General features: G+C 46.6%; 2 protein-coding genes across 4 annotated transcripts; both read right to left on the reverse strand.

The window, feature by feature from the left end:
* Window positions 1-4602: 4602 nt before the first annotated feature.
* LOC135809851 (uncharacterized) lies at window positions 4603-14245 on the reverse strand. The gene is made up of 2 exons (XM_065323289.1): window positions 13876-14245; window positions 4603-13306 (listed from the first exon to the last, which is right to left on the reverse strand). Exon 2 carries the CDS (start codon window positions 11553-11555, stop codon window positions 5352-5354), a length of 6204 nt encoding a protein of 2067 aa, XP_065179361.1. The 5' UTR covers window positions 11556-13306; window positions 13876-14245; the 3' UTR covers window positions 4603-5351.
* A 12715-nt stretch (window positions 14246-26960) lies between these two features.
* Window positions 26961-58404, reverse strand: LOC135809852 (formin-like protein 2). 3 transcript variants are annotated; one of them, XM_065323290.1, is made up of 27 exons: window positions 57783-58404; window positions 52516-52577; window positions 50541-50621; window positions 50123-50256; window positions 49167-49275; window positions 48524-48574; window positions 47692-47805; window positions 47265-47408; window positions 46823-46939; window positions 44927-45058; window positions 43685-43711; window positions 42873-42917; window positions 42623-42691; window positions 41581-41722; window positions 40964-41194; window positions 40454-40539; window positions 39085-39169; window positions 38613-38672; window positions 37702-37832; window positions 36784-36855; window positions 36166-36252; window positions 35494-35562; window positions 34865-34948; window positions 32461-32587; window positions 32100-32200; window positions 31580-31744; window positions 26961-28579 (listed from the first exon to the last, which is right to left on the reverse strand). In XM_065323290.1, the coding sequence occupies exons 1-27, from the start codon at window positions 57877-57879 to the stop codon at window positions 28130-28132; spliced, it is 3072 nt and encodes a 1023-aa protein (XP_065179362.1). In that variant the 5' UTR covers window positions 57880-58404; the 3' UTR covers window positions 26961-28129. The 3 variants fall into 3 exon arrangements, with proteins under 3 accessions (XP_065179362.1, XP_065179364.1, XP_065179363.1); XM_065323292.1 differs by lacking the exon at window positions 57783-58404 and adding an exon at window positions 53321-53541; XM_065323291.1 differs by lacking the exon at window positions 52516-52577.
* Window positions 58405-72089: the final 13685 nt, after the last annotated feature.

A 72089-nucleotide genomic window follows, 5' to 3' on the forward strand; every position in this document is an offset into this window, starting at 1 on the left:
AAAGGCCCCCCATTATCTTGGTAGCATCCTCGCACACCAGCCATCTTGTTTTCGCGTCCCGCAGGCCTCGAGGGCCCGTAGAGTCGCAGGTACAAGTATGCGGTTGAGGAGGCCTCTCAAAGGCCCAGGTCGATGACCAGCGAAACCGATGCCAACAGTTCGGCAAGCACTCAATCCCCTCGAGCCAGCATTGTACCCTCTTTGCAGGAGAACCCGGCTTAGTAATGTGTTCTGACGCCGAAATGATCACGTTATTACCTTATGTTTCCTCAGCAGCTGGAGTCGAACGGCACGGAAGTAGCCAGAGCATTATAGGAAAGCCAAAGCATGTATTTCGTGTTTCCTGACCGCCCTAGCCGAAACATCTTTAACCCATCCGTCTTGCTGTGCATCATACTCTTGTTGTCGCACTTCTACATACTGATCAGCATAAGCATGACCTTTATTTGACGACAAGATCAAGACACCATGACGTAACTGTGTTTCTATGGTCACTCAGCAATCAACTCTTCAACATCACTTTTGATCATTTTCATGTATTATCCCAGTTCTGCATATACCCGTATGTTCAAGCTCAGAGCTCTGCTCTACACTACACTTCTTTATCCCTTTCTTTGCTCAGCTATTGCTCATCACTTTTATACGACTTTGGTGTCATGGAAACCAGCGAGCAGTAGACAAAAAAAGGTATTAACTACTCACTGATGGAAACCACCTAGATAGACGAAAAGCCTTTGGAAATCCTTTTACAACAATATAAAAATAATACAAATCATCATGGTATTGTCGTGTACATTGTATTTGTACTAGTGTACGTCACTGGCAGATCGTGCAGATCACGTGATTGCACTGGAATCATTGCCTGCACGTGCAAATCTCTTTCACATACACCTTGTACCTGCCCAGAACGCACCGGGTATCCAAGGCAGTTCCGGCAGAAACGCGGCTGATGATAGTATCAGATACTACTACTGTCTGTAGTAGCACTATTTCTAGCACCGGCCTACCCCACGGAACCACACAGCTACATCAAGCAAAGCGCTTTAACGTTTTAATATTTTGAAGGTTTGAAGTGCATCGAGTGCGCGGACAGGTAACAAGCGAAGTGTAATTCTGAGATGGTTGATTCGACTTGTCATTCGCATAAGCAACTAGGTTCTGACTAATCCAATGGTAAAAGCAGTTGCCTGGAAAAGGCTCTACTCCGAAGTCACTTCATCGCGATACAATCATCATGTTTAAGTTAATGCCGGTCCAGTGTACCACCGGGGTCACGATTAGGACTAGGCGCGTGTGTGCGTGTGTGTGTGTGTGAGAGAGAGAGAGTGTGTGTGTGTGTGTGCCTGTGTGTGTGTGTGTGTGTGTGTGTGTGTGTGTGTGTGTGTGTGTGTGTGTTCATCAGCCTTGCAAGCTGTTAAATGGTGTAATCCCAGCACAAGTTGCTATGTCTAACATAGCTGTTCGCTATCATCGCTTCCGCGAAGGGCAGGTCTGGCTAGTGGTGATAGTAGCTGCTCGAAAGTAGTTCTGTATCTTGTAGATACATGTATAAACATACATGTAGTTCGAAGTACGTATTGAGCTTGTCTGTGATATCGCGCTGGTCGTTTCAGACGAGAATCTTCCGCTTCCGGTGAGACACACCCAACACACCCAACACTCACAACTCGACCTCTAAAACTTAAAAAAAGCCTCAAACGAAATTCATGAAAATGCAAACTGAATAAAACGGCCTAAACGCCTACATGCAGCGCATTTGTGACGAAGGCACTTCTTGGTGTCGGAATTAAACGTCAGAACAATAAACTCCCCCCGCCCCCCCCCCCCCCTTACAAGTTACAACAATCACCGGTGATGACAAATGAAATAAATTTTATGTAAATTTCGCTAGGTCGTTACGGAAGAGAAGTGACTTGTACCACGGGAGATAATATCCGTACCTCTGGTGCTTACTTGCCGTATCCGGAGTTCACTCGGAAAAGCATGCACTGTTACCGAGACAGAGAACTGAAAACAAGAGTAAAAAAAACAAGATTATGATGATGAACTCAGATGGTGAGCCAAGGAAAAAATTGTAACATGGGAATTTGTGGAATGCCGTGGAATGTCTCAGTACTCCTTGTCAGTTTTGTGCTAGATTGTGCACGTCTGACTGTTCAAAATCTGGTTTAGTTGGTGGACTCGATCGCATAACTTGTGCCCACAATCTCCCATGTTACAATTATGATGATGTTTCATTATTGTTTCCGAGGTATTCCATCAGTTGCATGCTATCTCCGTACCTGCGATTAACTACTGGCCGACAACGCTCCAACAAGTGGCAGGTTCTAGATGCTAGAAAAGCAGTGAAATTGGCAGAACCATACAAACCTTATGGCAGGCACTTCCTTGAAAACTGCTCCATTTCCTTATCCACATACAATGTACCAAGCATGCATGAAACATACCAGAAAAAGTACCAATTTCTGCCAGTTTTTCTACTGGCATTATCCACCGAGGGCTGCCTGCGATCGGCAATTGGAAATGTCAGCTGGATGCCACCAACAACACATGGGCCTCTGGCGAGCAAACCTTGATCCAGAAAGTGGTTTCTGAAGCGATTTAGGCCTGTAATTGCTAACGTTACTGGGCAGCGTTTTCGGAGATGACGGCTGGTGATTTCATGTACCGGTCTGCGCGCGTGCCCGTGTGTAGTTGAATTGCTTTATCCATTATAAAACCTCACCCATGTTAGATGTACTCAAAGTCCCTGATATCACTTGTGCTCGCATCAAACAATCTTGCAACGACCTGGCCGATTAGTAGCGCCCAGCCAGTGCCCAGTCACCGCGGTCTTCCTGCAGCTTTCCTTTGCGGGGCACTTCTTCAGCAGCGGAAGAGCAGTGCGCTGGACTCCTGGACTCCCGGTAGCACTTCATGGGTCACCCTGCAGGGAATTCTCGTGTGGCGTCGCTCGGCGGGAGAAAATCAGAACCTAACCGAGAAGCCGACAGCCAGATGTTCTTAATGGCGTGTTTACTTGCCCTGTTCATGCGGAAACTATCAGCCCACCTAACGGCCGGTTGGTACAATGACTATGCAAGAACAGCTATCATCGCAGAGGTCCATCATTTGCTTGATATGAATGCCCACAGCTGCCCATCGGGTGGCGCAGAACTGGCATGATGAGTGAACGGCAAGAAGCCAAAGCATGATTGTATGCGTGACGACGCGAGCTAATTGCGCCACCAACTGTGACATACTTCTGAAATGCCTGATGAACATATCTCCCATCAAAGAACGATGATGTTTACCTTGGCTTCATGAAGTGAATAAAATTAGTGGAGACTGAGACAAGCATTACCTCAAGCTGAACGATGACCAGCACTTTTAGGAGCGTTTTCACAGCACAGTTATGAGCAGAGCCCACACGCCACAGCACATTCGAACATTCGACATTCGCAGGTTCGTTGACCAAGGAGACAAAGTGGCGATCGTCACTGCATCCATGGAATCATTACACATGTGCGTGCCCTGCGTCAGTAATCGAATAGCTTTATTCATTCGATTTCCTATGTAGCAGGGTGACGTGATGAAATGGCGCGTGGCGTGTGAATACGCATGACGTTCTTGTTACCAAGTGTTTCTGCCATTGTGCAGACCCGGGAGAAATTGCTACGAAGCACGCAGCACATTTCAGGTGTCCGGAACGGAGCTGAATTTAGCAGGACAGTTGCATTTCACGGTACATGCATGGAGATGGTTTCATGTTTTCACGACACACACGACAAAGGGATATGCGTCCACCCGCTTTTCCTACACGTGAAACGTGTGAACGCATGCTACAGTGTATAAGGTTTGTTTTTCGAATTCGTATGCCAAGCCGTATCATGGTCGCTCATCAGACAGTCCTGGTAAATTGACCAGAAGGTGTATCGGTGATCTTTTGAACAATCAGACCCACCTCGATGCTACCATTAGAAGTTCATTATCTTCATTGTCCATCCCAGGAAAGCGTCATCACCAGATGGCGGATGAGCCGTATGCGTATATTCGTTGGGAAGCAACCTGCGGTCCTGGAATGCTGCAAGAGGGGATGTACTGTGATGTGTGTCTCTGGAGTATGCATTTGCGTCAAAAACAATCCTGGCTTCAAATCGTTGTGACTCCTACATAGGCATGTTGTCATCACTGATTGGACTGGAGCTATCTACCCTAACCTTACAATGTAACGTTACCACCTACTTCTCTCCTGCAGAGTTGCTCTAGCTCAGATCCCATCATCAAATCGCAGAGGCCTAGTCCGGAGTCTCTGAACAGATCCTGATATTCCTTGTGGCCTGATGGCTGGGTAGATGTACTGCACGATTCCCCTTATGTCGGATAACAGTGGGACTTTACTGTCACCTTACACCCCCAGAATCTACCAACCTACCTGTTTCCCTCGGCATTGTTCCAAAGCCAAAGATCTCATGCAAAAAATGATATCCCCAACTACAAATTACAATTTATAGTAAAGAAAAGGACCAAGGAACTACAAGTTACGCTATAATATCCACTCACACCATCAGTTAATCAGCTCATGCGATAACATTGCAACATTGTAGTTGTTCACACGAAGGAACACGTTATCTTATCTTTTCACTCCAAATACAATTACACCTGAAAGAGCAGCCTAGCTAGCTACACAACGCGAACCAAGGAACTACTAAAACCGAAAACATTCCATGTCGGTACAGAACCGAAGACAAAAGGCAAAGATGAAGTAATTTATGCAGCACTGTCAGCTGGCAAAACAGCAGAGGCGTAGCCACCGCACACGCGCTGTTGTACGGCACGAAAGCTAGCCATGATACTATGCAATACAAATGTATGACCATGCACAGCAACAAGCAACAACACACAGCTAAGAAGTATATGCATGTAATACATGAACGGCCAGTTGGAAATAGTTATGACGCCACTTTGTAGATCGCCCTCATGAATAGAAAACCACAAGAGAGACAGGGAAGACTACAGCCTACAGTGTAGCTCAGGCCTTGATACATGAATCACTATTGCAGTATTGGCACAAGACAGAGAAAGGACTGCTCCAGCTATCAATAATAAAAGGAACCATTACTTCTAGTCTTAGTGATGCCATGCCAGAGAAATATTACGTACTACCGTCTGAACATCCTCCCCCTCGCAATATGCACCCAGATGTTGCATGATGCCTATCCTTACAACTACCAGTACCAAGCTAAGAGAAAAGTGAATCGAAAGGGCAAGTTCAGTGGTAGGAAGCTACAAAAAAACAAAAACAATGCATGAATCATTAATGGGGGTCGTCACTGAGCAGTACCTCCATTCTGGCATGTAGGGAGAGCCGTCTAACATTCCAGTGGACAGACTCGAGTGATGGATCTCTTCAGAGTCTTCCCGCCCACTTGCATGGCCACCACACGCACATGACCGTCCGGACCAGGGAAAACTTCCGTGACTCTGCCGAGCGGCCAACGCCCACGCGGGGAGCTTGAATCCATCACCAGGACAACGTCGTCAACGGCCAGATCGCGTCGCTGGTGTCGCCACTTCATCCGCTGATTCAACCGTGGGACAAACTCTTTCAGCCAGCGATGCCAGAAATGGTCGATGAGCATTTGAACATATCTCCAACGTCTCTGCAGTTGACACCCCTTCTCGTCCGTTGTTGCAATAACCAGCTGGCCCTCGGCCATGCCATGAAGGAAATGGTTCGGAGTTAGCGGCCCTGGATCCTTCGGACTAGCCGATTGGTAGGTGATGGGCCTGGAGTTGACGAGGGACTCTGCTCCGCTGAGAGCGGTGACCAACTCCTCGTCCGTCACAGATGCGTCTCCAAGGATGGCGTGTAGAGCTCGTTTGGCGGCTCGAATCATTGCCTCGTGAACTCCCCCGAAATGAGGAGCTAATGGCGGGTTGAAACTCCATTTCACGCGTCTGCAGGCCATGGCTTTCCGGACGGTGGTATTGTTCAGTTGGCCAACAAGCTCACGTAGCTGGCGGTCGGCATTCACGAAGTTGCCTCCATTGTCCGACAGAACCTCCATTGGACAACCTCGTCGGTTGGCCATCCGGTTAAAGGCGTTCAGGAAAGAATTTGCATCCAATGCGTACGCCATCTCCAAATGGACCGCACGAGTCAGCAAACACGTGAAGAGGCACAGATAGCGTTTGTGGCGAGTCTTTCCTCTCCCCTGCATAGTTTCGAACGGCCCTCCGTAGTCAACGGCTACCCTGCTGAAGGCTCTCAGTGGCTCACACAATCGCTTTGCTGGCAACGGGGCCATGATTTGCTCTCCCGCACGGGCTTTTAGTCGTCGACACACCATGCAGTCTTTCTCCCAGTCACGGATCTCCTCCCGTGCTGCTTCGACAAGATAGTGATCAGAGAGAGCTGCCAACGTTTCATTCGTCCCGCCATGATGACGTTGCTCATGGCAATCTTTGACAATAAGCCGGGTGGTCGGATGTTTCCGGGGGAGAAGAATCGGGAAGCGCACATCAAACGGCAACCAGTCAGCCAGCTTGGTGCGACCATCGCAGCGCAATAGTCCGTCGTCGTCCAGTCGAGGCGATAACCTCGCCAAACGTGACTTCAGCGGAAGTGGTTGACCATTCTTCACTAGCTTCAGATCCTCCGCGAATGCCTCGTGCTGTGCCTCTTTGATGATGGAAAGGCTGGCAGCGTCCATCTCCTCGCCGGTTAGCTCTCCGCTCAACTCCTCACCTCCACGGCAGTTGGTGATGAAGCGAATTGCCCAAGCCCGTACTCTGACTACGCGCGTCCAGTCTGAGAAGCGCCGAGAGCACAAGCTGGGTACTTTCTCGGACATAAATGACATCACCTCGGGCTGTGCAGCCTTGCGAGCTTCCGCTCGAGCAGCTGGGTCTTGGCCACCCACGATCTTGGCTGGCCATTCAGATTCTTCTTTCTGCAGGAAGGCCGGTCCTTGCCACCACAGCTCAGTTGCAACCAGTTGCTCTACCCCAGCTCCCCGTGACGCCAAGTCAGCTGGGTTGTCGCTGGAGGGAACGTACCGCCATTGACTGGGCGACGTAACAGTCTGGATGTGGCTGATGCGATTCGCCACAAACGGTTTGAAACGTCGGCTGTAGCTGCGAATCCAGAGCAGCACAGTTGCACTGTCGCTCCAGAAAATCACCTCTGACATGGCAATGGTCATGATCTGACTGAACTTCCGGGCCAGCTGAAGGCCAAGCACAGCCGCCAGCAATTCCAGCCGGGGGATACTTTGTGTTCTTGTCGGCGCCACTCTGCTCTTGGCTCCAGCGAGACGAACGTTTCCCTCAGAGCCACACTGCACGGTGGAGCTGTAGACCACGGCACCATACGCCACACTCGACGCATCACAGAAAACATGCAGCGTCACTCCACTGGCCACGTCCGGGATGAGACATCTTGGTACTCGAACTAAACTGAGCTTCGCCAGGTCATTGAACCACTGGCGAGCGCTGGTGTCGATGCCATCTGGAACCGGTTCATCCCAGTCAATACCAGCTACCCAACTCTCTTGCATGAGGATCTTGGCTTGGGTCACGAACGGTGCCAGAAACCCCAACGGGTCGAATACGGACGCGACTTTTGCTAGGAGGAATCGCTTGGTGATGCGTTGGTTGGTGAGGTCTGGCGGTTGAACGCTGAAGAAGAAGCAGTCTGCCTGACCGTCCCATGACACTCCTAGCGTCTTCACGGATGGTAGCTCTCCTTGGGATAAGTCCAGCTGGGTAGCGCGAGCCTCGGCTGGAATTACCCTCAGGAGCTCGGGCGAGTTGGACACCCACTTGCGCGGCGTCATCTTGGCCTCACCCCACAGATCCATTAGCTCCCGATGAAGAATCTGACCTTGTTCGACATCTTTGGTGCTGTCCATCGTGTCATCCATGTAGGTGGACGCGAGGATAGCTTCTGCTGCCAGGGGATGAGACGCCAAATGTTCCCGGGCTGTCTGCTGAGCAACATACTGGGCGATGAATGGTGCAGCATTGACGCCAAAGACCAGGCGGTTGAACTCAAAGTGCCGTAAAGGCTTGGCTGGATCCAGGTCCCGCCACACGAATCTGAGGTACTTCCTGTCTGCTGGCGCAACCGACACCTGCAAATACATTTCGGTCACGTCACAGCCCACTGCTATAGGCTTTTGCCGAAACCTGGTCAACACATCGAACAACTCACGTTGGAGCTTCGGACCAGGGTAGATGGCGTCGTTGAGGCTGAGGCCATGACAGGATGCTGCAGCGTCAAAGACGATCCGCACCTTGGTTGTCGTCTTCTGCGGTCGGACGATGGGAAAGTGGGATAAGTACCAGCATACCTCTTGACCTAGCTCTTCCTTCGCGAGCTCACGGATATAGCCGTTCCTCTGGTAGGCCTGGAAGACTTGGCCATAAGCCTGGGCAACGAATGGGTCTTTCAGGAGCTTGCGCTCGGTGTGGCCTAGACGTTTCGTAGCCGCACCCAAGTTGTTGCATAATTCTCTCTTGCGATTGTTCCACGGCAGAGACACCTGGTACCGACCGTCCACCTTCTTCAGCGAGTGTTTGACGATGTCTAGGGCTGTCTCTTCCTCCAGCGAGCGCGGGCCGGGCTCACTGAAGCTCTCCTCCGTGCCGCAGCTGTCAATTTGCCAGAACTGCTGTAGCGCGGTCTCTAAGCCGGTTGGTGTTGCTCTCTCCTCACTCTGAAACGCTTGGCTGTGGAACGTCCTTTGACTCGAGTGGGTTCCCGTCACTCTGCCAACACAGGTCCAACCCAGTGGAGTATGACGCGCCACTGGTTGACCAGGCGGGCCGACCACTTCCTGCTGTGACACAAGCAGCTCAGCATAGTCGCTCCCAATCAGCAGATCGACCCTGGCGGGCTCCGCCAGTCTTGCGAACGGAATCTCTCTCAGATGAGGATACTTGACTGCTTCCTTGACCCACTCTACCGGACGAAGATTCCCGGTGACCGAATCAGCCGTCAGCGCCGTCATAGATTGCCGAACACTGCCATCCATGCTGCCAATGGTGAAGCTTACTGGTCTGGTTGTGAATGAGGTCTGCTTGCCATTCAAGGTGTGGACCGTGAATGTCCTCAGCTCCCCGCTGACGCCGAGCTGGTTGGCAATGCTGCCGTTGAGGTAGCTCGTTGTGCTACCGTCGTCCAGCAACGCATTCACTTGCACTGACTTGTGGCCGTTCTCCAAGACGACTGAGACCGTTCGCAGAGCTATCTTGCCCGGGCCTTGGACCATCATGGTGGAATCACTCTTCGTGGACTCCGTCTCCCCCTCGGTGAACGACTGTGGGGTGCGCTGCTCTTGGTCTTTACCGGCGTATGGCGGCGTTACTAAACAGTCGATGGCGGGAGGCAATACCTGGTCCCCTGTCTCCTGACCTGAACCATTGTCTCCATAGTTGCAGAATTGTTCGGCAGGACTGAGTTGGGACTTGTCCGCCGTCATTCCTCCAGCTGCCGTGTTCCCCGATTTTTTCTTGTTTGACTGTGCGGCATCGGGGTTCCTGCTGTCCTCGTGTAGCAAGTCCCGGTGTAGCAAGTAGTGGTGATTGTTGTTGCAGCCGCTCACTGAGCAGGGTCTGGTTCGTGGACAGTGGTGACCTTGGTGATCGCCTCCAAGGCAGCGGTAGCACAGACCATGCTGTTTAGCCTGTCTCCAGCGATTGGCGACGGAAAGCTGCTGAAATGCTTTACACTGCCAGACACCGTGAGGTCCGCCACATTGCCGACATGAAGATCGTCCAGCCGCTGAGCCCGCAGGCCTTGACCACCCTGCATTCTGCGAAGCCTTTCCCCCGAAGTAGGATCGTTGAGGAGCATTTCGGGGTGCCGGAGGCTTGTCCTTCGCACCAACTCCATCTAGTGCTTCGGACGCTCCAACGGCAAACTCCGCTTCCAACGTCACCCACTCCAGTAGTGCTTGAATTCCTGGCTGGCAGGGCTTCTGATGACACCATCGATTGAATTGGGTTAACATCCCAGCCGGCAACTTGGCCAGGAGCTTCCGGTACAACAGCCCATCACCCAGCTCATTGCCTTTTCCGGAGTCGAGGAGGTTGACCACGAGTACGTCGAGGAGATCTGCAAACTTCTGGAGATCTCCTGCTCGGCCGGAACGAATGATTGGGCAGGCCTCGACTTGCTCGTACTGCAGCGACAGCTGTCGTTGGTCGCCTCCAAACTTGCGGTCTAACCGCCTCATTGCGGCCTCATACGCAGACGGGGTGTATCCCAAGCTCTCGATGGAAGCCAAGGCATCTCCACTCAAATACTGCCGGAGGTGCAGCAGTTTCAAGTCTGCCCTTGCAGACGAGCTACCAACACACGCCATGAAAGCAGCCTTCCATGAGGCATACGCCTGCTTATCGCCGCCGAAGACTGGGATCTGTATAGCCTTCAGTTGCTTGAAAATTTCATCTGATGGCTGCTTGACAGGTGGAGGCTGAGACACAGCACGCTGGTGGCTGGCGGACACACCTGCTCCTGGCAATGCTGAAAAGGCACCAATGCCCATGGCCTGATGACTTGAGGCTACCTGTGGCGGCCCACTGGCCTGGGTGTACAGATAGTTGGCGGACTGATATGGCAGAGATGATGTAGGGTGTAGTCCTGACACAGGAGCCTGAGTACTACTGCCCTGCTGGCCTGGACTCTTCGCGACTTGAAGTTGAGGGGCCTTGGTCTCACTCACTCTAGTATATGCACTGGACACACATACAGCACTCCGTGTTGGCACAGCAGGCTGTAGTACAGGCAAGGCAGGGCTTCTTTCACGCTCTGACCTCCTACTCCCAGCTTCCATTGGTGGCCTTGTTCTAGCCCCAAGCTCTGCCTCTCTGTTACTACTGCCGGAGACACTTGTGGTCACAACCACTTCATCACTGTCTTCTACTCTTGCCTGGTTCTCCTGAACCAGCGCCACGCCATCACCAGGCTCATCCCGATCCTGGGAGCCTTCACTTCTGCCCAGCGATATCACGCTCAGTGGACTTCCTGGCTCTTCCACTGGTGCCTGGGCATACTGATGATACGCTGGCCTGTCTGGGTGGCTGTTCCGTGCAGCCGTCCACGCTGGCTGGTGTTCTAGGAACTCCTGATACAGCCTTGTGACCTCCTTCATCTCTTTCTCCGCTTCCTCCATCTCATCGGTCACTTTAGCCACTGCGAGCGCATCGTTCATGCCGCCAGCCCACTCGAGTACGTCCATGAACACACCGTTCAGGGCATCCTCGATCATTTCTAATTCGCCAAACAACGACCTCGCAGCTTCCTCTTCAACTCCGTCACGCAAGGCCACGATCACGGCTCTGCGACACCTGGTGAACTTTCTCTTGCGATTCGCTTTTTCAGCTTTCATTTTCACGAACATCAGTTCATTCGATCGCTGGTCACTTTGACCATGTTCGTCCTCTTCGACTTCCTCGTCCTCCTCGATCACGTCGCCTGCCCTCTCTGCCATGGCACCTAAAAAGAGCTCAGTTCTCTGACTGCTAGCCCTGATTGTGCTCTCACTCTCAGGCTCCGGCGACGACATGATCTAAATAATTTAAATTTCCGAAACTGAACTGCTCACTCAGGCGATAACCATCCTCTGCTACCAGAATGTTCACACGAAGGAACACGTTATCTTATCTTTTCACTCCAAATACAATTACACCTGAAAGAGCAGCCTAGCTAGCTACACAACGCGAACCAAGGAACTACTAAAACCGAAAACATTCCATGTCGGTACAGAACCGAAGACAAAAGGCAAAGATGAAGTAATTTATGCAGCACTGTCAGCTGGCAAAACAGCAGAGGCGTAGCCACCGCACACGCGCTGTTGTACGGCACGAAAGCTAGCCATGATACTATGCAATACAAATGTATGACCATGCACAGCAACAAGCAACAACACACAGCTAAGAAGTATATGCATGTAATACATGAACGGCCAGTTGGAAATAGTTATGACGCCACTTTGTAGATCGCCCTCATGAATAGAAAACCACAAGAGAGACAGGGAAGACTACAGCCTACAGTGTAGCTCAGGCCTTGATACATGAATCACTATTGCAGTATTGGCACAAGACAGAGAAAGGACTGCTCCAGCTATCAATAATAAAAGGAACCATTACTTCTAGTCTTAGTGATGCCATGCCAGAGAAATATTACGTACTACCGTCTGAACAGTAGTTCATTGGTCCTTTTCTTTACTATAAATTAATCCCTGGCTCTCCGTACGAGTCTAAAAATTACAATCATACCATTACGATCACTCCAGGTAACCAACAATCCGCTTCAAAGAATGTCATGTTTAAAGTCAATTCAATTCGTCTTCCGGAATGAAAACGATAATCGAGTCATATTATTATATAAAAAAATAATGGAGAAGTATCCAACAGTTCTGGTCAACATCAAAGAATTTTGCTTACTCTCAATCAAGGCATCAGGAAAATGCAAAGAGAATCCAGTCCAAAAGCTGAGACCATTCAAGGCAAAGTTTGTCAATGCTTTGTGGAACATGCAGGCGAATCGGGGCAGTCAGAAGGAGTGTGTTGTCTTCAATTCTAGTTGGCGGCATCTGTTGGGTAGGTTCCTAAAGGCATACGGACTTTCATGGCGGGGAATTTGAGCGCATAGTCGCTGAAACACATTTGGCATTTGCAGCGCTGTGCGCTGGGAAGCTTGTACTTGAACACGCGGGATTTCTTGCCGTTCTTGCCACTGATGCATACTTGATGCACCTCGACGTACTGTATCGACGCCCTCTCCGGCTGGCAGTTGCGACAGACTGGGCTGAAGTATGGGAATCGCTTCTGTGAGTTCACATCCGTGACACACATGCCGCTGCAGACTTTGACGTCAACCTTCACCGATGTGCAGCCTTTCTTCTCAATGACAATGGTCTTGTTTCTCGTTTGGCACGGGATCAAGCTGCCTTCTTCTTCACTGTCCAGTAGAGATTTCTCATGGCTATTCTCTGGAGTTGTGGATGGCGGCGGCGTTGCTTGAGTATCTTCGGGTGACGGAGTTCGGAACACATCGACTAAGTTTAATCGATCTCCATCCACATTGTCGACAATTCTGCCGGGAAACCTGTCATTGAATCGTCCAACATCATGTGCCGGTCGGCCAAACTCGTTGCCTATACGCTGAAGTTCTTGCGGACGTGACAGTGGGTTGGCCTCAACTTGCACCATCATTGGCAACACCAAGATGAAGTTTGCTATGCTAAGAATCGGCAGTGGAGACATCGTTCTTGTTGATGGTTTCACTTGGTCACGTAGCTGAATGTAGCAAATCCTGCAGAAGTGATAGAAGAATGATAGCAAACAAACCTTATTGAACAATGTGATCAAGTTCTGAACAAAAAGGGAATCACCATGTTTTCGCCCTCATTACAATAATGCATAAAATTTTAATGCATTGATAAATTGGGCTGAAACTTGAAGGATGCAATTACGGAATTCAAGAAGTAGGATATTTGCATGATGAGGTGTGAAAACCTGATGTCTTTCAGAACGGCACTAGCCAACACCTGTTAATTGTGTGAGGTGCAGATCATGTTTCACACCTTGGCCCATGCAAATTCCACGGACTGAACTTCAGCCACGCACGATCCAGCCATAAACAAAACATGATTAGTGATCTCAGGAAAGGCGAAGTTCTAAACAAATCTACACTTCCTCCCGTAGTGCACGCCCCACGCTATTCCACAGTCGAAACCTGACAGTCCTAGGTGGCGTTTGGGAGCAGGTTATCTCAAGAATATCATCACACATGCTGACACATTACCCCACCTAGCGGCCATTGTATCGCTCAATTGCACAGCGTCACACACTCTACCCCGATACTGGGTACTGCCAACTTACGAGACTTGTTTCGAAGCGGTGAGATGAAGACTTCCCACGAGAGGTGATCACACTGCAAAGACGGTTCGGCAAACCGGAAAGCTGGTCGAAACTGTTCAGGACGCTTGGGAGGGGAGACAACACTGAAGGTAAGAGCGACTGAGAAGTGAGGTTTGGGAGAATGGACGAAGATTAGTTTGCAGTCCTAGCCCGGACGGCCGTTTATATGGCTGTTTGTGGACGAGAGAACGTGACTTTCTCATCAAAGAAGTCACTGATTTGGTGGAGTATCCAGTTTGCAGCAAGCTGCATGCTATGCCCCTACATATCTACTGTACTCAACGTAGACCTACTGTACATCAACCTCTCAAGTCTCATATGCACTGTCAATCCTCATTGAACTGCTGCTACTGGGCACAGGTCGGCTACTGAACTCCAGACGTACCGCTCCAGACCACCACACGTGCACACGTGATCATGCTTGCACTCTCCGTATCATGGGAGCCAGTGGCAGTGGTAGTGTATGATCGGGGTACATGTGTGCCATGTAGGGATCTGATCGTCAGTGCGGTGGGAGGATTCAGTACGGCTCTGCGGAAATGAATGTGACCAGGCTTCAGGGGATCATGTTTGTCTCGGATATGTGGTGGCAGCATCCCTAGGCCCTGTCACGTCAGTGCCAAAGACGTGGCGAGTACATGTACTAGAATACTGTGCATCACTGATGCAAGGTTGGCGCTATGTAGACGTAGACTCTTCTCACTCCCACTCCCAGTACATGCATCTGTCCTCGAGCCTCCGGTTTCCCATGGTCACCGATACAGCGGTGCATGTTGAGCAGCAGACGCTGCTGGGCTGCGGTACGCGGTGGTATGGGAATCACGGACGCATCGTGGAATTATTTCCACCGGTACTGGACAGGTCTTTCGATACGGTGGAAGGACAAGGGAAGAGAGAAGAGAGGGGAGGTATGTCTATACAGCATACTGGCCTGCCACTGCAGTACTGGTTGGTAGTAGACGTACGTGACTATTTGTATATCAGTCATCAGGCCTGGCGGAAGTGTTGCTAGTACTTAGCATTACAATCACCGACTTTGTCCATCCTCATTGTCTACAGTCGTTTGAGTGCTTCGGATTTGCAAAGGCTTTCGACGACCCAATTGAACCGTATTGAGATGGCACGGCCAGTGAAAAGCGAGCACTCGTGCCAACTGTAGAGACCCTTCACGTTGCGAATATCAAGCACTTGAATTTTAACTGGCTGCCTGGCCGACTTTAGACGTAAACTTCTTGTACTTGTAGTGTGACGGTACGGGGTAAGCCCATGCCTGCTCTGCGAAACGACGGCCCAGCTGGCGAGCCAGGTTATGACCTGATATCCGTACAGCCTCGGTCCAACCTGCCTGAGTATGCTAAGATACCCTAGAACTCTGCTGGCCTTTATAACCCCGTGTCTGCGGTGACATTTCCCATGCTTATGCGTGACCTGAAACTGGCCAATGTCACGTCCCTCTCACTCTCCCACCTCCAGGGCAGGTGCAACTGGATGCGAGCTGTGCAAAAGAAGTGGAAAAATGTTGCGAATGTAGGAGATGGGTATGGGCAATCTCAGTCAGAGCCACGTTTCCATGGAGCACTGGACTGTGAAGAATCGATGATGGGGCGGGGATGATCCAGGAATGATCCGTGTGTACGAGACCATTTCCATTCTTCAGCTTACAATGTCAGCATGATACACTGTGTCGTTCAGTAACGGATGATGCTAACTACTGTTACGTGAAGCAGAAGATGAGGCTGTCACTTCCACTATACCGTCTACTAGTGCTGTTGGTTTGGGTTGACTTCAAGCACCACACAGTGCACGACACAGTTGACGTGACCTCTCCTCTGCGCACTCCGACTCTGAGAGTCGGACTCGTTTTCTGCACGACGTGAAGACACAGTACGGTGTCTCGTTTTGGACGGCATGGACTTCCAGACTAGACCGGCTGCTACGTGGTCTTCGGGGTCACTGTCTTCGTTGGCTAGCCGCACGAGTCACGGAGTGTTCCGGAGTACTACTAATTTTTGTGCATCGCAAGCATACCAGCCACGGGTAGTGTGCGACATCCAGCTATTTGCAGTCAGTGTAGTGCCAATACCAATGCTCGTGCATGGTAAGAGTGCAGTGACAATGTAGCCCTAAGTGTTTGTGAGGTCAACCTCGAGCAGGACGCCCCGACTCGGTGTCAGCAAGCAGTGAACGTGTAACTAACTAACTAACTAGCTTACTGTACTCATCACACCCTGGCCTGGGAGTCGTGGCACAGTCATAGATTGTGCAGTGTGCATAGGAAGGCGATACTGATACACAATGTAGCTGAGGCGCGATCGTCCTGAGTCTAGGATCTGCTCGGAGACCTATGATCCGAAGCTCAGAGGTGCGTGCGAAAGTGTGCGGGTACACGCATATCTTTGCAGTTTAAAGGGGAAGTCCGGTGAAAAATTTAAATTTCACAGTCCGTAGAGTTCGGGTCGCTGAGTCGAATGGTCTTTGTCCGAGGAGGCTGCGGCTTATGGTTCGTCAGATACGCCCAATCGAACATGTGCGAATTTGAGCGCGCATCACCCAGATCCAGGTGATGACGTCACAGCGTGCAGCCAGGTAGCCACACCATCTAGTTGTGTACAAAAATGGCCATATTCGGAGCGCGTTCGATTGGGGAACCGTTTGTCACAGCTTCTTCGGAGCAAGACCATTCGATTCAGTGTTACAAACACTACGTACTCTGTGATTTTCAGCTCGGTAAACCTCGAGGTTATACCGTATTTTAGCCGTTTCCGATTTGGACTTTTTCCGTCAGCCTCTACCCGCTGTGCGCTGCGTGCATGCAGAGATTGCAGTGCGTGCAGTGTGTTATCTTGCTGTAGTAAAGTCAACAAACTCATCACAGACGGAACTACTCCCGCACTGCCGTGCTGGGGTAGTATCTACAACAAGACTCGAGTGAGTCACTGACACAAGACTCAGAAAACTAGTCAACACACGGACTTGTCATGTACTACACTCGTATCAGTCGTATTGTACAGTCATGTAGTCAGAGAACGTGCGTTTCTCCTTGCCGGTGCCGGTGATTGTGCTTTGAGAAAGAAAATTACTTTTAGTTTTCCGCTCCCGCCTCATTATTTTATGCTACAGCGATGAGTGCACAACCGTGACAAGTGACAAAACAGCGAACAGCTCCCGGACCTAGAACTTTCAGATTCCATAGCGTTGCGAGCGAAGAGTCGTGCCCGTGGTTCAAAGAGCCTGCACTGTTCTCCAATTGAGTAGTCCGAAATATTCCAAGTTCGCACCAAAACATCACCATGGCATGTGGCAGGCTACTGCCAGTACTGGAGTCTACGCGAATCGGTATGGAACAACATTTAGAGCACTCGCATCACTCTTCTCCATTTTGGCGACCCTGCTCTCCAGCGATCTGATAATAATATCAGCCTCGTCTGCAATAGCTGCTGCTTCTTCATCAGAGGGAAACTCAGTAGCGCTCACTCTTGACCGGCCCGCGCGGCCATTTCTTCAGCTGAATACCGAGGTTCTCAGCCCCAGACCGAACTCATGAAGGTCAGCCATGGCTGCATCCTCACTCTCACAAGGAGTTACAGGTCTTCGGGGTCGCTTGCACCAACTAATATCAGTCGCCAAATCATTTGAAATAGCACTGACACTATTGCTTTCACGCACTCCTTTTGACCTAGCTGCACGCTATGACGTTGCAGAGGGTGTGGCGCGGCCGCATGACGTCATGGCGCAGCCCCGAAACTCAGTTTTTCAAACGGAAATATCTCGAGAACGCTTTGTCGGAGACACGTGGGACCAACACCATTCGACTCAGCGCCCGAAACTCTATCAACCCTGAAATTTAAATTTTTCACCGGACTTCCCCTTTAAGAAGTTGTCTGCTCCTGAAGTCACCACTTCAGCTGTACATCTACGCTTGAATTTGCAGTTTGATGATCGTATTCGGGTTTGGGGTCGACGATGGTCATGTCACGTTCCGTCTTTCTCTGCCAAGTGAGGCTGGCTGTCTGTACCAGAAATTTCCAATGGTAGGAGTACACCTGTGACTAAACAATGTGGCATGACCTTTGCGGTCAGGTACACGTACATGTGCATGTAGCTAGCCTGTCCTATGCTGAGTGATGGTGTGCCACGTCGGGAATAGGTGCTCCGATAGTTAGGAGGTTTGGCGGCTTGTAGATCTACACCTCAAGCTCATGATCGACCTACATGTATGTCACACATGTACTTGTATAAGAATAATTATCGTTGCTGTCGGTAGCAAGTCTCTGGCCCAGGTACTAGGTTGATGATAACAAGGTTGGGATGACAGAAGCATGATGGAAAAAAAAGCTATGCTGCCGCGTGGTTCGTTTTTTACAAACGTGACTGTCAAAACGTGTGGGGTAAACTAGCAAGGCCGAGCTGGCTGTGCAGTGATGTCTTCTGTGATATTTTCAGATCAGTATTACAGTATGTCCATATTAGCGTACTCCGCTGTGCTCACCATGCAGTGTAATGGTGTCGCCCACCGTTAGGACCCAGTAAACCATGCCTTACGCAAGGAAATGCCCAAGGCTGGAGAGAAGGCACACCCCTCGCACCGTTCATCTGGAAGCGTAGAGGGTGCGTGTGATGTGTTACAAAAGCATTCTGTACTCGTGTGCGGAGTGTGTAGTTTGCAAAGGTGTGAGAGGATTGTCCTTCAAACATGAGCTTCATTGTGAGGGGTTGTATTCCCCGTTGAGATGAGGTCCACCCCAAATTAAGAGTAGAATTCCCAGTTCAGACGATGCCCCCCCCCCCCCCCCAGTTAGGGTTTGTATTCCCAGTTCAGATTATATCCGCCCCCTAGTTCGGAGCAAGATGCTCAGTTGAGGTAATGCCCACCCCTAGGGTACCCATCTGAGATTGGGCAAATCACTCCAGTTGGAGAGGCAACGTTAAGGAGGGAGTGGAGATGAGCACAATCCAGACTGTACCACGCCGATCGACACACTAGACCACTAACAGTAACACATCCTGCCCTTATGGTTTAGTATGGGCTACGTTTACCGTTGCTGACTCCTACATGGCATTGTGGATGGGGCTAATGGACGAACACCCTCACCGGAAACCAGATTGGCTGAATGTGTGCCCTTTGCAACGCCAATGCGCCCTCTTATTCTTTTGGAATTGGTGTACATGTACTTGGAAAGGGCTGTTCCAGTCAACAGTCCAGGATTGAAAGACAAACCAAGTACACTTTACTGTCTGTAGTCATCTTCCCTGCTGCAAACACAGAACAGATAGCGCTGCAATGACGCATTCGTTTCACGCTGCACATGCATTCGTTTGCACAAAGTGCAGCATCTACAACGTTAAAGCACCTGAAGTAGAAACTGCAAAAGGCACACCACAGTGTATGGTGGCAAAGTGGCATAGTGTCCTAATGCTGATCAAGGCAACACCGTTCATATAAAATGTCACAAGCAATTACTAGACTCGTGGTACGGTCTATTTGGCATCTTGTGCTTACGGTATATTGTTTCATCTACCCGCTTTTCACGATTATCATTCTGTTGAGCAAGCTCAAAATATCTGTTGCCAGCATACTGCCGTTGTACTGCCAGGGAAATGTCACATTGTCATTCGCAAAGGGGAGCACCATGTACCAGCGCGTCTCCTGGGAATGTAGCTATGATTTGCGACGAGTGGCTGTTGTCAACGATACAACGACGGTTACGTGCAGCGCAGGATTCAGACTCCCGGATCCCCGTCAACTACACAGATGTACAATAGTCATGTACAATGATTACTAGTATTGAAGTATGTACTTGCATGATTGTACATGTACTACACGAGAGCGCGAGTGTACACCAGTTACCACCATTGCCCGGGCATTGGGCATTGGCATTGTGCGATGCGTAAACGTGCCCAGTGATGGTAGCCTTGACATACCATATACACTGGATAATTCGTGGACATACAAGACTATGTCGTACTCGTAGTTCAAACTTCGCTCTCTCAGTTTGAGTTACATGTACAGGTGGTCTTTAGAACCAGGTCGCACAGTGTCTGTGTAGAACTGTCGGTGCATGGAAAAATGGTCGTTAAGAGCAGGTGGTCGCTAAACCCAGAGGTCGCTTACATCAGGTGTTACTGTAGTTACTAGTTCAGTAGTAGGTATTCTTGGTTTAAAACTGGACACCCAACAGTATCGGAGCACGAATGTAAATCGGGCCTGCTGTGCACGAAGAGGCAGGTTCTTCACCAGTGACAATGGGTTATCACCAGCACGTGGACGTGATATTCCGCCTGGTTTTTAATATAATCACAGCGATTAGGTATTCCGTCATCCTATCATTAACCACAGTGTGAAAGTTTCTACCGTAATTCCGCGCATATAAGCCCATGGGCCTATATCCGGATATAAGCCCACCTCCGTTTATAAGCCCATGGGCTTATAAACAGACACAAATGCAACTCGCATGTCAAGTAGAATTGTTCACAATACTGACTCTTCCTACCATGGTACAGCAGGTCAGTGCAGTTTACCAGTAGAGCATGGTACACCCACTATGAGCACGGACTTGTACTTTTTCGTGAACCTTCAAAATTCGAATATTGGCCCATAGGCTAAAATACGAACATGTTTTACTGGATTTTATCCCCAAACTGCATTGTTTCACATACATGTATAACTTATATAAGCCCATGGGCTTATATGCGCGGAATTACGGTAACTTTCGAAGAGCCAGCTGCCCTTCGATCCTTCGAGACACCCCTTACCAAATCCAGTACCTAACCAGAACTGTGACGGTTTAAAGGCAGAGAGAGAGAGAGAGAGAGAGAGAGAGCTTCCCGGAAGCTTCCAAACTGTGGTTAGTGACAATGTCATAATAATTATTATCATTGCGATCACGGGCACTGCCCACAATAATGCATTAAATTTTGTATTTCTAGATTCGCGAACATAGCTGTCCAATTACTTATTTTCATAATTATTTCCCATATTTCCCAGCCTACATGTATGTACAATGTATAGTATCGAAGTTGGTGCAATGCAGCCCACGAGAGTGTGCATTCCAAGCCTGGTAATTCGTACCCAAAACAGCACCAGGTGACCAGATCAAAGTGTGATGACATTCGATAGATTGAGAGATGATATTCGATATTCAGCTGTACCGTCAGTCTGACTGTCAAATCACACACAATTGCCCGAGGCGCTACCCGTGGACATCTGTAGACTGTAGTCCATTATACATGTACAGGGGAAGGGAAGCTTTCAAGATCTAATAGACGTGCCGCTCTATCACACAGGTCACGCAGGTCGACGTTCCCCTACTCCGGGGCCTACTCTGCATGCTGTTGTCGACCAAGACAACACCAGGACATACCTCTAGAGGATTGTAAACAAAGCGAACAAGGAGAAGACAAAGACAACGACTTCAATACCACAATCAGAACTCTAATTATACCGTCATGTAATAGTAATGATTGTCGGGAGAATCAGTGCGCGGCATTCTCATTCCGCATTCACTCCCGTCCGTAGGAATGCAGCGATGAGCAGCGGTGTGCAAAGATAGCTGCCGGATTAGGCACGACTGCAGAGTTCATGTCGCTCTAGCATGTCCCCAGGAAAAGTGCCGTAACATGTATCCATGCAGCTGTAGAGTGTTGTTCGATGTTTTAGGAGAGACAACAACTCACTACATCTTCTAATATTATTTGAGTGTGTTAAACGTAAACCCTGAACTGAAGTGTCGTGCCAATCCCGGACTACATCTACACAAATCCAATAGGAATCCGAGAGGCGGTGGCTAGGGTCTGCTTGCTGCAATCATGGCAAACGACCGTTTAGCTTGGTAATTGTCCTATTGTTATGGTGGATTGTCTCACTTGACGCTCTTCCACTCAGGACTTGGCGAGGACCATAGTCATCACGTTACTGCTATCATGTACATGTACTATCATGTAGTGCTAACAATGACATTATCCACACTCCATACAGCACAGCACGAAGAAAGGACAGGTTGGGCGGGGGGGGGGGGGGTAGTAGGGACGTAAGACTGATGCAATTTATTTTATTTTTATTATGCAATATACATGTACTTCCTAAAAAAACATGGAAATTGTGGGCATCTGAGTTTAAAAAAACAAAACAAATTACACATATGCATAATTATCTTGAAACAGGAAAGTCGCAAAGAGACCTCTTTACCTGATAGACCTGTACTGACACGTACATGTACGATATGCATAAAGGAAAAAAAAGCAAACGTTGTGTTGGTCGTGACGAGTCTACTAGCACATTTTCCTTGACTATCATGAACTACAAGGTATGTGTTTGAGGTATACATGTAAGCTGCACATGCAGATCCACAGTAGCTTTGACATACAATGTAGAGAGAACGTAAGGGTGGCTTTTAAATAGTGATTTTGTGACATTCCTGGTACCAAGAGGGGTTATGGACTTTTGCTAGTACCTGCATACGTTCTAAGTCTACTGCTGGTTATTCTCCAGTTCTAGCCATCTTCTGTAATCATCATTGCAATGTGTTGGTTTCCTTTCTTGCTAGACTGATTATATGATTCTGGACTGATTTGAATCCTTATTGGCCATAGGCCATCGTGGAAATAAAGAATAATAATAATCATAATCATAATCATCATCTTCGCCCAGCACAACCATACATGAATTAGAATACCTGCACCGCGGCCAGGATGCTATGACCTTTCACCTATTTCTAAATCATTGCAGGCCGTAAAGGTCGTAGAATGCAGTGCTCATGGATTGTGCTCAGTTTCTTTTGCCGCAGTAGATCAGTGCAATGCTCTTCTTTCTGACTGTCGTCAGCGACAATCATCCGGCATTGTTGACTTCATGTATGGTTCCTTGTAATCAGGCGCTGTCAGTGTCTGTTGGGACTCTTTGTAGTGCAACAATAAATTCTATCTCTACACGTACCAGACTGATCTAGGTTCTAGAATCACAGGTGGATAGCACAAACACGGTACTAGTATTCGTTTGGAAGTTGCCAGACCCAAGAACACTGACTGGTCCCGAACACAGCACAAACAGCAGTTGCCTTTCCAGTTTAGCAGGTCCTCTTTAGTCATCTGAGTGTGGGTATTGCCTAATTAATGGTGCGGCATTTGTGGTCCGGGGATCGACGGGGGGACTGTATTGGACGGGATATAATCATTAGAATAATTTGGAGAAGTTCAAATAGTTTAGTCTGCGAGGACAAAAGGTGGTCTAAGGGTCTTGAGTGTGGGATGATGACGCCGTCAACCTTACCCGGTCGAGGCGTGATTTTTACGCGACGTTCACGCCAAGCTGCCGTCTATTTTTAGACAGTCTGATAGTGGCCAGCACAATGGAATCTGCCTTGGCAAGTGCGTGCAGAGAGGGGAATATGGTTCTCGAGAAGAGTAGGAGGTTGATGTGCATGATTCTCCGGCTCAGCGATCACGTACAGAACCCATCACGTCTCTCTCGATCTCGCTCTCTCTTTGTCTCTGCTCAACTATCAGAACTGTATGTACTCCACATATGGTGGCAAACACTACAAAAGACAATGGAGAAGGATAAGAACACGTCTTGAGGCGTTCTTCACTCAGGAAACGGGCCACTTGCAAAACAACGCCTATCAGAACTGTTTAGCTATAGCTTCGCTCACGGGGCGCAATAAACACTGCACTGCGGTCAAAGACCCAAGCATGCACCGTGTTCTATTTCCTCTGCTCCTTCCACATTAAAGAGTCGGTACTATGGGATGTCTTCGCATTTGATGACACTAATTGATATAGTATCACAATCCGATTTGATGCCGCATCGGGTTTACTTTCATGTACTCAGTTCCCACGGCTAATGCAAATGATTGGGTAGTCGACAAGTCATGTAAGCATGACCCAGCGGTTTCTTCATGGAATCATGTAGATGTACTGTCCTACAACCTTCTCGATTCCGACTGTCGCCGGAAGTCAGAAATTGATGTTTTCGGACCAAATATTTGGCAAATTAGGAGCATCATGCGTTGAGGTCTTTGTCCATTGTCGTTCTCACATTTTGATGAAAGAAATAAAAACTTTGTTTCGAGCATCACGTCATTGTGCTTAGTGTTGTGGTTATCGGAACATAATCTACTCGATGCAAGTACACATGTACATTGTATTATCCGCATAATCAAAAGGCATAACGTGAATGAGCCAAGTCGGGGTTTTTCTATTTATTTTTTATTGAAAAACCACAAACCTTCAGACATGTGAATGTGCACATGATATACAGTGTACATGCGTATGTATCGAGAAGGCAGCACAGAAACGGCAGTGGTGGTGAGGCCTGGGAAGCTCGTCCGACCAAACCTTGCCTAGTGCATGTTATGATGTGCAATTGTACATTGTGTCTGTGGAAGACTACATCATTCCCTCTCCCTTTGACGCTGGACTCCGTGGTTCAGAGATCGGATATCGGACTGTCTTTGCTGCCAGGTAACCCGCTATCTCTAATAGTATTTCTTAGTACAAACTGGCACAATCTATCAAGCGAATACATGGCCCTAGCGTACCCTCACCTCCCCCCCCCCCCCCTCCCCCTCCCCCTCTGCACAAGTGTGGCAAGCTCTTGCTCTTGCTTTCCCTGTTAGTAGTTTCCACCATATATTTACCCTTGTCCGCAGATTGAGTATTTCGCTCCTGCTCTTGTAGCAGTTGAGCACTCTTGCGTGGGGTAGTGCCTTTGCTGTTTGCGTTATGCAGAGCTCACTGACTTGTCAGTTTGAGCACTCTGGCAAGGTACGTTCGGGCCTGATTGGAAATTTTTATTTCCATCGCTATCAGGTTCGGCCTCATTTCCTCTGTGCTGCGCTGACGAGCCCACAAAGGACGAAACAGTTCTGTCCGCAGATTGAGTATATTTACCCTATATAATGCACATGCTAGCATTAACGCGGGGAACAGAGAGTTGGCGTTGTTGGCTGGTTTCACCAGGCAGCACAGGCGCCACCCTGGAGCCACTACTCTCCCTGACAAACGTGTTTACGTTGTCGTCTACCATTCTTTTCTCTGGAGTAGGTTGTGTCATGTCCTCAATAAACAAAATAAAATTGAATGGAGTAAATGAGTGAGAGGGACATAGGATCGGCCCTGTTGAACCAAGACCTTTTGCTTCCTGTTCCGGCATTGTACCTCCTTCGCGACCTAACCGCATTTCAATGGAGACAGCATGTACATATACATTGTGAATGTATAGTATTGGTATAAGTAGATCAAAACGCTGATAATGTGTAGCTACAAGCTGGTAACATGTTTAACACGACTGCGCCCTTCTTTGAGGCCTGGACACTAGAGTATGGATCCAGACCTGCGTGAGTCTTTCATCGATTTGAAAGTATTACTAATACTATTAGCATGATATGGGAGCGGGATGTACAGTAGAGAGTAATTTCGAAGCGCCCTTCAAAACCCTGCAAAGGTGCGCTTTGCGATCTCTTTTGTGCCTCTCGACAAAATTTCCCTACTTGTACTTCCCACACTCCAAGTGCTAGTGGCGGCCTACCTACTACTACAGTGATATTCATTTTATAACAAGGTTTATCTAATACTGGTTTTGAACCAGTGTAAGGTTATATAATACAGTGATACTCGTACGGTAGTCGTGTCCGGACGATGTAAACAATAAGTATACAATTATTTCTTCTCCAGTGTATGATTTATTGCATTTTTAAACCATTGTGTTTATTTGCCAGTAAAAGAGGCCTGAAAAAAATTATACATGTACTGTGTTAGTGGAGAGGGTGAATGACTATGTGGACAGCGGACAGCGAATAGAAGTGACGACTAATGAGGTCACGGACGGTGGCGGGCCATGGGGCGTCCCACTGCAAACTTTGGAAGAAAAAAAAAGGAAAAAAAGACGAGAAACGGTGGAAAATGTGCGATTAGTGTAGTCTACTACTACTACTAGCACTGTCATCACTGGTCTGCACCTGAACCAGGGAGTCGTATAGACTCCCCGTATAGGGTCTACGACTCCCTGCCTGAACAAGCAAACCAGAAACTGCAAGGCCAGTACTAGTACTTGTTGTTGTTCATGTACTGGCCTCGAACATGCGCATCATGACAGAACAGGGCTCGTAGCCACACTCAACTCATGACTGCAGTCGACTAGTCCTGATCAGACGTAGCACGCTCCCCATGCATGTTGTCTGCGAAACTAGCGTGCCAGAATGAGAACAATATTACTAGTATGTTGTGTTAGTTAGACACAAGGCCCGGCTTAAGGGCAACATGGGAGCATGGGTGTTTTCTTTTGAGTTCATCAGTAGACCAACAACATCAGAACACTTAAAAAAAATACAGACAACAGGAGCCTTCAAGGAGGACGAGCCGAAGTGACATTGGACAGTTTGATTTCAGCACTTGGTTCAGAACACCTGCTAGTATAGAATACCTACTAGAATTCCGAGGCAACTTGTTGTCTCCTCGTTTAAACAGGAGCCTTAGCTTAATGCACTTTTACATTACATAGTGAGCGCGCTCTTTCCCAATGACTATACTCCCAAACAGGTAAGAGAAATCAGGCAATGTCGCCAGCATTGGATTTGCAACTGCAGCGGGGAAGTCTGATGGATACTGAAGTTCTTCAAGTGACACATGACTGTGAATATTGAATAGTACAAAATACGCAGTCAGTATGAACATGCATAATTATACACACATGGGCCATTCATTCAGTCTTTCTCAGAGAAACCAAATCGTTCCATTGATGATGTGTGTATTATGCATTTTCTAAATGACTGCATTTCGTACTATTCATTGCGATTCTTTTTTATATAATAAAATATCTCCTCGTCGATTTTACACATGACTGTAATACTAGTACTGGCCTGCCATTCTATATGTCTCATCGCTGCCTTGCTGCTTTGTGCCATCAAATGGTGTGTGTTTTTTTGTAAAGAACAAAACTGGTACATGGGTATTATCAGCAAGGTATAGAGGTTCCTGCTAATCTGACTTGAGGCCGAACTCATACAGGAGTTAATAAAAGAAAATCGCGGAACTGAGCACTTTAGAAGACGTTCGTTGCTAGTTAGATTGCTATGTCTCAGTACATGGGAAGCTAGCACATGCATAATGCAGTTGAATTAGTAGAGAGCAGAATTAACCAATCACTGCGGCAGTAGCAATATCAAGTACAGTCAAACCTCTTTAGGACGAACACCAAGGGACCGGTGGTATTTGTTTGCAATAACGGGAGTTCTTCTTATCCGTATTTTGTACCCAGTGAATACACAGCAATCTATCCATTACAGTTATGAACACTAGTTCTTCTAAAGCGAAAGTTTGTCTTATCAGTGTTCTTCTAAACGAGGTTTCACTGTACTTCGAGTAAAATAACTTTAAATTAAAAAACAAGGACTGGATAAGGAGCAGAAAAGAATAGGAAAATCATGTACACATTAATTTAAAAATTGCGAACTGGGTATGGCTGTGTTCGTCTTGGAGAGAGCTTTCCATAGAGCCCGAGATTGTTGGAATACTCAAAAGGATATCGAAATTACAGTCAGATGAAAATGTGAGTTTGTGAATTTCATGCGTCTCCTGAAATAATTTAGGCTCTAAAGGGTTAAAAAAAAAGGCTCAACATACAAAGGTGCCCGTTCTTCACTACAGGTCTAATGCTCAACGTACGCGTCACAAGAAAATGCAAGTCGTTCTGTGACAAATTCGAAAGGTGGCCGGACAAAAGAGACTAGAAAACGCTGACCATCAACAGAACTTTAAAAAAAATGAGCAGCAGGGAATACTCGAAGTGCATTACTTGCTACCTGGAGATAACATCTCAACACAGATCACACGGGATCAGATGTCTGTCAAATTTAGTTAACTTGTATTCCACTCACAGTTGGCACGAACCAGTGCCCCAATACGGTAGGCTTGAATCCAGAAGATAGCATTTCCAAATTTTGAGGCCCATGCATAAATGCATAAGACGATGAAAACATCCTCATCTCTCACAAGAACATAATGCCCCGTATGTCAATCACTACAATGTATCCCTTTCCGCCTTGTCGGCTTCTATTCTTCTGGCTTAGTGCTGCAACATGCTCCTTGGCTGTCGTGGCTTCGCCTTCTACTTTGACATCAGCACTACAAGCGGTGGTAAGATAAATATCCGACACTTCGCCCTCATTGACACTCTGATGCAGCAGGATCTGAGAAATCTGAAGTTGTCTCTTGCTACCGGCTACGACACTTGTTCTCCAGCTTGCGATTTTCCACGATGCGGTCTTCTGAATGATGAGTCTAGATTACGGGAACGCTGTCGAATAGTATTCCGTTTCTTCTTTGGTTGTTCTGGCTCTTCCTCGCCAGGCGTTGCACACGGAGTACCAGGTGAGGATTCTGGGGATGCTTGACACGATTGCCGGGAGTGATTGGCAGCATCTGGCTGGGAGGACACGGAATTGTCTGCACCCTTTGGATGGACGTCTGGACCAGAGTGAGTATCGGAGGACACGGAATTGGGTGCACTCGTCGGATGAACGTCTGAACCGAAGTGAGCATTGTCAAAGCACAGCTCTTCTGGTCGTCTCAGGGCAGTGCTGCTGCTGTTGCTGCTGCTGTTGCTGCTGCTGCTTGTAGCTTGAGCATGCTGGACCATGCGCTGGACTCTTTCCTGCCTGCCAATAGCATCCTAAAGTCAAGCAAGGACATGACATTGTGTGTGCAGGAAAGGAAACCAGTAAGGACTGTACCATACAACTCTCCTCGGCTACTATGGTTAAAGGAGAAGTATACCCCTAAAATCAAATTTCACCAGTTGTAGTCTTCACGGTGCTAAGTCGAATGGTCTAGGTCCGAGGAAGCTGAGACGCTCCCTTCCTTCTTCATTCCCAATCGAACTCACGCACTTCCACCGAAACTGGGTGACTGCGCCTTACTAGATTGTGTTTTGTATGGAAAAATTTCACTAAAAGCGCCATTTCATTCTTACAAAAGCACGGATGACTGCGATTAGTCCATTAATATGTGGTAGTCTTCTGGACGCTGTGTCTACTGATTTTGGTCCGAAAAGGCTGCGATGCAGCGTTCGGCCCTTATTCCCAATCGAGCCCAGTTAAGTAAGCGGTCACGTGCTCGTGCGTATACCAGTCATCTGGTCACCGTGCCTGCAGGCTACAACTTTCACACCAAGGTTCAACTCGAGTGACAGGAACGCTGTAAAAGTTGTAGCCTGCGGGCACAGTGACCAAGTGACTGGTGTGCGCAGGGGCACGTGACAGCTTACTCACCCATGCTCGATTGGGAATAAGGGCCGAACGCTGCATCGCGGCCTTTTCAGACCAAAACCAGTCCACTCTGTGTCCAAAACACTACAACCAATGAGAACCATTCAGCACCTTACTGATTCGGTGACTTAGCATAGCTGCACTAGAGACAAAACTTCCAACGCTGTGCCTCTACAATATATCATATTCTAGTCCGCAGACAACCCAGAACTACCAGGTTATCACTTGACCAGCCTCGCATCTTGCTTTCTCCGTCTCAAGCTTTCTTCCACCAATGCGTCCGTTGTAGACCATTGTGGCAGTAGTTTCTTTCTATCCACTTGCATACTCCCGGGACAATATAGATGTTGGCAAATAAGACTGTCTGTCAAGTGACCCAAAAAAACTAACCAATTCTGGCTGGTGTATAAAAACATCTCAAATCCAAACATGCTCCGTGACACTAGCAGCTTTGAGAGTATTTAACTATACGACATTTAACTATATGACATTCTCCGTAACACTAGTAGCTTTGTGAGTATTTAGCAATATGAGATGGGCAGGTTGGCAGGGGAGGTATCGTCAATTTACTAGTGTTCATACTGCGGTCAAATGCAGTCGGGAATATTCTTACATAGCCAGCAATCGCATGTCACCATGTACATTCAAAATCAACATAATTTTGCGAATCGACCTTTTTTTCAGGATCACTTTTCAACGAGGACGAAGCAAAGTCGGCCGAACGAAGCCTAGAGGAAGAAAATCACCCTCTCCACTTCACCATCATGATACTGACATAGATACGAGATGAAACAACTAAAAAATCCACAAGAAAACGGTACGGCCATCATCGCGCTGACTTTGGTCTGACTTTGGTCTGAGAATTTCTATCACGATCAAAAATGTACGAGGAGCACTCAAAAATAAGCCACAGACGTACCTTTATCGCTCTCTACTCCTTTTTCAAGGCACAAAAGTCGACTCTCCACTTTCAAACCAGGAACCAGACATACCAGTGGTCCTTTTCAGCTGCTCCACGAGCGCAGGAAATGTTCACCAAGGGGCGCAGAGCAGCATCCATTCCAGAAAAAGAGCTAAAATACTAGTGAGACTGCATGCCTGAGTACATGAGTACATGTATGAGTACATGCAGAAAATAGTCAATTTCAGCGTTTCTGCTCCAAACAGCAACTAGCTTCGACTAGAAACAAAGATTACAACAAAGGATCAAACAACAACCATTTTCTGCAGTTTTTTTGCAGATGGCTTCCTTGTGCTTGGCCCAGCATGCCAAAAATCACACCTCGGAGGAGTACAAAAATTACAACTCTCAGATGTCCTCGATTGCTGGCCATGCTTCTCTCGCATTGAGATTCGGGCCTCGACCAGCGAAAAAAGCCCTTAGGGTCAACATTTTCAAAATTCCTTTTCGGTTAGATATTTGGGCCTCAACCAGCGAAAACAGCCCTTAGGGTAAAAAATTTCAAAAATCCTTTTCGGTTAGATATTAATTTTGTTGAAACACATCTACTGAAGGACCTCAGCCAAGAAAAAGTCCATTTAAACCGGGTCTATACACCAATATACAAAATGTACTCCAAATTGGTGCAATGTATGTATACGATGTATGTGTACAATGAATATTCAGCATTCTAAAAGTGGGTGGGCAGCTTGAATACCTTTGAAATAGTGCAGTAAGCAGCTAGGATACCAAAGATTGGCTGAAGATTGCAGAGGGAATGATCGACACATTCGCAGCTGCATCCAGCGTGGAGTCGTTCCGCAATCTAAATTTCCATTTCTTCCTCCGCAGCTGAAGACACGACGTCACTGCCGTCACTAGCCTCAGACACAGATGTCATCTCAGAGGACGACTCCTCATCTTCCGACTCTGACGAGTCATCCGCCCCCTTGAGCCGCTTCGCAGCAGGAGATGACGGCTGCGATTCCGCCTCGCTGTCGACTCGGTGACATCGATGTCGGAACCAAAAAACGTCTCATCCCCACTCTGAACTTCAGTGGCTACTCCCGACCAGGCTCGAACTTTTGACAATGACCGCCGCGCGTGCTCTGCGAGGAGCTCTGGCGTCCGCAGCCATCGCGTCAAGATCAAGGAACACTTTAGTCGCCACTCGGCTAACTGCTACTTCAAAACATTTACTTCAAGCAAGGAGCTCAAGAAGTAAATAACTCGTCGCGCTGTTCGCAGTGCGATCAAAAATATCGTTGAACGTCACAAATCAACGTTTTTCTCGAAAACATTACGAAATCTCTAAGGGTCGTTTTCGCTGATTGCGGCTCAACATTTTCTTACATAGGAACATTGTATCCACGATGCGCTATGCTGATTGTATACTGAGGTTCAGGGTGTCGTATTGGACCTTTCCTTATTCTTTAAATTCACACATTCACACACAGGCACGCACCTTCCACGAAGCAGAGAACTTCATCAGGTACGCAAAGAAAGCTGCTGGCTCGGTGGACTTTGGATCCTCGCCGAAGAACTTGCAGACCTCGGCAAACTTCTCCTCTGCAGTGTTGGCTAGTTGAACAATGTGGTGTGTCCGTTCCAACGCTTGTTCATGGAAGACGTATGGTCACTGCTCAGTCAAGGATGTAACGTACTTCAGAGAAAATTCACACAGAACAATTCCGGTACTGCAAGTACAGAATCTGATGAAGATGATACTATGATCCCAGGAACAAGCAGGCTAAAATCAGCTCTGCGAGTCCATGCCCCTGGATCTGCAGAAATGCAAGCAAGTATTACTCTAAGAAAATACATTTAGCTCAATGGCGGGAACGGCTTATTTGTTTACCCAACTCCACACCAAGATTCTTTGCTGTTAGCCTGTCTGTCACCCATGAGTTTGTAATGTAACTATCCCCCCCCCCCCCCCGGGAATTCAGGTACAGTGCATGCTGTGCCACAATGGAGTTGGATATAGCCAGTGTTTGGTTGTCTGGATCGTGTTCCAGCTCATAGCGGCACAGGTCCACGCCTTTCACCAGCAGCCGCTTGTCAGCTATCACGTTGTCCATGCATACTGCACCACAGTCAACAACAGAATCGGCAAACATCACAGAGATGTAGTCACTCGTACTCATGCCCTCTCAGTCTGGTACTGCCATGTGCAACCATTTGGCACAGCTATGTGGCTCCATTAGCCGCACCGGTATAGGACATTCTTCAAAACTAGGATATCACCTACACTATAATGGAGTGTTGTTCAGCTTAAACTCACAATGTTCACTGTATCAGACTTAGCACCGCAGTATACTCAGACATCTTAGTGCTGCAACAAACCTTTTGAAGCCCTATGGAGGTGCATGTCGTCAAAGAATGTGGCTGCCTGTGGCATGGTTCGCTGGACTTTGCTGGCAACAAAGTCAATCAGTGTGCTACTTTTGTCCGCTGACTTGATGCTGACAACCTGCAAAACAATAATAAAACACATACATTTAATAACTCGGATACTGAGCCAATAAATATAATTAAAATAGAAGAAATCACATGGAAACGTGGGACTTAGCTTATGCACATTTTCGCTGCGCTCACCTGTCCCTCATTGGTCTTACCATAACCTTGAACTTTTCAAGCTGGAAGGTTGTTGGTTTGCGCACTGGAGGTGTGTGGGAGCTAGGTCTCTGTGTGTGGGAGCTAGGTCTCAGTTCGTTGAATGGCACAGTAACATGTCAGTTGTGTGCCCTGTTATTGCACTTTACGACTGCTTACTATCTTGTTATAGTGGTGGATAGTTGCTTCAGAACTCGTTTCCATGTGATTTCTTCTATTTTAAACACATATACAGGATCATTTAAACAAACGGCGAGGAGGCAACGCCAACAAATGTAGATTTTCTTGCACATTGTTTCCATCGTTTCACACTGCACGAATAAACCCGGTATACACATGTTGATTCAGCTAGTCTTATCGATTGTGGTTTTAAAATATACAGGATCGCTGATGCTTAACACCAGGATATGTGTGTCTGGTCTTCCTGCTGTCAGTCGTCGCTCATACCACCGTATTCATGATAGAAATAATATTTAAATGGCTGTACACGATGGGGGGGGGGGGTAGAGACGGTGCACCGGTGTGCAAAGAGTGAATCAACTAGGCATGATTGCATCACTGAACCTACAATAAGTGCATTAACTCACCAGGCAGTCACACCAAAACAACCATCCCCGTAGAACAGGACTAATGCATCATAGTAAGTGATTAGCTCTCTGTCAGCATCCAAAGTTGCCACTCACTTAGGAATGCTAATGGGAAAGTGTCCTGACATAAGTCACTTTTGAACAGGGTTCCACTTTCTTTCGTGGAAGAGTAAACTAGTTTTCTGTCGTACTTCTTTGACTTCAAGTTGCCAGGCACACAAATAGCCTGTGGTCAAACCTACACCAGACAGGAGGCTATGATGTCCAGCAGTTCAAGTTACCGCCCTCACAGGTGATCAGTGCATTGAAAAGTAGCACCGAGGAGTAAGCCAACTCTAGTGGACACAGACACACACCTGAATATTGTTTATGAGAAGTAGTGAGCATCTTAACGTGTGAGAAAGACATAACGGTCTTTAGATTGGAGTGGTTCATCACATGCATCATGCCACATGCTTGGCTAACAGCAGTACATGGAGATGGTAAAGTATAGCAGATACGAGCTTTATAACAAATTCTCAATTTACAACTGCAGGATATACATGGACAATGAGCACTCCAAGTCTTGGTGTTAAGCGGTGAATCAAAAGTGAACAGTACTCGACACTCGACACCAGCCGGTGTAGAGGCTATCACAAGGTGTGAGGCTGAGTAGTTTTACCTCGGTGGGTGTTTTCTTGCCACAAGTCAACAACAGACTCCAATTAACATGTGTATGTAGGTACTCTTCCAATTGAGACTGGCTCCACAACAGAAGTCTTCAGCTGACCTTGGACTGTAAACAACTTGACAGCATTGCTCTCCCTGATCGTGTTTCCTGTTTGGCTTGTCATGCCAAAGTTGAGGTTAGTATTGTGTTTACTGCTTTGGTCTAGTACAATGGGCACAACTGCAGATCAGTCATGGCCCATATCAAACTTCTCCATGTCAGCTCAGAGTTGTGACACCATGGCAATGTATGGTTCAATGACTTACTTGTGAGGTCTGCATTTGACAGTACGAACAGTCCCTGGCCACACAACGCAAGTGCCCTCCCGGGTGAAAATTCAGATACAATCAGTTTGCATGGTGTGGCTAAGGACAGATCGTGCGTTGCAGGTTGAGCGTTGATTGGGAAGATCAAACTTTCGTCTTCTTCAAGCAATTGTAGATGAGAGGCCAAAGGCCATTTCAAATGGTTGTGTATGATTTAGCGTCCAGTGATAATCGCCCCGATAAAGCCAGGAGTACAATAACCCTCCATATTCATGTAAAATGGCTGCCAAGTACGCTGGAGATGATGCTGCAATACCACCTTTTGGAAATACATGCAACATTGTTACACGTCCAAAGAATGTTTGGACATACCCAGGGCTGTACCATACAACATTTTGATGCCAGAGCTAGAAATTTCATGATAAAATTATACAACAGCCCAAATCATGATGTAGCCACAGCTTCTTTACCAACGTAGAAATTTTTTTATGGTACCCATTTTGTTTCTAACACACATAATAGAGGATCACGACAGAAGTTACAGACCAGCTCTGATCATAGGATACACTGACCTCCTGCAGAGACTCCAGGCGAAAGCCTTTGATTTGAGGTTCTCTGTTAGCAGCACGCATATGGTTGATATACTCCAAGATAATCTGAACAGAGAGACATGGAATATTCAACAGTTGAATGGAATTAAAGGACGAAAGTCTAAAGAAAAATAAAATTTTGCCACCAGCACTCAAACCAGGTAGTACTTCAGTACCTTAACTAGAGGCAGGCTATGCTACCAAGCTATGGTTTAGTATCATCCCATCTGAGATTGTTCAACAGTTTCTTCGGACTTCCGATCGCTCACTTCCTGTGAAGCTACACATGCTAGCTGGTGGGACACAATCACTGAACATGGACGATTTGTTTGGCATGCGGTAAGCACAGAATAGCAGAATTGAGTAGTCACACAAAAAGAGGGCAAAGAAAAACACGTACACAGACACTGGAATGTTGACTGTGCACTCACTCAGCACCCCCGCCGCCCCCCCCCCCCCCCCGCCCTGGTATGATTCAGTCTGCTGCACCACTCCTTGCCAAGCAAGACATCTGATAATTCTTGCCAAAATGTGCCACAGAATCAGCATTATCATCAGCTCAATCTGCAGAATAGCGTAGGTGGAAACAGTCATCATTGGGCAATCCTCACCTGAAAGACAGTGGCTAGATTGGTATTACGCAACACAGCAGAACATGTTTCCACCAGGGTTTTGCAGGGCTGGAAGATAATAAGCACGGGCAGTTGAAAACACACACAGCTAAATCCCTACTGTTTTAGAAAAGAGACTGAATCAATTCAGTCGCTGCCTCGGCTATGCGTACTACGTGCACCAATGTCAGGCATGAAGTGTGAAGCTGATAGTATCTGCAACATACACTGCCGCTCACTGATCTAATGCAACAAACCATTCAAAAGTCATTCACAAATGAACCGTGATTCCTTAATTTAGCTCCTACCACCAGCTCCTTTCATGAAAAACGAAGAAGTAAAGTTCGCACATCCGCCTTTACCACCGGCTTACAATTGTGTTGAGAGACACAACCAGCTTAGAGATGTTTCGCTCGTGTCAGGCCAGAACCTTGCGTAATTATATCAGAGTGGTAGATGCAGCACCTACCGGCGAAGGTGAGGTGGTAAGTCTCACGGCCAATGCCCTACAAGGGGGAGAACCTCTTTCATGAAGATATAGCTAATAATTATTACCGACAGCAATCCCTAGCTGGCAATGCAGGAAACGAATTATCTTTTGTTTAAAGCAAACTAATTATTATGTTTCACCTCAATCCCCATAAATATATCAAAAATATAAATTATCCCTACCTCTGTGACGCTCTTGGTGTTGTCATCAAAGTACCCCATGTACTCCATTACTTTCAGCTTTGTTTTGACTCTCTCGATGACAGCCAGCTGTGCATACACACAGAGAGAAGAAGTCACACTGTGACGCCTTGAAGTGCAGCACTGTATATATGCTAGACCTCTTCATATCATGGTCAGTGTAAGTGGGTGAGAATTTCCCGGTTCCCTGTATACTCGGTTAGACTGAGTTATCCACATGTGTAGGAACACCACTACCTTCAAAGATCTAGGTGCAGATACAGCTGTACAGTAGTTACGGTTGAATGGAAATATTGCAGAGTACCATAGGCAGAAAGCGCCATGGAAGTGCTTTGCATCATGGTTGCAGCTGAGCCGACACACCACACCAGTATGCCCTCCGTGTATGCCACCGGAGTGTGAGGAAAGGACGTCCAGGAAGACGTCGTGACAGGATAGCAGGTCATTCCCTGCGGAATCCAGGCACTGAATTAGTCATCAAAACATCATCGGCAGGATCTGTTCTCAATTCCTCTTCAGGAAGCCTCAGTACAATGTGAGAGGGCATGATGGAACAAGAATTACGCACTGGAAGACACAAGTAATGTACATAGTCCATACGTGCTTCATGATCTTCTCTGCTTCACCAAGAGCCACAGTATCACCGGATAACGGCATAAGCAGCTGGTTAATCTGAGTGTACAGGATTGCAAGAAAGAAACACATGTAGCTGACTGGACAAAGAAAGATGCTCATCTTATCTAACGAGGAAAGGTTCCTCATCTTATCTAACGAGGAAAGGTTCCTCATCTTATCTAACGAGGAAAGGTTCCTCATCTTATCTAACGAGGAAAGGTTCCTCATCTTATCTAACGAGGAAAGGTTCCTCATCTTATCTAACGAGGAAAGGTTCCTCATAGAGTGCATCATGTTCCTAGAATCAGGAGGAAGTTTTCACAGCTAATAGAAGGAAAAGTTTGTTCTTGAGCTGTCTGGTAGGTTAAAGGGGAAGTTCACGCTAAAATGAAAACTTTTTCACAACTTGTAGCAAAACTGCACTCATCCCAATGGCGAAGGTCTCAGGTCGATGGAGCTGCCGTTCCCGAGTAAAAACGGCTTGAAGTTCTCCTTCCTCCTTTCTCTACAGCAGACTTCTTCTTGCCAGAAAATTCTTCATTCGGGATACCGGTAGGGTGCCATATGTCCCATACCGAAGTTTGAAAAACACCCGACTTCTTTGGGACAATGGAGGGCCCAAATACTGCTATTTCCCCATCTACTCCCATACAAAGTCTATCTCCGTGACATCACAGAGATGGCCTATTCTGGGAAAGTTTATGACGTCATCATGATGTACAGAGGTGCAATTCGCCTCTGCAGATTTGAAGGAGGGGCAAGTAAAGGGTTACACACATTTTCCACAAGTCTTCATTAAAAACCTATAAAGGACATTATATGTTAAGCCCCGCACCCTGACCGCATTGCAACGGGATCGTTTTCCTTTTTGAAAAGGTCCGTCAAATACAGTTGGTCTCGTACCTCTTCTTCTTTCTCGGGCCAATACTTGAGCAAGTTCTGACAGACCAGGGGTGGAAATTTGGAGATGTCCATGTTGGAAATGGCCAGGTGCACCTCGGGCAGAGGGCATCCAATGCCACGCATTGCAATCTCTGTAGTGCAGCAGCCACCAGAAAGGCCAACGCAAAGTACATACACGGAAACATCCATACAGACGGATCCTTGGATGAAACACATCCACTATGGCCTAAGGCATTAGTACTACTTTTTATGATCCTGCATAATGGGATACTAATCTTTTGACTCTGGGTATGAAGTACCCTGGCTATAGAGGGCCTCGACTTTAAAAAGCATAAATACAGGTTTTAAATTTTTGCAAACCTTGGGGAAACATCATACTGATGATTCATTGTAGCTTCAACAGTGACACATACACAATCCGTCGCAGTATCCTACATAACTCAGTACAGTATCCTACATAACTCACTGCAATATCCTACATAACCTGATGTAGTATCCAACATAGATCACTATAGAATCCAACACAACCCATTGCTGTATCCCACCTACTATTGCAGTGAGTGCCTCACAATGCAAAGGATAAGTTGATAGGTCAAATGAAAACGATTCAAGGCCACTCAAGTCAGTAGAGCTATTGCTTTAGTCAGACCAATAATACCTAGCCTCCAGTCACCTCACCTCGTCTTGGTGCACAACCTGTCATCCTCTACCAGAGACCAATCAGGTTTTCTCCTCATCTCATAAGACATCAACACTGCATCCAAACGATAATACTCAGCACTTCTCAAATTCTCACCGCGCATCCCATAACATTCTGAGCAGATGCTGTCTTCATGGGAACAGTTGCAGCTACGTTTGAAGTTGAAAAGATAATTAAAGATGAGCAACTTTAAACAAATATTGTGTCTCACCAATATTTCGGGCTGTGGAAGACGGGAACACTCTTTTTATACTTTTCCTTCTCTCTGTGTCTGAACAATGCAAAATGTAGAATAAACAATCACACAAATCAATATCTGGCTTGATCACCTTGAAAGGTAATAAGAAGCTGAAACTGTGAGCACGCACATTCATGATGGGCATACACGATTGCAAGAGAATGTGTTAAAAATCACTTTGCTGAGATTCTCCGTTGCAACCGGCCGCTCAAATAACATAATTCAGTACAGATTCTACGGTCCTTGGAGACACGGCACGGTACACATGGACATGTACTGGCATTTCTCTTGATGCTACGCACTTAGAAAGTAGCGACTTAGGCACGACTAATCAAAGAAGTTGACTGCTCACAACGTGGAGCTCGTGCATATGTGCATGCTCTTATTCAAGATACCAGGCAAGTCCAAGGCCATTCTTATTAATGTTGAAAAATTCCTGACTTACTACGTTTCCCAAATGTTCGTTTCCGAACGAATTTCTTCTCAAAGCCCTCAAAATCTGCTCTGGGGAGTTCCTGCGGCGCATCCAGCTATTAGTGAAGGCATAGAGAAAATTCAAACACAAACGTTAAACGCAAACAATAGAACTGCTAAACAGAGGGTTAACACACCCATCTGCATGCACACATCTCCATAACATGGGGAGCATTGAGTTGTGGGGATAGGAGTGGTTTGTCAATCATTGTTTGCCAGGCTGGCAGTGAGTACTATTTTTACTGGCAGCAGGGTGAGTGAGTGGGCTGGATGAGCCTTGTGAGCGAGATTGACTCCCCTCTTTATTCAGTTATTTAAGCTGAAGAGATGTGATATTGAATGTTCGTTCTTATGATACCAAGAAGAAAATAGAGATGTGCCTCAGCATGGTGCAGCACAGCAGAAAAAAGAGCAGAGGGCATGGGAAGGTGGGCTTTGAAGAGAGTCACCAGTAGACCATGCAACTCTGAGCACGAAGGAAACTGTGAAGTGTCCAGTGCGGCGCATGCGCCCTCTGTGTCAACGTATTTTTGCGCACTCGCAAAATTCATTACAATTCACAGCCATGGAAGCTCAAACCTCGTCGGATATGAAAATATTTTTTATTCAAGAAGTGCTGTTTCTGTTTCCGCTTGAAATCGTTCTCTAGCAAGCAATGACCCCAGAAATGATACTCGTATGGGGTATGTATGGGGGGGGGGGAGGTGCTTTCGCATTTTGTGGGACTCATTGGACCTCGACGCTTGGAAAAGTGCATTTTTGTACTTTCAAGTGCTAGCAGTACAACAGAAGAGCATGATAAGCATCCTCCATACCAATATCATTTCTGATGTATATGCATGCTAGAAAACATTCTTAGAACAGAGCAAGCAGCGCATTTTCTGTAGAAGTTTTCTTCATGGCCAAAGTAGTTCGAGCCACCTTAGACTGGCTAAGACTGTCTGTCAGATATGGTGAGCTGAGCCGCTTAGTGCTTGTGACATCCTTGTGTAAGGGCAAAAGTATCTTATCTATCACGCCAACATTGGTTGTTTTCTCTCAAAAGCTGTAGCCCTTCAAATCCTGATGAAAGAAATTGGGTAACAGACATGTATCGGAATAAGCAGACTGCCAAAGGAGTCTTCAATTTCATTCTCCTGTGCCAAGTGGCAAGTACATAATTTTTCCTTGAGAAGCTGAGAGCACAGCACTACCGGGATACCAGATGGATGAGATTAAACAGAAGAAAGAACAGAATAGAAAGTGAGAGACGATGACAGCTGGATTCAGGGAAGAACTTCTCAAAAGGAAGTTTTCACACTAGTCTCTCAAGAGAAGAGATTAATGAAAAAAGTGCGTACCTGATCATCTGTAGACTCATCTTTCTCGAACAAGGTCTGCTTAGCATCTGGGACAGGTTTCACAAGCGGTCTGGGCAAGGTTCCTCCTGCATAACAAGACAGGCATACAAGAGATGGCAGTTACAAACAGTACAAATACAATGTCTCCAACTGGTCCTATATTAGCTGAAGCAGCGTGACTCCAAATGCTATACTATAGCCATTCTGTTCGGGTTCTTTTTTTTGGGTGGGGGGGGGGGGAGAGGAGATGATCAGTAAAATGTGGCGTCATGGCACATTTGAGACCAGTGGGAAGAAGATGGGCTAGGTGAGGAAGTGGGAGGGAGAGGGGTAGCTACGGGAGGAGGGGAGAGGGGTAGCTATGGGAGGAGGGGAGAGGGGTAGCTACGTGAGGAGGGGAGAGGGGTAGCTACATTCGGACGAGAGTGGGATATGGTAGCTAGGTAACATGGTAGGTCAGTGGACGTGTGTGTGTGGGGGGGGGGGGAGTAGTTCTCCAGTGTGGTTTACCTGAGTTACGGCTGCAACCTAGAGATTGAGGAGATTGTGGAACTATTGGTGGTGGTGGTGGTGGTGGTGGTGGTGGTGGCGGTGGTGGTGGCGGTGGTGGTGGCGGCGGTGGTGGTGCTGCTGCTGACACCTGCTCTGATGTCTGTGGCGTATCTGGTGTTGGAATTATAGCACTGGATGGAGTGGTGGGTGCGGCGTCACTGTCATCCAATGGGATGACCGTTACAGAAACTGCAAAAACACCGCAAACCAGCATGATCACGGCGGAACTCATTCAATGAGTGCAGCCATACACATTTCCACTTCTGCGCACACCATGGCACAGCATGCTATGAACAGGCGGAGTTAGTGTGAAATATTGTAAACATGGAATCATTGGAATTCTTCTTCAGGCCAGTTGTATGGTTTCAATTTTCAGTTCGTGTTCAGACAACCATAGCGAGAGCAGGCAATGCAGTGATCATGGGCATAGCCACAGTATCTGTTTCACATCACAATAATTTCGGTTAGAAACTTTCAGCAAACTTCCCTCAACTGGTGTGGGTGAATACAGGATCAAACATCGCTGCATGTAGATCAATAAAAAACCCAAAAAACCAAGTACTAGTATACTGTACCCTTATATTTCCTTGGTGCAGGTAGAAATAATCCGCGTTTGAAAGTGACATATATCTCATCATCTGGCGGCTTGAGAGGAGCTGTGACGTCGGCGATGACCTCTTGCCACTCGGCCGGGAATGTTGAGACATCGGTTGTTCGCTGGATTTGATAACACACAGGGCAACTGGTATTGTGTGCACTCTCTAAGCAAGATCATACGTCATGCTTCACATGCTCAACAGCATCACACACATTCAAAGTACACCTTCACTTGATTGAAGAAAAAGGCAGAAAAATATCATGCAAGCACACGGAAATGCAGAACATTATTTGCGTCATTATGACATAATGCATGACTCACTGCAAGTTGAACATTCATATGTTGAGGGATTGGAAAAGCACTGGAAGTTGAGTTACATTTCGTACCTAAATAGACTTCAGAGTGAAGGCAATGTCAAACAAAAATATCACTGTCCTTTCCCAAACAACTAGCCTACAGCAGGAAATACTAGTGCAAACATAAGACAAAAAAAGCATCAAACTTGGCGTGACCCAGTGGGGGAGAGCTTTGTACACGTAAGCTGACCATTATGATCCCAAGGTTTTGCCACACAGATGCTTCTTGTCTTTAGCGGGCAAAAGCAGGTCGCTTGTTGCTGATAACACCTTTCTGCGAATGAAAACTAAGTTATGCACATATCAGGCTCAACAGTTCTTGGTACTGGCGGCGATGGAACGATAACAACTAGAGTGTCTCTGAACTTCAGGTGAACTTCGAGCAGACTCCAAACTGATCCTTTTTTTAGGCCAACTCTGTAATGCCTAACAGAACGGATGGTGGCTTTCACAATTTTTTTTAACAGCGAAACCTCACTTCTCTCTCACACCTCACATTTGCAACAGCAACATCACGGTGCAGGGTCAGCAGCAAAACCACAGTGCAGGGTCGGCTGTGGTCAGCCACCATCCCTTCTCCACGTACCTGTACATCCTCAAGACTATGCAGTGAGCCTATGCAGCTGCAGCACACACAGGGAGACTTCGTTCCAGTATTCTTACCTTTAGAACCAGTAAAAGCTCTCGTGCACCTTTCAGTTTCTGATAGAACCTTTCCACTTCTTCGGCCAGCTGCATGACACATGCCAGAGAAACACCATCAACAATTTCACATCAGTACGTTCCCACATGGGGTACAAGTCGTGAAATTCCCACGAGATCTGTATTTTTAGGAATCTATAAAGTATAGGTGAGAAAGTATCAAACTGGGCTTGCACAGATGCACACACTCATAATTATATCTATACACTACCTTGATGTTCTGGCTTTGTCTAGCCCTTTCGTTCTGTTTCATACCCTGGAGTTGGAGGTAAAACAACACATTAACAAATGCAGCATTACATGAGATCATAGTCTGAGAACTATCCTTTCGCCAGGTCTTCAAATGTCTCGGTCATCATTTGTGTGCCTAGTTGTTGCACTTTCTGACTGTATATTGCATCTAGTTACAGTGGTGGACAGTTACTCTTAACTTGTATCGAATTCTTATAAAACGACACAGGTATTCCCTTGATAATCATTAGTCTGGGGGACTGAAAACGGAAAAGAATGAAGAAAAACATGACTGTCACCACCAAGGGACAAGCAAACAAGGGATCTTCGCTTGAGGCCAGCGATGCTCTAAGCACTGAGCTGTGGTGTAGCTGTCATCCAAGAAGCGACTGTTCAACATTTCTTCAGACTTCATATTTCCTTTCATTATTAAAAAAAGGTGGTAAATCCTCATTACTTTAAGGTGCAATTTGAATCTAAGATGTTGAGCCAACTTTAAGGCGCGCTAAGGTTTTAAAAGGGTCCACTGCACCCACTTCATTGCACGGAAAATCCAACATCGTCATCAAAGCGACTGCCAGTGATAAGTGGTCTCTTTGCTGCAAACTTGCCAGGAACGAGGATGATGGCTCCTGGCCGAACATTTGATTGAGATAAAAGAAAATTGCAGCAAAGAGTCCCCTCAATATGATGATTATGTTTAAGGTTTTCCGCTTAATCTATCACGAGATCAAGGATACCCATCAGGTTCAATGAAGTGACTTAAAAAGTAACTGCATTTGATTTCCTCACCTCCATATCAGCACGGAGAAGTTCCATCTGTGGTGACAACATTGAATTTTGTGATATGCAACACGAAGAAAGATACAAAGATCAATGTTTGGGCAATTATAAAACAATACCAATAAAGATAAATCTCTCAAATGTACGCCTTCCAATGGGACAATGTCAGCAGCCTATTCATACACTAGAGAGAAGGAGAGACAAAATATTACATGGCAAGAGAGAGAGAGAGAGAGAGAGAGAGAGAGAGAGAGAGAGAGAGAGAGAGAGAGAGAGAGAGAGAGAGAGAGAGAGAGAGAGAGAGAGAGAGAGCTCTGTACATGCGGAAATGGTTTACCGGTACCCATGTTGTGTAGCTTTCGACTACTTGGTTCTCGGTTGTAGTCTATAAGTAGAATTGTACTCTCATGTATGCTCTCGTGTTATGTCGCTTTGCCACTCTGTGCTGTCAACTGTTATGATAGCTGTATTCATCCGTTTCCAGTTTTATTGTTGAAGTTGACTTTTCGTGTGTTTTTAGGACGGTCTTATTTATTCCTTTTGCCTATTCTGCCGTTGCACGCGTGTGTCCACCTCATTGGCCTCGCTCGTTCCTCATTTCTTTAGTTCATTTGGCTTATGCGAAGAGTAGCCAAGCTTGCTTGGTGATGTCAACGCAAACAAGGAAAATAATAATAATAATAAAAGAGAGAGAGAGAGAGAAAGAGAGACAGAGAGAGAAACAAAGAGAGAGAGAGAGCCAGATAAGAGGCCCATGGTAGCTACGGCAGATATGGGCCCTGAAGCAGCTACTTAGGCCAATCGAACACAGGTGTCTTACGGGAACTTGGGAAGCTATGGGGTGCAGGCCAGCAGGGCACAGGATGTACGAGGAAATGTACGGGAGATGGGGACCCGTAACTGTACACATTCGCATTCTCAAAAAAAGCCTGTGCCAAATAGACCATGCACCCAAGCAAAAAGCAAGACATGCAATATCAAAGGTTCACAGCAATTCATTCCCAAGGTTCCATCGCAATGAATGCACTGATGCGCCTTGCGGTAGTGAGGGAAACCAATGTACATTCTAGAACCATGACCCATGGAAGATTTTGATAGAATTTCGTAAATATATGGGTCCTTCGGGCAAAGAAGTGCGCCATACAGTGAAAAGTGGAGTCTGTGCAAGGCAAGACCGCCCATGTGATGCTTATGCTAAACCGTAGAGTTCTACTTGGCCCACCTACTCTGCACATTCAAACCCAGACTTACATCATGTCTCAGCAAACTTGCGTGCTGAATAGCCACGTTGTACTTTGCCATGAAGTCTTCCAAATCCAGGAAGTTGTTGATGTACCTCTTGAGTTCTTCTTCGATCTTCCCATACTTCACGTCACCAATGGACTGTTAACAAGTGTTCGTATGAAATGGTCCAGTAGGGGTTAGGGAGAAGCAATTCTTCCAGTAAGCGGATCTTTGAGTTCTGCCACAGAATACAAAAGCTTTCAGCCAATCTTGTAAAAAAAACTGCGGTGCAAGGAACTCACACAGAGACTAAGTTTAAGCGTGTGCATACTGTCAAGGTAAATGATGGGGGGGGGGGGGGGCAGCTTTCATAACTTGCCTATAGTCAGTTTCAAAAAGATTAGCAATCCTGGCGATCGCCCGGGGAGTTTGCCGTCTTACCGTATGAGCGCTCGAGCGCTGCCTGGAAAAACTCACTGTGAACTCGAAGAAATATTCCGCGCGAAAGCATGAAAAATGACAACTCACTGACCATCTGACGTCGGTTCTCGTCTGGTTTACAACAAACGAGTTCTTCCTCGCATCGATATGGAGTCAGAGAGGACATGTCGAAAGTGTGGTAAATTTTGACGAGTGGGATGCGTCCGTTTTGTGACCAAATAGATTCTTTGAGCTGCCGCGGATGCAATTATTGTACTCTCACGATGTGACGAAAACGGCATCGACACAGACTCATTCCCAAGGCCTTGAAGTGGCAAAGCTATCCGTGTGACTTCGACGACATTTATAGAAAGTAGACGCCTGTGAAACTGATAGAAGACGGCGTTGACTCCTAAATTCAAATAAATTGGCGATCTTCAAATGCTAAAATAGATCTCAAACAGAAATCGATCGATCGATATGCCGGTGTATTCAACAACACGTAGCTACAGCGCAATGACTTCTGTGTTCACTCACACGGTTTCAGTGTTGTGTGTGTTCACAACTTCACATGGCGTTGGCCAGTCAAGTGTCAGTCAGTTCGGCAGGAAACGCGAGCTCCAACAACAAGTCGTTTGGCGCAGCCACCTTTTTGGCTTGTACCAGCGTGATCACCAAAACAATGAAAAATGAAGAAAAAATGTTTGACTTGAAGATTTGTTGGGATTTGAACTCACAACTTCATGGTCAGCAGACAGCATTCATAACCACTAGGCCAAAAAAGGGATAAATCGTGGGTTTTGATAACAAATCGATACTGGCTTCCAGGGCAAATTATAAACCATGGGAAAAGGCCAGAAACCTGGCCGAAATGCTAACTCCTTAACGGTTGGTCCAATTGTTCCGAAACCTTCACAGAACAATTTGCCGTGCCCTAACAAGCCGTTTTATGTACTTTGTTGTCCAATTTCCCCTTATCTTCATACTTTTTAAGACCCAAACTTGATTGCTAATCTTTTTGAAACAGACTGTAAGTTCACATACGAAAAGACAAAGGAAGCACAAGTATTAGTTAGAATTTTAAGGTTACATATTTAGCCAAAGTTCTCCATGCTGTGCTGATGATAATAGCTTTGAGAAAATGCACTTTTCACTGCGACCAGCTTCGGGCACATCTCTATGTGCTACACTGACATCTGACGAGCCCAAATAAGACCGGCGAATAACGTTACCGTTCATGATTTTTTGAGTTCTCAGCCCCCACTACCACTGCCGGTAATGAATGCCTTAAACAAACGAGCAGGCATAAATCCATTCACACACACACACACACACACACACACACACACACACACACACACACACACACACACACACACACACACGTACACACATACACACACACACACATACACACACACACACACACACACACACACCATCTGCCCAGCATCAGGAACGGTCCACTAGAGATTTGGTGTTGCACTCTGTACCAGCCCTCACCGCTTCTATTGCCCTGATGTTGAAGCCGACCTCGTGTAGCTCGCTTTGCAGCATAACACGTTCATTTGGCATGTCGCATCCGTCGAGAAATCGGTTGATGAAGATCAATGCATTCTCCTACATAGATAATAAAATGATTGAATCAACATGCACACACGCATACACAGCAGGTGTTAGTGAAGCAAAACACGGAAACGGGATCAAACCTGAGCCTCCCCCCCCCCCCCCCTGACGTCGTTTATGCTGTGGAATAAAAAGCTGTCAGAAAGTGGTACGATCTACATGTACAACGGAACAATTTACTCAGTTCTGTACTTCTGATGATTGCATTGCATTGGATATTATAATAATTATCTCACTTCATGTCAACAACATTCAAAACATCTTGTCAGGCATAAGCTGCAACTACTACATTCTACCTCTGCTCTGTCAAGTACCTTACCTTAAATGCAAGATCAGGGCTGTTCAGTAGCTTTGTTACGATGGTTTCGAAGCGGTACCTCTCGCCAACCAGATTTTGATAGTACTTCAATGCATCGGACACCACAGCATAGCTGTTTGGGAAACGTAGCAGCTGCACCAGCGACTACACAAACAACAAATTGACAATAAAGAGTGTGAGTTGGGTCACGTGTTTTTGCTCAGTGGACCAGCTCAAGGCAGTTAGCACAAGGAATTTAGACTGTACTCTCTACAGAATGGTCTCCTACCCCAAGTTATGGTGTATTTATTTAAAGGATTCTCCAAAAGCAAATGGATGCTTTTCATGGAGGTTTTTTCATAAATACAACAAGACAAATGGGGGTGTGTAGAGGGGAAGATGAAGGATGTGTGAGGCATTGCTAAACAATGAGCCAGTGCATGCTCACCTGGAGCACAATGACAGGGATCTTAGTGCCATTTTGGGTGTCAGGGTCATTGAGATAGGTGATGGCTTTCTTCACCGTATCAGGACTGAGTTCAATTATCTTCTTTCCTCCATACTGCAGAATGAAGAACCCAATGCACATAAACATCAATAAGCCTTATGTGTACACATACTGACTTTTTCTTTAAAAAAATATCCACGGTTCACGTTAGACTCAGCCAGATTGGATTTTACTCACCCATAGCAACGCAGCCAACCGCAAGGATCAAGGTGCTGAAGGAGCTCCCGATGCGGCGGGAGGTGAGAAGATCAGACCCATCACCTATCGTAAATCCCGATTGCTGCATCCATGTTCTTAAAGACATGTTCTTAATATGAACTGCTGTAGAAACCCACAAACCTGTTTGGATGATGAAGGTCCACTGCTATTTGCAATGCAGAATACAATACAAAGCCATGTTAGGGGACATAGAATTGTGGCAGAACAGCCATATACTCAGCAGTCTCAGCATTGTGCTAGCGCTATTCTATTTCTGATTCCTTTCTTATTCGAGTAGCACGACATAATAGATATGCTCTTAGTTCGTAATTGCCTTCAAGTATGGTAGGCCATAGGTCGCAGCATAATAATTATGCAACGTGTGTATGTGTGTGTGTGTGTGTGTGTGTGTGTGTGTGTGTGTGTGTGTGTGTGTGTGTGTGTGTGTGGGTGCGTGCGTGCGTGCGTGCGTGCGTGCGTGCGTGTGTGTGTGTGTGTGTGTGTGTGTGTGTGTGTGTGTGTGTGTGTGTGTGAGTTAATGGACTGCCTTAAAACAGATATTTTGGGTACTCACGTCGTTCTTTGCAATATGGTAGAGACAAGTGAGGACCTTCCTCGCGTGACCCTGAACAAAAAAGGAGCAACCCGAATGCTAATGGTGGACAAAGTCAAATTCGTACTTGTATTTCAACTCAACAGGATATCCAGTAACCATTTCCCATATATGGCAGAAAAAACAAAAATTGTACGCGCTGCTCACTTTCTACAATCTCTCAACTAACCGACAGCAGAAACACCTGTAGGCATAGCACATCAACTTTAAGAGCGCCTTGGATGGATGTGCTCCTCAAACTGTTATGTGTGCTGAACTGGAACACAAGAACTGAGATTATCACCAAACCTCAGGCATTCTACTACATGTACTTCATTTTGAGGTATTGGCCGACCAATTCCACTTGCATATCACCACCATAGGGAGGACAAATACGTTGAGACATTGATGCCGTCACCATCCAGACAGCTGTTATTCTCCAAAAGAGCTTATCAGTGCTAACTATAGTACCTGGTAGTGTGGCTAATGGGTGCCTTGGAGATGAATGCTAATCAATGATGTTTCTCTGTTGCAGATGAATATAATTTGTTGCTTGACTAGTATGAAGACGAAAGGCTATGCGTACACAAGACATGTAATGCGCCTTTCCAAAAGTCAAACCCACCTCGGGTGCAGATGGCTTCTTCTTGTGCAGCAGTGGAGATAATTTGCTTAGGGCACCTGTCAAGTCTTGGATTCCATAATGCGGCGCATTGACAAACTCATGCAGCCAGCTGCAAGGCATAACGCACAACAGATAAACACTATTGGAGCACGCAAATGCACTTCGAGATGTTCAACGCTGGTACATGGGAAGACAGTGATCAACCACCTTTCTTGATATACATGTGCTACACCGTAACTAGCTGCGGTGTTATTCTACTATAGCACTGCAAGAAGAGACGCTGTAACGCTTCCTAAGTTCGGGGCTGCCCTGGCTCGCCCTGGTCTTACAAACTTTCCTTGTTCAGTTCAGGAAAAGCTGACTCAATGTCAACTGCAGGTACTACCTATCCAAAATGCGCTTCTACATGGAGAAAGAGTCTTGCACGGCAAAACACGGATCCATACACAGCAAGTTCACACTGAATGAAGACGTACACTTGAAGACTATACGTACTGGATGTATACAGTTCATACATCTACAATGACTGCACCGAGAGGTGGGGGGGGGGGGGAGGGAGCTCCCGACAATGGGTAGCATTTCACATGCCTTCTTTGGAGACTATGTGGTGACATCATCAGTTGAGATGCCCTGACAAAAGTTGTGGCACAGCACGATGCACAATCTTGAGCGAACCATGGAAACCACCGATTCATGCAGTATTTTTCCCATAAGCGGTTCTTCTGACTCACACAGTACACATAGCGCCCCTAAGCGGTTCCGCTGAGGTGCTGACCCACCAACACGACATCGTTCGCATAACCTCTATTAACGGAATGCAACTCTTGTTTACAAGTACAGAGCTACCTTTCCATGTTTTCAGTGTGGTAACGAGAGGAACCGTTCTGGGCCATGGGTGGTGCATGGCTGGTGCCAGTTGGAATGCACCAAAACATCATTAATTTTACTAGACTTACTTGTCAAAGAACTTGCACATCATCACCGTGGAGATCAGTTTATCGTCAAAGTTCTTCTTCCTGCCTGTGCTTGTTCCCACACTCCTCAAACAGTAGACTGCCCTGGAGGCTGGCCATTCATCCAGCTTGGCACTCTGAAAGGTCGAGTGCAGCACACAGCAAGAGAGGAACGAATGACAACGAACATTAGTATGTCATACGGGAGACAAGAATTCACAGGTGTGACTGACTGTCCGGTCTTCAAACCCAGTTTGTACACCGCAATGTCTCACTATACTCGAGAGGATGCTAAGACCAGTATGCTTAGCTTATCTCATCTTCTGCATACAGCTACTGCACCGTTCGCTAGAGCTTTCCCTGCCTTTCTCAATGCACCAAAGGCAACTACCTCAAATATGCATTACATGACTCAACTTACTGTTCCTTGCACCATGGGATAAAGCTTATACCGGGGAAGTGTTGAAATGAGATACGCGCCATATCTCTTGACCATGTTGATCTGAATCCACAGGCAGAAAGATCAGGAGAGGTTTTACAATACTTTTACAGAACATTCGTCAGGTACACTGTACATTAGGAGAAGATAATACTCTGGCCACTTGCCGACAGGGCTAGAGTAATGCCATCAGAAGTCAATAGAATAACGATTGCTGTGACAAAGTTGGATCAACTCTCATCATAGCCAAGCATCTGGCGGTTGGGACCACCATGCTACAAGCAGCTTGTTTGTTACGAGAACATTGAAGGTCCAGTTACTTGTCTTGTATTTACCATAGTGTGCATTCTGGTACCAAACATAGTGTGTATTCTAGTACCAAACATAGTGTGCATTCTGGTACCAAACATAGTGTGTATTCTGGTACCAAACATAGTGTGCATTCTGGTACCAAACATAGTGTACATTATGGTACCATAGTGTGTATTCTGGTACCAAACATAGTGTGTATTCTGGTACCAAACATAGTGTGTATTCTGGTACCAAACATAGTGTGTATTCTGGTACCAAACGGAGTTGCCGCATGTAGAGATGCAGCACTGCTTCTTCTACGTCACCAAAATTGTCGCTTCATTTCAACAAAGTTCAACAAGATTATATTAAATTTTTATTGAATACAGGGCCATATTGAAAACAAGGAAAAGCACAGGAGTAAAATGTTTTGTCAGCAAACTTTGCATGCACAAGAACTGTTCTTGCTGCTCGCTGTGACTCATCGTTGCTAGTCTACGATGAGGTTGCATCAGCTCCACTTTCAAGAACTAGACAACTCGATCTATTCTCGCAGTCCTCGGATATACTTTTCCGCATACGCCCTCACACGATGAGAGTGTGATTCGACAAGTTTAGTACCCGATCGGGACGCTGACGATGAGTACAACCCATGCTGTTGTATCGGGTGTTCTTCTCGCCTTCATGAGCTCCAGCTGCTGTTTGCTGTGACTTTTCAGCAAACGTGGCACCAGGCGTGTGTTCAAATTCAGGTTAGAGAATTTTGTTTTCACCTTTGCTATTCAGCCAGGAGGAAGATGTGTTTAAATGGGCTGCCAAGTCGTTGAAAACATGAAGTCACCACCTTACGACCTGGAGGTCCGCACCTACTTTTGATAAAGTGTGGAGTTTTTGGGCTATCTTTCAGTCATTCATTCTCTCTGCAGAGATCAATAAAGTGAAGGAATCAATTCAGTCTGTGCAATTCATCAGAGGTAAGGATTGCGGAGGTGCCCACTCATTCTGATACTTGTTTTAGTTGGTATGTCAGAGAGTGGGAAGTGACAATTTCGGTGATGCGGAGAAAGGTAGTGCTATAATTCTGAAGGAGTGGCACTATTTACTTAGCGAGTGTCACTTGTGGGTTCCAATACCACCAAAGCGACTATGCCACTATGCCGAATACTAATTGCACTGATGCACTATTAAGTTACACTGTGTTTTGCTGATGTTGTCGTAAGTACCACCAAACCCCCCTGTGTCACTTGCCAGCTCTGTTGAAAATTTCAGGGGGGGGGGGGGGGGGGAATTGGATTCAGGCTCTATCGTAAAAAAACAACAACCCAGAAATGTCTACAACACGAATGATTGCATTTGAAGTGCAGGATTGTACACACTTCCATCCACATTGGTATGCATCGAATACTGCTAATATACTTGGAAGACACCCAGACTACGGTGTTGATCCGATGCATGTATTGATATCATAATAATATATGCTGAATTCACTTCACAGGTAGAACATCGACAGAGGAAAGAGTGGCGAGGGGAAGGGATTAGACAGGAGGCAGATCAATGATATTTTACGGTACATCAGCCGCTATCTAGTATGCATGGAGTGAATTAGGTAACATAGCGCGGGAAGTTCACGCTGATGCTCACACAGGAACAGCACAGGGTTTCTTACGAGTTCAACTTCAATCACCTTGGCCTTGACATCATCTTCGATATCCGTAACCAATTCGGTATCTGTAATGCAACAAGACCATACATATACATTCAAGATCCCGAGACTCCGCGAGAGTGATGCAAAAATTGGTTACAGTTTAATGTGGAAGTTTAGTTCGGCTCTAAACAGAGTTTCAATCATGCTATACACCGTTCATGTACAGTGCTGCTCAATGAAATCCAGTCGCGTCACTCAAGGTCTGCGCCTTGCACCAATTCGCAGCCCTGTGTTCGCAGGTCTACAGTCCATTTCAAAACTATAGACACGTAGGGTTTTTGAAAAAATTATAATTTGGCTGGACCTTTTTGAGAATAGTTTTCGGAATATTGCTCAGGTCTGCTCCACAATTACTCTCCTATAGTTTCTAAACGATTGGATAACAGACGCCCAATTTGGAAAAATTATGCACAAAGTTATCACAGATTTTATGTGGTATAGATGCTGGCATAACGGTTTTTGCCCAGGTACGCGTCTATAGTTTTGAAATGGACTGTAGGGCTGCGCAATGCCCGGCGCGTACTTGAGTGACGCGACTGGATTTCATTGTGCAGCAATGTAAAAATTAAAAAAGTCTCCCTTACACGAACACCGTCCGTGGACCCAAAGCCAAAGGGAGACGAGAGTGTACCTTACGACAAACCTCTATTTTGACACAGCTGTATAGGGGCTAACAGAGAAGGACAAGCCCGCCTGTTCAACTGGGAGCTACTTTCTGTCGGTGTCATCACACTGCATTGCGGTGAGGATGGCATGGCGGACTTACCTAGCGAGCATCATCTGAGAACATGACAGTGAGTCTCCACTCTCCAGTGGCCGGCGAGAATGCTCGAGGAAAGGGAAAGAAATCTTGGAAGACCATCTTTGGCAATGAGTTTGCTCGAAGGTACAAGGACGAACGAGTTATGGAGTACGGGTGGTTCCGTGGAGGCACAGAAGTGAATACCGGTTGTAGTATTGACTAAAAGCACTTTCCAACGGCCGAGATTCTGAGCTGATGAGTGCACTTCAGTATTTTTTGCCAAAAAGGCAAAAATATAAACCATTTGCATGCTCACAGAAAGAAACACCCGATGCCGATGGGTCGTAGCTTAGATCTACGTCCTGAACATTTATACTAGTGTGATCATGGTGTGATCTCGACGAGATTACGCTACCCCGGCGGAGGCCTAGCAGCGCCAAAAACGACGGACTCAGGACAGTAGTACTAGTACTGCTAGTGTAGTAGGACATGTTACAGTAGCCTAGGCTACATGCGAACTGTTCACACAATCATACTGTACAGTAGGTGTGCACGACTGTGCTTTGCACCTGATTCCCTGAACTAAAATAATGTACTTGCGACAGCCTAGCCCGGCATCATGAACCCTCCAGGCTCCACTGCTCCAGCTGACTGTTTCTCGGTGCGACTTTTTACAACTCGTCCGTTGTTGTATTCGTAGTAGCATTTTGTATTGTGGTGTCAGTATCTCGGCAATCATGAACGGTGCGATTTGATGTACCAGCTTTTCATCATAACCATTCCATCAATCTCAACTAGCCTCTAGCTGCTCATTCTAGTACAATAGACAAGCCAAGATATTCGGATCCAAAGCACAGTCAGGCAGAAGTTGGTTGCTATCGCAGATCTACAAGTAGATCTACATTACTTGTGAATATAGGGTCAGAGCGGAATCTCATCAGCAATCTGGTCAGTGCCAGCACAGCCTGGCTGGAATGTAGGCATGCTTGCCTGTTTGCGCAGGAACGCAATGGTCCAACCAGGGAGTATTTTAGAGGACTTGACGGCCTGTGTACATGGTCTACGTGATCATAACTTAGAACACAAACCCTTGCCGGATTCTTGACATTGTTAAGAACGACAGCACCCATTAAATTGCATTCCCATAACTTCACACTTGTCAATTTCAGTACGATGCACACATCGACCCCCAACACCCAACCCATAGAAACACACCCAGGACAGTACTTCCGCATCCCCTGTTTTCCTTCAATACTTTTCAGTCACTGCAATAAGGTTACCATTTAAATTTCCGTGTTGCCTGGTGATTGCGCCATAGCATGGAACTCAGAGTTTTAACAAGCTAGCCTTGCTCCACTATTGTACTGTGAAGTATAATACGAAGAGTACATAACCCCACTCTTGTCTTGGTAATACTTATACTGGTACAGAATCATTGATCTTCCAGAGGAATGCCAGTAGGATCCACAGGACAGTACGTAGTAACATTTTCGATTTGTGAGAGAACGTTCTAGACATTTCCTCCGACGAATGCCATCAGGATGGGACCGAACCGTGCACACCAGAATGCAGAATCTGGGGAGGATCCGGTTACTCCAGCCATGTCCACCCGGTAACCGGCATCGTTTCATGCAGCTAGTACTAGTACAGTGGAGGTTCACCTCATGTGCAAACGTGTTATGAACTACTTATGTCTTCAAAATGTTAGTTGTCTCCTCGAGTAGACCTACCGCTCAGCAGGCCAGGGCGAGTTGAGTGGAGCCACTCACCCTTCCAGCAGATCCTGTGCATGTACTCTGTAATCCACTTTTAAAATCACTCCGGGGACTAATAGGGAGCCCTTGTATTAACCCGTCGAGGGTGTCAGCAGGGACAAGTACAAGTGGCCGGTGTAGTTTATCCGGGAGAGGCACGGAGATCCGATGATAAAAAATTAAAAAAAGGTTCTGCCACATCAACACTCCGGATGGCGCGTACACGGAAACCATTCTTACATATCCATTTTCCAAGTACATATACATGCACATGTAGATCAAGACTCGTACATTCTGTATTAGAGTTACTTGGGTCGCAGGCTCCTCTTCCTGGGGTGAGCACCTTGCCAAATCTGCTTTGTGCTCTGTGTGCATGTACATTGTACATGGATCAGTAATGTGTACTCCTGCATAAGCCTGCTGAACTTTCTTGTTAATTTGGAGGTGCTGCCGAATGTTTTATTTTGTGTTCCAATTGATGTACTAGTATTTGAATTGATTTTTATACTTCGAAGTAGTTTACTGACTTTGTTTGATGATATGTGCAATACATGTTGCCCGTACAAGAAAGAGGCTTTACTACGGAAACCACATGCATGCCAACTTTACTTAACTTACCGAAACCACACTAATATAACCACTACCATTGGAGTTTTCGTCCTTCTTTATGTATCTCTATTACCACGAAGGTTAATAAGTTGGAGTCGACGAAACTTGCCAGAAGTAGTTTTACCGGTATAATAAATACTCGTTGGGCCTAATGCATGCAGGATGTACATGTAGGCCTGGGCGGATAATGCTAGTTATTTTTGCGGGATAATGCTAATAGCAATGCCAGAAAAACTGTATCATAATGCTACTTATAATGCTGCTGTTCCTCTGTAATGCCAGAAATTCACCAGTAGTAAGTATGGAAAAATGGCTTGGTTTGGGCAGTATTGTGCACGTTTCGTAGTTCTACGTAGACGGCATGGAAAATGCTAGAAAATCATGATCATAATGCTAATTTTATAAATGCCAGCAAAACCGCAATATTATGCAGGGGAAATGGCTTGGTTTGGACAATCCTACACAGGTTGTGCCTTGCACTGCCGCCCTCCTGCCATAGCCAATGCACTACTAATGCTATATGACTGTACAAACATCAGCTGCTCCCACCCCACATTTGACTTGTAGTGGCCAAAACTTCCATATTTGAGTATAATGCTACTTTTGTGGAAATGTAGTGTTATAGTGCTAGCATAATGCTCGTTGCAAATCGCACACTATACTGCTACATAATGCTAGCATTATCCGCCCAGGCCTATGTACATGTAGTTCTTGCGAATGTTTTCACATGACCTGCATACATATACAGAGGTGGGTAGGCAGTCTGGATTGTCCTGTTGGCTCATAATAATTATGGTGGGGAGTTGGGAACCCTGTTGACCTGGATCCTGTCCAATGCAAACTACTTCGGTGTTCCGGAAAATCACTCCCAGAGTAATGCAAAGAAAATGACCTCAAATACATTTATGAGCTGAGACACTGCAGTCCTTCGAAAATGTTTGCGGAGTCCATTGGACCAAACGCAGGGCCATTGGTGTTCTTGGCTTACATGCAACAAAGAGACCTGTTCAGCAGGCCTTGACTGATGACTGGTTCCCAGAATGGCACAATGCCACGCAAGAAAATGTGTGTGATGTGACAATAAGAAAGCTTCCGTTCCAGGCGAAATGTAGATCCCACACTGCCACAGTGTTTTGGTCCTACATACTCTCCATAGTCATTGGGGAATAGAGGATAGGTAAATTGTTTTGCTGGTTATCGTCGTCTTTTGTTTTACTGCGCGTATTTAACCGACTAGGACACTTGCAGGATAGCGTATGCGTCTTCTGTCCGATCATCATCCACAATGATCCCAGGGCTAGTTTCCGCATGAAGAAATCAATTCCGTTATACCGGAGTTGGAAAGATGAAATACCAGAGAAATGGGTTTCTGACACCAGGCGTGACCAGGGACATGGGTTTCTGGTTTGATCACATCTTTGTCGGTTGACGTCTTCGGCTTGAGACTTACTGGATGTCTGTTCCGTGGCCTCTTGCCGCTTGTTTTTTACTGGATGTCTGTTCCGTGGCCTCTTGCCGCTTGGTTGATATTACATGTAGTACATTGTTTGTACAATCATTGTACAAGTACATGTACTTCAACATATCCAACTATAGTAGAATTTTGCTTTCCTCTGATATCAGTGCACGATCAGACAAATTAATATCTCCTGCTGTATTGGCCCCATGTAGAATTCAAGGTCACTTTGATTGGTAACGATTGGGACTGAACTAATCTTGTCCTTCGATGCAAATAGCCTTCATTGAGAGGTCACAATGCAGTGGGAAGGGGTGTGTGTGTGTGCGTGTGTGTGTGCGTGTGCGTGTGTGTGATGTGTGTTTGTGTGTGATGTGTGTATGTGTGTGCGTGTGTGTGTGTGTGTGTGTGCGTGTGTGTACGTGTGTGTGTGTGTGTGTGTGTGTGTGTGTGTGTGTGTGTGTGTGTGTGTGTGTGTGTGTGTGTGTGTGTGTGTGTGTGTGTGTGTGTGTGTGTGTGTGTGTGTGTGTGTGTGTGTGTGTGTGTGTGTGTGTGTGTGTGTGTGTGTGTGTGTGTGTGTGTGTGTGTGTGTGTGTGTGTGTGTGTGTGAAGGGGTGGGGGAGGGTGTTCTTCACACTCACAAGGAGGTTCTACCCATGCAACTTACCCTCTTGTTCTGGCGTTGGTGTTGGTGTTGGCATTCGAGGTCTTGCATCCACCTGTAACGCCATCGAGACGTCATCACTAGAACTGGCCGTGGCCATGCTAGCCGTGTTTTGCTATCAACGCGCACTAGCTGGCCTGTTGGAAGAGATGCCAGTGTTCTGAAGAGAGTGGGACTAATTTTGGCCGCTAGCACATGTACCAGACTGCCCTAGCATTGGATCAAAGACCCCTAGCGTGCAGCAGGTGAATCGATGGAATCAGTGTAACGACGTTTCAGGCCCTCTATATCAGCGCAGCGTGGCCCTTGTTCCAATCACCTTTGTTTCCTTCCCGCCAGTGCAGCGAGATACGCTGAGAGATGAAACATCGAGCACAACGCAACAGCAGCTTATCTGATTCTACACTCACTATTGTCTCCCTGTTCGAGATTTTTTACTTTTCCGTCTCTTTGCTCCTGTTGGCAGCGGCAACTAAGAACTCCACTACACTATGCGCCTGCGCTTTGTAGGATAGTTGAACAAGGAGTTGACATCTTTGCCAGGTGTTCCGGGATGTCACCAAGTCACTCGACCTTGTGGCTGGATTTCGGACCCAATCTTTGCATGGTCACCTCTGTCGATAGAAATACGAATCCCGCTAAACGTGCCTACATAATAATTATATCGTTCCATGACTTATTATTTATCCGTAGCGTACATGCAGCATGTTTCACAGGCTGGCACCGTATGTCTGTAATGCTGCGCTCAAAGATACCAGTGCCACTTACATGTACATGTATGAAGTCTTTGAGCCTGCTGCTGCGCTTCTCCGACCAAGTAACAACACAACACAACAACGTCAGTTACAGTCTGAATACAGATCTACAGTACAGCAGTGGACTGGCCCTTGAAAACTGTCACTTCTATGGTCATTTCGACGATTACCACCAAGTGCACCATCATAGCAGCAGCACAATATTGTACGAATGGTTAATTATGCTCCCTATGCAGCTGTTTTGGTGCTTGAGCTACAGGCCTGGCTGATTCCCGCACTTCGGACCCAATCTCAGGTTCTCAGGAACTTTCACTCAATTCAAGTGACTCGACATCGTACCATGCACGATTCGTCGAATTATAAAAATCACAATAGGAAAAGATGCACAAAGCAGACGTGCATGAACTGCTACTTGGCCAGGCTTCAAAATTGAACAGACACAATCGCACATTTTACTTCAATTTTCAAACGAACATCGCTCCGGTGAAATTCAGTCCAATGGTAATCAGTTAGTTACGAATTACGAAGTGGCAGTTACATTTTACGAGATGACCTCGAACTCCTCCAAGGAATATACCATGTACATGACTACATGACTGCATGTACGGTATCTCAAATACATGTTTGATTGATTGATTTTTATTTCACGGATCCTCCAGAGGCAAATAGATGCCTATCGAAGGGAGTCTCCTAAGTAAGTATGGAAAATGAGAAAGTATGTTCGTAAGGGAGAAGAGGTAGAAGATGCATTAGAATATAGAGTACAGAAGAAGTAAATTCAGTACTTCGGGTAGTACATTGCATGCTAATCATAATGAGAATTAGAAAAGCAGCATTGCGGACTACTATAACTGACATATACACAAACTATTGAAACTATCATAGATGTGGTTAGCCTAGACACAAAAGTCAGGAATACCTTTCAAATAAAACATAGATTGCGAATGATACCGACGAACAGCAATACTAAATTTCGCTGTTGTAGAGAGTGAACGAATATCTTCAGGAAGTTTATTCCAGGCAACACTCAAAGAAAAAGGGTTGATTTACGAAAGAAGGTGCCAGCTTTAGGAAGAATTATGGATGAAGGGTGACGACTGCTTTGGGAAGAGGGTAGCTGGAAGTGAGACAACAAGGAGGGGTATTGGGAGAATACATGGTGGAAATAGACAAGGCCAAGAATCTGCCGTCGCCATGCTAACGATTCCCAAGAGGACAGAACATTGAGGTCTTCTTTGGAAGTCGTCCAGTCAGGCCGACGCTTGAGTTTACTATTTAAGTATGCTCTAGCAGCAGTAGCCTGCAGTTTATCAAGGGTTGTGGACATGGCGGCTGAAACGGAAAACATCCAAACGGGAACAGCATATTCAAGGAGGGGACGAACATAACATTTATACAAAAGATTCACAGCAGGAAAAGGAAGGAAGTTGGACATATGGTTTAAAAGAAAAACCCGACCTCGAAATTTGCTGGTAATGTGTTGAATATGGGGGGACAGATTGAGTGAAGGAGTGAGGATGATGCCCAGATGGCGGTGGGAAGAGGGCTGGGTCAGTAACGTACCGGCCATGGTGACGGTCCTGGGATCAGGTGGGTTTGATTTAGGTCTGCAAAAGGGAACATGGACACATTTGTTAGCATTGAAAACTGCTTCAGCTTTATGGGACCAGTTCACACATCTATCAAGGTCTAGTTGCAGGGAGGCAGTGTGCGCGGCGGGTACGACAGTAGGCGGAGAAACGCAGACCATGTTGGAATCATCCGCAAACAGAGTCAGATCGCTGGATTGGGGAATGCTGGGAAGGGAGTTGATAGAAAGGTTGAATAATAGAGGGCCTAGGTGGGAGCCTTGTGGCACACCAGCGGTGAGCGACATATGGGTTGATAAGGAGGTTCCGACCCGCACAGACATCGATCGGCCTTCCAGGAAGTCCATCAGCCACGCGAATGAGTCAGGTGCACACCAACCGGACAGACATGAGGCTAGGAGGCGATGGCTGGTACGATCAAATGCCTTCGAGAAATCGAGAAAGACGGCATCACACTGGGCCCGGTTATCAAATGCAGAGCTGACAGTTGATGTGATATGCACAAGTTGGTCAACCGTGCTTCGGTGGTGGCGAAACCCGAACTGTTTCGGCGACAGTAGTTTGTGTTTCGCTACAAACGCGTACACCTGGCGGCTGATTAACGCTTCGTAGCATTTTGCCACACCATTCAGCAGAGATATCGGCCGGTAGTTAGCAGGGTCATTGCGACTTCCCTTACCCTTGTAAATTGGGGTAAGGATTGCAACTTTCCACTCAAGGGGTTGGGATCGGTAAGTGGTGCAGCGGTTAAAGAGAGCAGTGAGGGATTGGGCGAGCACTTCTGCTGTCTCTCGTAGGATCCTGTTAGGAAGACTGCCAGCTGTAGACTTTCGCACACTTAGGGTCGACAGTGCCTTGAATACTTCTACGATAGACAGAGGGCGGATGGCAAATGTTTCCGAAGAAGAAGGCATGGCGAGATCACGATGATCTGCATCCGACGACGGTGTAGCTTGACTATTCTTGGCGAACTGTTGACAGAAGATGTTCGCTTTCTCAGGGTCGGTAACCGCTAAGGTATCGACTCCTTGTATATCAGGTATAGCGGTGTGAGGACAATTGATGTGGCACATTTTCTTGACTCTCTTCCACCAGTCATAAGATCCTCGATCTGCATGAAGGCCTTCTGACATCTGGTCGTAGAAGTGACGTTTAGCTTTACGGATGGCAGCGACGAGGCAGTTCCTTGAAATGCGATAAGCAGCCCAGCACTCAGGGGTATTGACACGTTTTGCTGCAGCAAATAGTCGATCTCGACGTTGACGGAGGCGATGGTGCACAGAGGTGAACCAAGGCTTTCCGTAACGATTTGTTCGTTTTCGAACCTTCGGAACAAAAGATAATATGGCTGTGTCAACTAGTGTTCGCCAGGCGACCCATGCTTCATCTGTACTACTGGCTTCTTGTACAGCAGCGAGAAGAGGGAGGCTCCAAAGGTGGTTATTAAGTGCCGGCCAGTCTGTGGCTGCATAGTTGTTCACGAGCAAATCAGAGTGCACTGGTTGCTGGGAACGAGTCTGTATTGCGAGATCAAATACCACAGGACAGTGATCAGAAACAGGGGGAAGTGTGGTGAGGTTGTGGATGAGGAATGGTTGGTTACAGAGAACAAGGTCCAGGAGAGAAGAGCTCTGACCTGCGGCGGAGAAACGTGTTGGGCGGTCGCGTACAAGTTGTGTAAAACCAGTATCATCCAGCAGTTTGACAAGGCATCTTCCAGCAGCAGTGTTCGGGTCCTGCCTATACCATTCGTTGTGCCGAGCATTAAAGTCACCGAGGATGATAATGGAAGCCGTAGTGTCCGTAATGGAAGAGTTGGACTCACGCAAGCCAGAGAGGAAGGTTGAATGATCCTGCCTTGGTGGCCGATAACAGTAGAAAATATAGACATCTTTGTGGCCATTTTTAAGTTGAATGCATAGGATTTCAAGGTTGGTGTTGGCAGGCTCGAGGTCTGCTCGTCTGACGTAGGCGAGTCCTGGTCGGAGTAAGAAAGCAACACCACCGCCACGCAGAGCGACATGAGATGGGCGGTCTCTTCGCACTATGTCAAAAGCGGCAGTTGGCAGTAATACAGAGTTAGGAATTTTCTGAGTTAGCCAGGTTTCGGTGATGCCTAATATGTCCATGTCTGAAGTACCAAATATGTTATTAATTTCATCGGCCTTTGGATACCAGCTGCAAGCATTGGTTGTGGCTAGCCGCATATGATGGGGATGTTTGTTTGGTATAAAGGCTGAGGTATCGTATGGTGATGGGAGAGTGAAGGTAGGTGCATCTGGGTTCAGTTGCCCTGACACACTGTTAGATGATGGTGTCGATGTGGTCCTAGTGGGAAAAAAGATGGGTGCGTGTGGATTCAACATCACAGTTTATGATTTCTTGGGGAGGGGTGGGTTCTTGAACTTCCATTCTCGTGCTGTTACATGCTCGGGCCAGAAATCGTTTTCCAGAACATTTCTTTCGTCATGCTCAGCAACTGTCAGATGTGCGTACAACGTGCCATACACTGTTCTGGAGGGGATCAGTTTACAGCCAGTAACTTCCACATTCTTCTTTCTACAGTACGCAACAAGATCATCAGCACTGCAGTTGATATTGATGCCCCCAACGAATACAACTCTGCGTGTTATTTTCTTACCTCCACGCAGATCTGCGGGCTTCCTGTGGCGGTTGGCGGCTTCACGTACGATCGACCAGTCGTACTTGGTGCTGACAGGCTTGTCAGTAGTACGACTGGCGTACTGCCAATGTTGAGCCCGATGCGCGAGCGGACATCCGGGTGCGGGGCTTTTGGAACCATAGCCGCAATGCATTTTTCGATACGAGGGTGTTCTATCCCCACGCAGCGAGCTATCGGTCCCAGCCCATTGCATCTATTTATCGCAAGTTGGAAGGTGCCAAGAAGCGGGAGTATGGCGAAAGAGTTAACCAAGTTGAACATGGCTCGTTCACACCACTGGTCTTCTCCTCTTGCGGCGGAATGGGTCCAGAGGCAGCCATCGTCGTCAAGCGGATTGCTGATGCTCTGGCTTCTAAGCGCAAGGAGAGCTACAGCAAAGTCGTTTGCTGGATGCGCTGCTGCTTGGCTTTCTCTCTTGCTAGGTCTGCGATCCGGTGCGTTCGAGGATCACGCTCCGTTCGCCGCCGTCACATCAACCTTGTGCCTGTCGACCTCGTCCAGGCTGAGGCTCGCCTTGCTACGCATTAGACTGTCTTCACAGCCATTTTAGCTTCCTCCTTATTGGACTGTTTTCACAGCCATTGTAGCTTCCTCCGTATAAGACTGTTTTCACAGCCATTTCAGCTCATTTTCTCTCGGTACTAAGCTGTTGACCTTGCACTTGTGTTTATTTTGCCCGTACTACGTCAAAAAAAAAAAAAAAAACCGTATTGTACTACTCCCTGCTTTGTACTCAGTACTTGTTCGACTGAAAAATGCCCGCAAACAGAAAATACTTTTCGAATACACTGTAAAAAAAAAAAAAAAAAAAAAGTACGACTGGCGTTGCTTGTTCGTGGTGTAGAGAAGGTACGACTAGCGTACGTCTCGCCCAGAGCTGCGGTTTCAAGCCCTGTTCAATGGTGCGGATGCGGGTACTGGTACACCCGTGGCGGGAATGTTTGTAGCTGCTCGGTACGAGTACTCATCCTGGTGGCGGTCGAGGGCGCGATTAGAGACATCGATGGGCTGGTGGTGTTGTGTCAGGGCGCGAAGCTCCTCCCTGAGTTCTGCAATGGCGGCATCTTTTCTTTTCTCCTTTTCGAGAGAGATTTTTCGTAGGTCGGAAACTTCTGCTACCAGGTTTCGGACCGTCTCCATCAGGTCAACCATCATCTTCGTTAGCGCAGTAGCATCAGTACTGGTACATTCACATCCGCCTGCCTGCTTTGTGACCCTGTGTGTGTCGATCTGATCGTCCAGTGGTTGCAACTTTCCCCTCAGGGCGCCTACCAATTGCACCCGGCTCAGGCCGGCCCACTTGACGTTATTGGCCTTTGCCAGTGACTCCAAGCCTTCACTATCCAAAATTCCGAAGTCAATGGACGCCATGCTCCCGGTTGGGGGAGCAAGACGTCAGACGTAAAAAACTCGCAACCACACTCGTCCACTACAACATGTATTGCCAAGAGTACATAAGGCTGCAACCACACTAGGTACAAACTCACGTACAAACTGCATTACAGTAGAAATCGTCATGCCGACGCGTGCGAAATGCAAAACGCGCTTTGTAGGTTTTCAGCAACTGGCGCACCCCTGTAGAAAGCCACGTTTGTCGTTTTCGTCGTTTTCGCGCTCCATCTCCTCTGTACAACTTTGTTTTTGTACCTGGTCGTCGTACATAGCATCAGCATCAGCATTGTTTTTGAATTTCCCGGTCTTTTCCAGCGCATGGCACACGCTTTGGTACGACAACGTCACGTGCTGTTCGCGTGAAAACGTCATCTATGCAGACCGAAAAGTGTAGTGTGGTTGCGTACCGACTTGTACTGAGATATGCATGAAAATTTGTACTGTGATTTTTACGTAGTGTGGTTGCGGCCTAACCCCCCGGGGGTAAGGCCCTCATCAGACTACGTACATAGAAAATCCAGTACAAAATCACATAAAACCTAAAAGGCAACATTTTTCCATGCCTGCATTCAGACTACACATTTTACATGCAATATACAGGCAACCTTTGACCCTACGAAATTGCGCAATGGGCCTGGGATGTGTGAAAGCAGCGGACAGTCGTACCCGGGTACAAAGTTCGTACAACTGCCTGGTGAAAGTACGATAAATGCAGGAAAGTTGCCTTGTACAAGGGTTCGCACTCTGCCTGAAAGGATTGGGCAGCTTTTTAGGCTTCCCGCCAGATTCTTGTTGTTGTCTTGGAAACTTCTATGTAAATGTGACTTATAGGCTGTTTTGTACCTAGTCTGAAGAGGGCCTTATGTACTCTTGGTATTGCCTATGCCACCATTTTGGCGCACAACCTGCTGATGTACAAAGGTGTTCGCAAACAACATTTCATAATATTATATTCATTGTAATAAAATAAATAATAAAAAGTGTAATCACACGTACTGTACATGTGTAGTATCTCTAGCTCTATCAGTATCACTGAACAGTCATCACACAACCTCCTGGTATTACCAAGAGTAGATAAACAGTTATGTACTCTTGGTATTACTAGCTACTTGTAGTTCACATGTACATGCTAAGTGCTTCTCCCAGCAACCACTAGGGCTGTGTTTACATGAGGCGTTTCAACCCGGGTTGAGTTCGACCCGGGTCAGATTTCAACCCCCCATGTGCACAAAGTGAATGGCGCGTTTACATGACGCATTGCGCTTGACCCGGGTTGAAATTTCGCCCCGGGTTGATTTCAACCCTCCCCCCAAGGGGAGGGTTGAAACCAACCCGGGTCAAGAAAATCGTACAAACGTACTTCTGTGCGTATCTCGCGCCAGGTTTGAACAGCACTGCACATGCAAATTTCGCGCGAACGGATTCACGTGACCATAGAGGACTGTAGAAGTGGACTTTTGGCGGCATATCAGTATTTGACCCGGGTCAACTGTCTTCATGTAAACGCTCACCTCTTTTGTCTATCGTACAGACTTTCAACCCGGGCTGAACTCGACCCGGGTTGAAATTTCTCATGTAAACACAGCCTAGGACTACTAGACAACCCTGCCTGCAGACCGGTACGGCATGTCGTATGACCTGTAGCTGTAGCACCTGTTCATGCTCACGGTACTACATTACATTGATTCCTATAGCCCGTTCCTCATCACTAACTCTTTTGATTACTAGTTCTAAGATATCTTCCGCTTCTCTTCTTCTGCCAGATGTCTTCCCAGAATCCATGTCCTAGCTCGCACACAGTCAAATGGCTTTTCCAACCGCTGTCCTCTTAGTAACCTTCACGCCCAATTACCCTGCCTGCCATTCACATTAGTTTCCTCCATACTTTTAGATTGCATTCCTGTTGTGTAAATGTTGCTCGCTCTTTTTAAGTCCATTCATCCTCCCACACTGTTTCGAGTCCCGTTGTCCTCCTGCTTTCTTTTGCCCTCACTCCCAGCTGCTCTCTCTCTCCCTGGCCTATATAACCCGCTGATTCTTCTCAGTTCTGTGTGGAATTGATTTCGAGAGTAAAGAGTTGTGAAGCCTCAGAGCTTGCAAGTTCCTCCGGCTAGTGCTGTCAGCCTGTTACACTTTCTGGTATAAGTCCAAAGTGCTTCAGACACGAACAGGTTGGCAGACACTACACATGTACATTGTACCTGTAAGTCAACAACGTCCGATAGTATACAGTAAGAGACGAGACTCTTCCAGCCTAGGCCCTGGCGGATAATGCTCGAAAAGGTGGCAGATTCTGCTCGAAAAGCAGTGAAATTGGCAGAACCATACAAACCTTATGGCGTGCAATTCCTCGAATTCTGCTCCATTTCTTTATCCACATACCAACCAGGCAGGCACAGTGGGTTGGTCAAAGACCATGATTGAGATACGAGAGGTACCTGGTTCAAGTCCTGCCTGGGAACGGTTTTTCCAGCCGTGCTGCTACCCACAGTCAACTGGGAACTTGTGGCCAGGCACAAGGGGTACATGGATGCAGCTAATGGGGTCGTTTTCGGCACTTGTGCCAGTGGTTGTGAGACTTGCCCACTCACCCCCACCGTTAGGCGCTGCATCTGCCGCTAGGGTTTATCGGGTGTTAGCGGCCGTCGTGAGTTCCCTTCGGGAACGGATACGATAATTTACTTTTACTTTTTAAACATGCATGAAACCTACCAGAAAAAGTACCGAATTCTGCCAATTTTTCTGCCGGCATTATCCGCCAAGGCCTATAAATCCAGCCGCCAGAAAACGGTGAAATTCAAACTAGTGAATCAGTAGCAACCGACATGAATTCAAAGAGAATGAAATACATTTTGCAATGTACCTGTAAATCATTACAGAAGGTTAGAGTCCTGGTGGTTAAAGTGACACTTTGCTCCAGACTTCGCCCGTTTGTAACTAATTCACTTTCTAAACCTTATGAGTGACAGTGATGACAATTGAACATCACGTGATTTCTTCCGTCTATACTTCGAAGTACATGTATATACATGTACATGTATTACATGTATGTGTATGATTTTCTGATATCCGCTGTGATTTGGATGCTATAAATAGCTGGTGATCTTTTATAGTGTTAGTTATTATGTTCGATCAAGTGAAATAAACCGTTTTAGAGTCAATAGTTGTTCTCGTGCCGTGTGGTCGTTCGTTTGTTTGTTTGTTTGTATTCTTTATTTCCTGACACTTTAGAGAATCAGAGGGTTCATAGCAAGGAGAATAGGGATAATCTGGCACGAAAACCTTTTTATTGTACTAAAATAGATGACATTGTACAAGTACCACTTTCTGCAGCTACGAAGATTATTTCTGCAGTGATGCTTGATGTTCTCTCTTTGCATTGGTATTGGTTGCTTGCACATGCACATGTACATGTAATTTACCGGGCATCGAAGAGAATACACAGAAACTGGTTCGTTTCTGAAGACCTGCGGCAAAGTTTTTAGTTCATGGCTTTCTCACTGAGGTGGTGCACCAGTGATGCATAATACCAAGAGTACATAACCCCCCAGAGTGTGCAACGCCTGATCCAGCTCTGCATAGGGTCTTGGTCGAGCGGAATCGGATCTTTGCGTCATAATACCGTACACATCTGAGGGGAAACCGGGGAGTCGCGGGTACTCTTGGATCAAAAACAATGGTGCCCTGCCTCGAGACCGGCCTTGCGCTGGTGTGAAGTGTACGCATGACATCAGAAGATCCGATTCCGCTCGACCAAGACCCTACACAGAGCTGGATCGGCGTTGCACACTCTGGGGGGTTATGTACTCTTGATAATACGGTCAAGTTTTGAGGAGTAGAGTAGGATTGTTATTCTCCAATTTCAAAATTGATCATAATTATTACGTAGCAAAGATATTAGCCTGTGTTGGAATTATTTATGGTTTTTTTAAACAAAATGTAAGTTCGATGGGCTTCTCGTGTTCTCTGGATGGCAGTCGTCTCGTGAGTCAGTCAAGTGTCAAGTCAAGTCGGCGGAATAGCGCGAGCTCCAGTGTGGGAGCAAACCCATTCCTAAACAAAATGTACTTCAAATGAATGTTATGGGTTTTATTTCCAATTTTGAATTTCCATTTTCATGATTTTTTCTCATTTTTGCGAACAGGCGTTCGTGGCGAAGACACAGTCATCACATCCGGAATCGCGATCCGATTCCTTGCATAGCACTTGAGTCGTAATGACTCTGCAGTCAGCAAATCCGGAACATTATCAATGCACATGACATGTATGATTGTAGTGTCACTATCAGCATTCCTCAAGTAATAGTTGAAGCCATGAAGGCTGAACTAAAAGTAAAAGGGCTATAGCAGTATAGGACATGCAGTACAAAGTTATGTAACGTTACTAGTACATGTACTAGAACAAGGTAGAAAGGCACGTTAGAAAATACCTGTGCACCAACTAAAACTTCTGTTCATTACAGCTGTGCGGCAGCGGTATTGGGGAAGTGAAGTGAGTTGATAGAGGGGCAAGGATCCTATCATGGCTTATACTTTTTATAACGCTGTAGACATCCTCCTAGAGACTGATGGTGTCAACGAAGCAGAGCACGACATTACGCTGGATATCCGTATCGCTACAGGAGAAAATGCAGACAGCTGTAGCAGAGACTACACGGAAATTTTAGTATTTCTACGCAAGTTAGTGACCAATGGGAACGTAGCGTCCGTAGAGCAGGTTTTGAAAGCTTTGCGAGCATTGCAGAGGACCAGAGGTAGCCCCGCTGCTGAACCATTGACTTCAACCGACAGCTCTGGCTGTGCAACAGCTACGAAAAGAGGCTACGACAGCACAGATTCTCATGACGAAGTAATAATCACTGCTAATGTCGGAGGCGGAGACAGCTATCCAGTTGGTCCAGCATCGCAGAATGGTAGACGCATTCGCAGCTTGCCAGCGTTACTGCGAGTCTCTCAGCCACCAGATCACAGGCAAGTAGTGGCTTATGCTCCACCAGATATTACAAAACTATTGAATATGGAATGTGGTGGTCGGCGTGTGTTCAGATCAACACTGCTGTACTGTGCCATCTTTACTGGTAATGAGGAGATGGTGCAATGCCTATTGAAATGGGGAGCTGATGCAACATTGGCTTTGGAGTGTGTAGGTCAGCCACGGTATTTATCACACACCTACTCAAATAATTGTGTCTCGGAAAAGATCAAGTATAGTCCTATGGGTGTTGCGGTGATACTGAAGCATGCTGGCATAGTACGGAGTCTTCTAACACACGGTGCATCGCCATACCATCGCGCAATTCAGGAGATTTGCGTTGGTCCTGGAGTCGATGTTGAGTCGAAATGCCTCTCAACGTTCAATGCTTGTCAAGGTGATGCTGCAACTTTTGAAGCCCTGTGCCTGAACCCCAAGTACCCACCACCGGTCGTTGAGATATTGTATCAACAGCAAAAAGGTGATGAGGACTGTGCAATGCGGATGATGCCCTACTGTCGCTGGGATGCAGCTTGCTGCCAGTCAGGCATTGCATCCTTACTGCAGAAGGTATCCAGCACATTACAAAGATCCCTGCTGGACATCCCTTGTTTCACAGATGCTGAGCGGATCAGCAAGCAGTTTTGTTGCACATTGATTTTGAGAAGTTACTGTTCAAACAGTGAATACGCCAATAGCATTCACGGCGGGATGGTAATGGATTGTACCCAGCTCACCAGTATCATGCAAAATCTGCTACAAGAAGGGGCAGAGCCAGCTGGTTTGTCAGTTTCTGATGCAGATGTGCTGTGGAATGCATGGGTCAGAGTGGCGAACACGGAGGCTGAGGTGCGTGGCACAATTCCAGGTACATACCAGAACAGAGCAAGAGGTCATAGTCTCCGTCACCTTTCTTATCCGTTGTTTCATATTCTTGGATTATTTATCAATGGAGCGACGCTGCAACCATTCCCTTCAGGTTGTCTATCTGCAAGTTCAGCTGTTGCATATTGTAGCAGTGCTACACCACCGGTTGTGGACAGACTTCTTATGACAAGGTCGGCGGGGGATCCAGTTGTGCAGCTGCTGGCGAAACACGGCGGTCTACCTGGTATGACGTCAACTGTGGACGAGATTCCATTTGTTGATGGATCTCTTCACGATGGTCCGTCTTGCCAGTGTGATGTGGAGCTATCGGCAGCTCAGCGGAAAGTGAGTTTGTTTCATGTACTCACACCTCATCCTAAGCCCAAGGCTTTGACACATTTGTGTCGCTCTGCTATCATTGAAGCATGCCATGGGTATGGTGTAGTCAAGGCCATTCAAAGTCTTGATCTTCCACCTGTGCTAATGGATTATCTTTTGTTCAGATGAGTTGCGTGCCTCTATTCTTTACTCCAATATATCCCACGCTACTGTTGTGCCGTTTTGTTGTCATTGAAGCATGTCATGGGTATGGTGTAGTGAAGGTCGTTCAAAGCCTGGATATTCAACCTGTGCTGCTTGATTATTTTTTATTGAAAATGAGACTCTTAAAGTGATTTCCTTGATTTGATGGGATATTTTGCCAAACGCTTGTGACAGGACTAGCATTCATTTTGCAATATGCTGGTTTAATGGTTTACTTGTTTTTAACGTTTTAACATTGTACATGTTTCAACTCAAGATAGTTTCAAGTCATTCTCATTTCCTCCTCGTATATTTTGTCACAGTCGTCTTAGGCAGTGGTCACAAGTGTTTCGACCAATCTTCATAGATCGTTACCAGAGTACTAACACAATATGTTATAATCTGTTTTGATTTCAACAATCATGCTCTTAATCTGACCATTAGATATGCACTGAGTCATGTACATGTTCCAGTAATCCTGATATTCATAAGTTTGAGGGAGTAAATGGTCGCTGCTGTGATGACGACTACACCATAGCTAAGCCAGTTGTAGAGCATCGCTGACCATACGTGCGGGTGCCGGGTTCGAGTCCTGGTGTTGACAGTTATTTTTGCTTCAGATGTTTCCCTATTCAACATTTCCTCAAACTGATGGAGTTGGATTTTTCCCTCACCGTGTGACTTAGAATCGTTCAGGGGCTTGGTGTCAAGATTTTTAAATCATTCAGGAAAATGTCCAACTGGCAGACCCTCCATCTCTTCTTCTCCACCTTAGTTCATAGCGTCAGTAGCTTCAAGATAATGTACAGATGTATGTAAGACAGATTATCCTCTCCCATCCCCTCACACCAATTATCATAAGTATACATGAAAAGGCGGCAAGGTGACAAAAGTATAAGAATGGCAATCAACAGAATCAGCTGAAGCGTCATTTCACGAAGGTTTTATTCGTTATCACTGTTCATTAGCCTGTTCTCACCGTCCAGGAGCGATAACTGACTCACGCTGCTATCTGGTGTTCACGAGGTGTTTGTCGCGCTGGAAACGGAGTGTCTCTGTACGTTTGTATCCCTGGTGATGTTTGTGCCTGGACAGCACTATATAAGTGGTGCTCTTCAGGCACAATCTTCCTCAGCCTACTCAAGCTCAACTGATGAGGGGTGAATTCCCCGAAACACTGTGTATTGAGCAGGGAGTGGTGCTTTCTTGCAGGTTTGCCGAGTCGAAGGTTCGATGGACTTCTCGTGTTCTCTGGATGGCAGCGTGAGTCAGTCAAGTGTCAAGTCGTCGGCGGAATAGCGCGAGCTCCAGTGTGGGAGCAAACCCATTCCTAAACAAAATCATCGCCGAAGTCGCAACCTCTATTTCGTAATAAATAATAATAATAGTAAAAAGTAAAGTAAAGTTTGCACGTCCGCGGTACAACCGGCTATACAATTGTATTGAGAAACACAACCAGCTTAGGAAGTTTCGCTTGTGCCAGGCCACCACCATGCCTGTGATACCAATAATAATAATAATAATAATAATT

This window comes from Sycon ciliatum, chromosome 2 (genome assembly GCF_964019385.1).
Source record: "Sycon ciliatum chromosome 2, ocSycCili1.1, whole genome shotgun sequence".
Lineage (NCBI taxonomy): Eukaryota > Metazoa > Porifera > Calcarea > Leucosolenida > Sycettidae > Sycon > Sycon ciliatum.

Coding starts and splice junctions, on each gene's coding strand:
- LOC135809851 (XM_065323289.1), bottom strand. CDS start 11,555: ATGTCGTCGCCGGAGCCTGAGAGTGAGAGCACAATCAGGGCTAGCAGT.
- LOC135809852 (XM_065323290.1), bottom strand. CDS start 57,879: ATGGCCACGGCCAGTTCTAGTGATGACGTCTCGATGGCGTTACAGGTG. Junction 43,712..44,926: donor CAAGTTTGCTGAGACATGAT/GTAAGTCTGGGT, acceptor TTGTCACCACAG/ATGGAACTTCTCCGTGCTGA. Junction 41,195..41,580: donor TGCACCAAGGAAATATAAGG/GTACAGTATACT, acceptor GTGTTTTTGCAG/TTTCTGTAACGGTCATCCCA.